The sequence below is a fragment of the Salmo salar genome, chromosome ssa15, assembly GCF_905237065.1.
Source record: "Salmo salar chromosome ssa15, Ssal_v3.1, whole genome shotgun sequence".
In the NCBI taxonomy this organism is placed as follows: Eukaryota; Metazoa; Chordata; class Actinopteri; order Salmoniformes; family Salmonidae; genus Salmo; species Salmo salar.
In genome coordinates, this window is record NC_059456.1 from 32,034,605 (window position 1) to 32,106,259 (window position 71,655).

Here is a 71,655-nt window from a genome sequence, read left to right on the forward strand (position 1 = left end):
TAGTAGTAAAAAAAAAAATCCCTTAATTACTTTTAAGCATTATACTCAACATTGTCACTAAGCCAGTTACAGTGTAATTAAATAACTAATATTATGTGGATTCTCATTAGTTGCATGGACTGAAGGATCACTACAACAAACAAAATGTTTTAAACATGTTTGTGACTTCTAATGAGCCCTAGAGTGACAGGAGCCAGTATTCCCTCCAACTTATACTCTGCCCTGTGCTGCACTATGTGATGGGATGCAGTCAGTGGAGGCTGCTGAGGGGAGGACGGCTCATAATAATGGCTGGAGGAATGGAGTCCAAAACATGTGTTTGATACCATTCCATTCACTCCATTTCAGCCATTATTATGAGCCGTCCTCCCCTCAGCAGCCTCCACTGGATGCAGTGAGAAATAAACAGCCGCCCACCACTCTCTGGTGCAGTAATGCCATCTCTACTTCCTGTTGGTCTGCTCTGTGCTGCTGAACTATGGGATGTTGCTAATGGAGGCTGCCTCCGGTGTGAGGATGATAGCCTGAGTCAAAGAGTCAATGTGTTGAGGGGGAGCCTTTTAGGAAGACAGACAAAACAAACTCAACCTGCTGAACACCTGCACTACCCTGTACTCCCTCACTGACTGAGCATGCAGGGCCAAGACCAGGCCATGTCCACTTACTTTCTGACAATAGTGAAATGCATTATAATAACATCACCACTGTGGCTGCATGATCCTGAAGCTACAAGCTCAGGTCAGAAAACAACATTTTCTTGGATCCAAGTTAGTCAAACAATATAGATTTTTTTGCTTTTATTATTTAGACATATAGCTAATAGTTATAAAACAATCAGAGCAAAAAAACTGGATTGCATTTAAGAGCATTGAAGAGAATGTTTTATAAGCTCAGAGTCAATCGATTACTTATGCACCATCCTCGGTATCTATGTAAACTTGAAATAAATAAGTCAAAAGGATAATTTGGCTATGGCATGAAAAAATACATGAATAAGTCTCACATAAATCACACAAAACATCATTTACATAAGATCAATTCAATAAATAAATAAATAGAAACTAACCATGATGGTTTCATGTGTAGTATATTGGCAATACACGTGTAAAATAACAATAATGATACAATATCTGGCCAATAATAAATAAGACATTAAAAACAATCATTATTCGACCTATACATGAAGGCAGTTTTACAGCAGGAGTGTACATGAGCTCTAATCCAAGGCATTGATGGCTACACTAGGGCAAACCTTTCAAATTGTATTATGTTCAGAGACAAAGCTAAAATTGAATGTCCACAGATTCACAAGCTAATAAAGTGATAGATACATTTCCAGCCTGTGAATTAAAAGGCAATTTTATGACAACGGTACAGCTAGGATATGCCTTTCTTAGGTCTAGAAGCTAATGCAATAGCACTTGTGCAGAGATCCTAGAAAAATAAGTTAACAGTCTAATGCTTTACGTACTTTAGATAAACTAAGATGAGTCTGAAAAATATATATTTCAAGCTCCAAACGGGATTTTAAATCCCCCATTATTAAATGCAGTGGTCGAGGACTGAGACAAACTTGACGCATACTGTATGACGTCCACGCGTAAAGGCACAGGTATGTCTTCAGTTTAACAGGCTGGTCGCACAGGCATCTGAAGGAGTATAACCTGCCTGTTTTCTGAGGGATGACATTTGTTGATGTGCCGTGTAAGTCCCGGAGAACTGTAGAACATGGCAGGGCAGTATTTGCATGGGTAGACCTGCGAGGAGTGGAGGAGACGGATGTGCCTCTCCTGGTTGACTCTGTTGGGAAAGTCCTCTCCACAAACAGGGCACAGGTGGCACCCTGAGGAACTCAGATTCAATGGTGCGTGGCTTGGAGTTTTGTCACTCGGCTTTCCTTCGTTTTGGGATAAGGGATAGGCATCGTGGACCTCACTGCTGGTATTGTGGGAAGCTGTGGCATGTTGAGATAGGATGTGCTTTCTTAGGTATGCCTGGCGTTTAAACTTTTTCCCACAGTGATGACAATCATAGAGACCCTCCTCTGATCCAACTGATCCCGACTCTGACAGCCCGGGGCTGGGTGTGTCTCTATCACTCCGGCCCTTTATTTCATCAGACACAGCCTTGTCGAGCGCGCACATTTTATCGCTCTCTGATTTAATATGTTGTACACCAGACATTGACGCGTTATTTTGAGGTTTTGGTTTGTGCCAGCGCCTGTGGGAGGCTAGGTTTGCCGGGCAGCTGAAAACCTTATCACATTCAGGGCATCTGTACTCAACCCTCACTATCCTGGAACACTTATGCTGGGCCAGCGCGAAGGGGTCGCCATATGCTTCTCTGCACAGTTGACAGACGAACTCACCGAGAGGCTTGTCACCTGGTGCCGGCTGTGGTCTGGGTTTTTGGTCGACGGGAGCCTCTTTAATTTTGAGCCCAAGCACGGGTGATGTGGTCATCTCGTCTTCGAAATGTAGTTTCTTGATAGCTTTGTTTTTTTTTGATGGAGGCTTGTTTTTACGCTCGGTGTCGCTTGAAGGCCTTTTGGTGCCATTCCCGGTGACAGCGGGTAGATTTGAGTTCGTGGTTGTCCCGGCCCGGTTGCAGTTACTGGTACCGATTTTTAGGTCCACTGGGGAAAAGAGGGGATCTAAAGTGGCAGGTGTGGGAAAGGATTCAGCAGACACTGGTGACCCGAGATTGAAATGTCTCTCTAAATATCCCTGTTCATGGTCTTTACTGACGGGCCGGGTGGGGCTGTAGAGAGCCTTGTACACTGCCTCCGGGTTCCCAAACTGAACGGGTTTAGCATCTTGTCCGGGAGCTGCTGCTGTGGCTGATGACTCGCAGAACAGGGATGCTGCATCTGCGCGCTCAGGGAAGGATGCGAAAGCTTGTATTTGTTGTCCCTGTTCCACCTCATCAGAGCGGACCCTGTAAGACATAGGGTTTGGTTTCCTGTTCCTTTTCACTAAAAATCCTCTTGGCATTTTTGCGATGGACGGAACAGATTAAGGCACTGTTGACGCACAGATGATGTTGAAATCAAATCCAGGTTCAGGTTATTATTACAGAAACATCGGACACTCTCATTGTTCACCGTTCCCCTGGCTGCTATTGATTCGTTCTCCTCCCGAGATGCTTTCATCACGACATAGCTGCACTCTTTTTAAGGGGAAATTATGATATTGTTCTCGCCCCTTGTTGCCTCACCCCCAACCAATCAGATGGAACTAAGATCCCTATGGATTTGCGGAGTTGGTTTGGGAGGGTGGAGAGAAGGGCTTGGTTTCGGATGGAAATATAGGAGGATTTGCAGCTTGCTAAGCAGATGTACCTGAGTTTTTTTTATATTACTATGCACGCATTGCCCCCTCATAACCTCGTCCCATCGAAGGCACACGCCGGGACCCTCCTCTTTTTACGGTCTGATGAGTTTGCATAGAAATGCACACGTGCCTCGGCTTTGTGTGCCTCCTTTATGTGTGTGTGTGTGGGAGGGGGGGGGGGTCGGGCATACAAAGATCTGCCAAAAAGGAGATGTCCATCACTACACAACAACCATTAGAATCTAAAATAAAAATTAGGGTGGGGTGCCTGATTTAACGGACAATGACAAAGATGGTTGGTGTTATTTATTAGTTGGCCTACCCAAAATAGTATCTTCGTGGCAGACACACACACACACACACACATACACACACACATTGCTGAGTTGCATGTTTTAATCTGCTTCAATTGCAGAATTGTTAAGCTTTATTCAAGGCTAAAGAAAATCGACAAATTGTTCAACCAATACAAAGTTTAAACTATAGCCTATTCCTTTAAAACGCCACATTTAAAAAACCCAAACAAGCAAATATTTATATTGGAGAGAAATAAAAAAAAAGCAACAAAGAAAGATTTCAAGGCATCCATAGCGACATGTGTTGGATACGACAGTTGAACTCTGGACATATGAATCAGTCATTTTACGCATACATAATTAATGAAACAGGGTTCCCTGCTTTGCATTACAATGGCCGCGCTTTTGCAAGCTGTATCCCGCTTGTGATTGAAAAGGAAATTGCACGGTAAAATGTGCAACAAAGCAATCTGGCCAATAGATACTGTCGGCGCGTGCTGTGCGTGATCAGTGTGGCTTGGACAAAGCCGACCGTCTCCAAATGGGCCATACCATGATTATCTCTCCGTTAAAAACAGTCAAACCCAATTCCTTCAGGGTCATATCCCATCTCTAAAAGATAGCCGAAAGGCTATCCACCACCATGGCGAGGAACGAGAAGACTTGTCTAGTTCAGCTAATGCGTCAAGATTTCATTCCATAATAATTTGTGCGATAAACCACATGCCAGATGTCTACCAAGTCTTTTTGTTTCTGTTGACAGAATTTCCTCAAATACGATATTTGAATGGCATAGGCCTCTCCGGTTATTAATAGGCATATACATGTATATAACTATAAAGTTGCTCAAAATAATCTGAAATAGGGCTACGTGAAATGATTGCTGATCAATTCGGCCTATTCTGAAAGTTTCCCTTTTAAATTCTCCATAGACCTAATTCAGAAACAGCAAATATGTCGAGGCAAAATCTCCTTCGAGGTTGAATAATAAATATCCCCAATATAATTAAGAATCAAAGCACACATAATAGGCTACGAATTAAAACAATCACACAAATCTGGAAGATTTAATTTACAGTTAGGGAAAAAAGTAATTATCCAAGGCCCAAACAGCAAATAATAATTGAAGATTTTTTTCAGTAGGTAAAATCTTAAAAAATGTTTGAAAACATGGTATTCTAACATGACCTACAGTATAAGCCTATAATATAGGCCTATAGGTCACGTTAGAATACCATGTTTTCAAACACTTTTTTAAATTGCCTTCCTCTGGGAAATTGTTTGCATTAAAATGGCTAATTATTCAATAGCCAGGGGATGACACAATTCATTGGGTGTCATTGAGCCATGTCATTTCATAAATTCATATATTCTACCAATTAACGTTTATCTTACCGAGCTATTTGATAAACGCTTGAACGATCCCATACCTTGAGGCGCGTGTGCGGCTATTTGTTCATTGGCGTGTGCTGCGCAAAGAGAGGCAGTGAAGATTTGAGCCTCATTACCATACAGCTGTAGAATATAGAACCCACCCTCGCACTCACTAAATCCACTTTCATCCAGGCCTAAGTCGTATCAGTCATCCCAATAACCTTTGCAGTTACAATTACAAGTGACCTTTAATGCGAATTTGAGCAAAAACTGTTACCTGAGAAAGCTGAATTTGACAATTCGTTATGACTTTATTATAACACTTAATGAGGATTGTTTTGTTTTCTCTGTTTTCTCAAGTCAGTCAACTTTAACTTCTCATAAAATTAAGACAACTACAAGTTAGTGTTCTTGTTCGTGCTAAAAGTGTGTACATAGCCTAATATTCTTGACTATCTAAAATAACAAGTACATTTATTAAAAACATTGGCTACTGTATTTTCTGTTCAAATTAACTCAATTGAATGTCAATGTTTTTACTACAGTTGGATGATTCTACAACGTTTTATTTAAATAAAAACTATGGAATATTTCTATGTGATGAATATGTCGTTTAAAATGTGGGTTGAGGTAAGGTAAGATGTAGGAGCAGTTACAGTAGTCCAGGCTGGGCATACATAGTCAGGTGGTACCTGTTGTACCTCAGGTAATTCAGAGTGCTGGTCTTCAGGGAAGCCAATCCCCCACTTGTTTCAAACACCTTCTTAAGAAACATGTTCGGTTCCTCAATAATGTCCAGCTTCTCATCTACCATTCTCTGAACAAGCTCTGAAATGGACACACCATTGTGGTCCTGGAGAAAGAGAGAAGGCCTTCGTTAAAAAGCCCCCCCCTCCCTCAAAAAAGACCTTAGCAATGACAAATAGTATTGGTAGACAAACAGTTCAACACATTATCCATATGAATGTGAATGGAGAAAGATGAGACAAATCCAACCTGCACTTTAGTTGATTCCATTATCTGGTGCATTTCCTGCTCAAAGTCTGCAAAGCGATCATGATATATCGCCAGGCACCATTTCTCCCTGAAATAACTACCCCCCCCCCCACACACACACACACACATACACATGCACACACACACACACATGCACACACACACATTTAGTGCATTCACCTAAGAACCCCCAACAGAGCAGCAACAGCATGGACAATTCATTATTTTAACAGTTGATGATGTGTTCAGTCAGCTCCAATAATGACATTGAGAGTGGCCTCATTCAGAGCCATGACAAGGGCCAGTGATGAATCCAGATGTAGTGTTAGAGAGCCTTATGGGCACGGCAGGGTGGCTAAGCTCCTCCACAGAGCAGAAGAAGCAGATTGGGGACCTGCATTAATAGATTAGACCCAGGGACAATGGCTCCTATATATGGCGTGTTGAAACATCAGAAACGAGGTCACTCAAACACAGATCTCCAAATGCTAGCCTACCTGCAAACACTGACAGGGAACAGTATCTTGAAGACATACTTCTTCTGAGAGAGCTGCCTACTCAAAATGCAGATTTACATAAAGACAGTGCGTTGATTTAATATTTTCCTTGACCATACTTGTATTGTCTGTAAGATGTAACTATATATTACATAGCCAAGAGTATGTGGACACCTGCTCGTCAAACATTGTTTCAAAATCATGGGCATTAATATGGAGTTGGTCCCCCCTTTGCTGCTATAACAGCCTCCACTCTTCTGGGAAGGCTTTCCACTAGATGTTGGAACATTGCTGCAGGGACTTGCTTCCATTCAGCCACGTGCATTAGTGAGGTTGGGAACTGATGTTGGGCGATTAGGCCTGGCTCGCAGTCGGCGTTCCAATTCATCCCAAACATGTTCGATGAGGTTGAGTTCAGGGCTCTGTGCAGGCCAGTCAAGTTCTTACGCACCGATCTCGACTAACCATTTATGTATGGACCTTGTGCACGGGGGCATTATCATGCTGAAACAGTCCAATGTTGGCAAGCTTTATACCACTCCAACCAATGCTTGACATTGTGCATGACAATCTTAGGCTTGTGTGCGGCTGCTTGGCCATGGAAACCCATTTCATGAAGCTCCCGACGAACAGTTATTGTGCTGACATGGTTTCCAAAGAGTGTTGCAACCGAGGACAGATGATTTTTACACGCTACGCGCTTCAGCACTAGTCAGTCCCGTTCTGTGAGCTTGTGTGACCTACCACTTTGCGGCTGAGCCGTTGTTGCTCCTAGACATTTCCACTTCACAATAACAGCCCTTACAGTTGACCGGGGCAGCTCTAGCAGGTCAGAAATTTGACGAACTGACTTGTTGGAAAAATGGCATCCTATCACGGTGCCACATTGAAAGTCACTGAGCTCTTCAGTACGGGCCATTCTACTGCCAATGTTTGTCTAAGGAGATTGCATGGCTGTGTGCTCGATTTTATACAAGGTGTGGCTGAAATAGCAGAATCCACTAATTTGAAGGTGTGTCCACATGCTTTTGGCCATCTAGTGTATCTTTCCAGAGACCTGAATCTCCCCACTCCCTCCTCTCTGTAGTGTACTGTAATGAAAACAACCCCAGCAGCTACCTACCTGTAGAGGTCGTGAACCAGCCCTTCATCATAACAGGAACACAGGCGGTTGAGCAGCAGCTCATGTTTCCCATAGAGACACAGGTAGTTGGAGACTGGGAAGGGCTTCAGTGACAGACAGGTGATGGTCTCCACCAGGTCGTACTGGTTCAGGTGCAGGTGGAAGTAGTTGCCAGTCTCAATGCGGCCAGTCAGGATCTCTCTTCCCTGGGGAGAATAGGACAAATTAGACAGAGATTTCAGTATTGTTGTTAACATCACAACTTGTATGAGAACTTGGAAAAATAATCTCGATCTTTTCAGAACTTGCTTTTCAAAATGAGCAGTCACAAAGAGAAATGCATACTTATGTGACAAAATAATAAATTCATGCACTTTCTAGTGAGGATTTAAAATGGTACCTACCTCTACAGGGTGAACTGCAGATGGCCTTTGCTCTGGTTTGGTAACATGGAGATAACTGTATCCTCCTGGCAGTCTACCACCTTGGTAAAAACAGTGTGTACAGATGTTAAAAGCAGATAGAACAGCTGAACAGGGTTTTATGGGTCTACTGATGCCAATAAACAATGAAAATCCAGGCATGACTCCAAGTCACAGACATGTCTTGCTTACAGTGTCTGAAAATAATGTTTCCAACTGTGGGATGCTTTGAAATACCTAATTAGTGTAATATTTATAAAAACACATGGTAACTTGATGAGCAATAAATAGTTACAGTACTATATTTATTTTCAAATGAACAGAATTGTATGTGTGGATAACTACCAAATGACTTAAATGTACTACCACAGTTTAACAGACAATGCTGTAGAATAATGCCGGGTGATAAGGTATTTCTACCACTAGGAAACATGTTCAAGGCTTTTCAATTTGTTTGAAACGGACCAAAATAAGTGGTTATATTGTGAGCACAGCTCTTCACCTTGTTTACCGTGTGACTAAACAAATACAGAATCGGCCATTGTTATGGTTCATTGTTGTTTGATGATCAAACAGTAAAATGAGAAAGAAGCGAGTAGCTCAGAGATTCCATTACCAGGGAACAATGTAGCATTACATAAAAATGTGAGATGGAGTACATTGTCCTGAACAGACAGGATAACAGGACATACAATGTGCAAACCTTTGGGTTTTGAATAAATCAACAATGATAGAAAAAAATGACAATTAGTTATAATTAGAATTATGACTCGATCAGTATTATAAACTGGGTGGTTCGAGCCCTGAATGCCAAGGCTAAAGGCTGTATCCATGCACTCCGCGTTGCGTCGTCATTAAGAACAGCCCTTAGCCGTGGTATACTGGCCATATTCCACATCTCCTCAGGCTTTATTGCTTAACTATAACACATGGATGAAGATCATTTCTCTGGCTATTTCTGTGTTGGACAGCAGCAGACCTTGGATCTTGGCTTGTGTGTAGATGGGGATGAGGCGGTCCAGGTCGGCTGGAGAGTTGACGGCCGGCTCCAGCGTGGGGTCGAAAAAGGGCAGCAGAGCAGCAGCCAGCTCCTGGCCCACCTCCCTAGAGTTGAAGCTGGAGTGGGACCACTGGTCTGCGTGATAGCGCCGGGCAAACTTGGTGAGGGGCCCGGCTGCGCGGATGGTGGAGTCGTTCGTATGGAATGTGGTGTCTATGACCAGTCGGCCGTCGTACACTAGACAGGCGTCGTTGATGGACTTAAAGGCATCGTAGTCCACACCTTTGGAGGAGAGGTTCATAAAGACCTACAGAGAGAAAACAAGGATGGTTAGGCAGTTTTACTACATTAAATGATCCCGCTACCAACTATTTTACTCTGCTCATACGATTATGAAATCCACAATTAAAATGGACAATAAGAGACCAAAAATGAATGAAGCCCACAAGAACTCTGATATACATTCCATTTTAGAGACCTGTTACAAATTCACTGAATCAAGTATGAGGCTACTGCACCCTAGTAAGAGCGCCTCTTTTCTTTCAGAGAGGGCGATTTGGACTTACAGAGCACTCCAGCCGGAGAGGCTGACTGTCACTGGTGAAGGACAAGGATGTGATTGGCTCAGGGTTCTGTCCGTCATTCATCTGGTCCAGCAAGCAGTTGTGGTGAACATGGACCCCACTCTTCTCCAAGGCCTTCTTCATGGCCTTCTCCACTGTGGGGTTGCTGAAGCACGAGCTGGGGCTGCAGCTGGAGCCCTCCGTGGTGGGCAGATGGACCAGGTGGATGCGATAGCCTTGGACATCCAGGCATAACAGAGTCTCCACACAGGTGTACACGTCAATGGTGTTGCCGTACACTATGGCATTACCTGTAGTTCCACAAAAACAAGACATTCCAACAAAGAACAGATTGAATGAATAGCGAGCTTGATGCAATTTACAATCACAAGAGGATTGGTTGAAATGTATTACAGCCAGCATTCTCAAATTACTCAGATGCTATGTGGATGGAGAAGGTCGGGTCACTTGGCAACAAGGGGGCACGGCAACCACACAAAGACTGCCTAATCTTCTCTTTGTCAGTGAAGAGCTGTGGAGGAGGGATGAGATGAGAGCAGCTATTTGAGTGACCTCGGAATTCTTAAGGCTCAGCCTCTCCTGATGATGAAAACTCACTGATGTTAATAATGACGGTAATAGGAGGATCTAAATGAGTTTAGCCTCAGTGAATGTGTCCTTTGATGCACAGGTTTCAGAAGTGGCCCTTTTCTCCTCGATCTAGCCATCCCTAACCTTGGGCTTATTATCCTAAATGGGAAGAACAACCATGGCTGCCGCATTCCAGTTGATTTGGGAGACAGTAATGTAGATATTGTCCCTGAATAAAATAATTTCTAAGGCCTGTATAAAAAAAGTATTTTACTATTTTTTGGGGGATAAAAGGAGAATAATTGTATAATAGTATGCATTCAAGTAAGCATCATTCTGGTCGAAAAACTAGAGATCATCCCAAATTTTGTAATCATCATTTATAAGGACTGCAAGCATGAAGTTGATGCATTTATGTAGAAGGAAAGCTGTTCAATGATTAAGCACCCCACTGTTAGTCAGGGCTTTGCTTTTCTGTCTCTGTCCATGGTGCTGAAGTGGACAGCTACAGCAGTGCCAAAACAGAGGACAATGCTGCCAGTACACTTTAAATGCTTTTTATATTTCTATGAAGTATATCATTATTATTCCTCCTTTCTATAATTATTTTGCTGAAAGGAATAAGGAACAAGATGGCACCGGAGAGGATGGCGCCGGAAAGGATGGCGCCAGAAAGGATGGCAGACGTTTTACGTACCCCCTGCCGATTGTTTTTTGTTTGTTTGTTTATTTCCGTTGTTTGTAACTTATTTTTTTACTTATTTTGTACATAATGTTGCCGCTACTGTCTCTTATGACTGAAAATAACTTCTAGACAACAGGACAGTGATTACTTACCACGGACGAGCAGAATACTCTTTTTCCGTTCACGACTCTGACAAGCCCGACACGAACGATACACTGCTTCCTCGGAAACAGGCCCTGAACCCCGTGATCTGCGTGAAGAGGAGGCGGAGAAAGACGGGGCGAAGGTCGGGCTGCCTTCTGAGAATTCGTAGGCGATCGAATAAACCCCCACTTCCCTCCATTCTGCTAGCAAACGTGCAATCTCTGGACAATAAAATCGACGAGTTAAGCGGAAGATTAAACAACCAACGGGACATTAAAAACTGTAACATCCTATGCTTCACGGAGTCGTGGCCGAACGATTACAACATCAACATACAGCTGGCTGGTTATACGATGTACTGGCAGGATAGAACAGCGGCATCTGGTAAGACAAGGGGCGATGGTCTATTTATTTTTGCAAACAACAGTTGGTACACGATATCTAAGGAAGTCTCAAACTATTGCTCGCCTGAGGTAGAGTATCTCATGATAAGCTGTAGACCACACTACCTACCGAGAGAGTTTCATCTGTATTCTTTGTAGCTGTTTACATACCACCAGAGTCAGAGGCTAAGAGAGCGTTGAATGAGCTGCATTCCGCCATAAGCAAACAAGAAAATGCTTACCCAGAGACGGCGCTCCTAGCAGCTGGGGACTTTAATGCAGGGAAACTTACATTTGTTTTACCAAATTTCTATCAGCATGTTAAATGTGCAACCAGAGGGAAAATAACTCTGGACCACCTTTACTCCACACACAGAGACGCATACAAAGCTCTCCCTCGCCCTCCATTTGGCAAATCTGACCATAATTCTATCCTCCTGATTCCTGCTTACAAGCAAAAATTACAGCAGGAAGCACCAGTGACTAGATCAATAAAAAAGTGGTCAGTTGAAGCAGATGCTAAGCTACAGGACTGTTTTGCTAGCACAGACTGGAATATGTTCCGGGATTTCTCCAATGGCATTGAGGAGTACACCACATCAGTCATTGGCTTCATCAATAAGTCAATTGATGATGTCGTCCCCACAGTGACTGTACGTACCTACCCCAAACAGAAGCCATGGATTACAAGCAGCATCCGCACTGAGCTAAAGGCTAGAGCTTACGCTTTCAAGGAGCGGGACTCTAACCCGGAAGCTTATAAGAAATCCCGCTATGCCCTCTGACGAACCATCAAACAGGCAAAGCGTCAATACAGGACTAAGATCGAATCGTACTACACCGGCTCTGACGTTCGTTGGATGTGGCAGTGATTGCAAGTCATTACAGACTACAAAGGGAAGCACAGCCGGGAGCAGCCCAGTGACACGAGCCTACCAGACAAGCTAAACCACTTCTATGCTCGCTTCGAGGCAAATAACACTGAAACATGCATGACAGCACCAACTGTTCCGGAAGACTGTGTGATCACTCTCTCCGCAGCCGATGTGATCCTCAACACAGGGGCCCCTCAGGGGTGTGTGCTCAGTCCCCTCCTGTACTCCCTGTTCACTCATGACTGCACGGCCAGGCATGACTCCAACACCATCATTACATTTGCCAATGACACAACAGTGGTAGGCCTGATCACTGACAACGACGAGACAGCCTATAGGGAGGAGGTCAGAGACCTGGCCATGTGGTGCCAGGACAACAACCTCTCCCTCAACGTGATCAAGACAAAGGAGATGATTGTGGACTACAGGAAAAAGAGGAACGAGCACGCCCCCATTCTCATCGAAGGGGCTGCAGTGGAGCAGGTTGAGAGCTTCAAGTTCCTTGGTGTCCACATCACCAACAAACTAACATGGTCCAAGCACACCAAGACAGTCGTGAAGAGGGCACGACAAAACCTATTCCCCCACAGGAGACTGAAAAGATTTGGCATGAGTCCTCAGATCCTCAAAAGGTTCTACAGCTGCACCATCGAGAGCATCCTGACTGGTTCCTCCCCTGCCTGGTATGGCAACTGCTTGGCCTCCGATCACAAGGCACTACAGAGGGTAGTGCGAACAGCCCAGTACATCACTGGGGCCAAGCTTCCTGCCATCCAGGACCTCTATAAGAGGTGGTGTCAGAGGAAGGCCCTACAAATTGTCAAAGACTCCAGCCACCCTAGTCATAGACTGTTCTCTCTGCTACGGCACAGCAAGCGGTACCGGAGCATCAAGTATAGGTCCAAGAGGCTTCTAAACAGCTTCTACCCCCAAGATATAAGACTCCTGAACATCTAGTCAAATGGCTACCCAGACTATTTGCACCCCCTCTTTACACCACTGCTACTCTCTGTTGTCATCTATCACTTTAATAACTCTACCTACAAGTACATACTACCTCAAATAACCGGTGCACCCGCACATTGACTCTGTATCGGTACCCCCCTGTATATAGTCTCGCTATTGTTATTTCACTGCTGCTCTTTAATTACTTGTTACATTTATCTCTTATTCTTATCTGTATTTTTTTAAACGGCATTGTTGGTTAGGGGCTCGTAAGTAAGCATTTCACTGTAAGGTCTACACCTGTTGTATTCGGCGCATATGACTAATACAATTGGATTAGATTTGATTTGAACCAATATGTCTTCAACATATATTTTTTTGTCAACATTAAATTCATAGTAGGAGTAATTTGCATTTAGTAATGATTTCCTCCATAATGAACAGATCGCCTAATTAGTTAATATAATAGGCTTAATCTGAATCACTGCACATCTCATATTTCTTCAGAGGAAAAATATGAATTCTACTTAAGCACATCAGTCTTTTCATCAGCAGAAAACCTTACATTCCAAATAGCACCCTATTCCCTTTACAGCGCACTACTTTTGACCAGGGCCCTATATAGGGAATAGGGTACCATTAGGGAGCTAGCCTCTCAGAAATTAGTATCACCCTGTAAATGGAGGGAGATGGAGGAGGTAGACTTGGTTGAGAGAGATGAAAGATTTCCCCCTCTCACTAATTAGACCCTAATTATTCATAGACTTTGAATAATGTCACATCCGTGGAAATTAATGTAAGGGCGCTATCATGTATACCAAACATTAAGAACACCTTCCTAATATTGAGTTTCACCACCCTCCCCTTTTGCCCTCAGAACAGCCTCAATTCATTGGCGGATGGGCTCTACAAGGTGTCGAAAGCGTTCCACAGGGATGCCGTCCCATGTTGACTCCACAGTTGTGTCAAGTTGGCTGGATGTCCTTTGGGTGGTGGACCATTATATATATTTTTTTACTTTATTTTTTATTGAAGAACACATAAACAAAAAACAGTCTGGCAGGTACAGTATACATCATGCGTACAACAGTAACATCATCTTTGAATTAGACAATGTACGAAACCCATTTTTCCCAGTATTCCTGGCCTCTCTCTTCATGTGTTCTTAAAGGTCATACGCTCCATATAGTGTATTTCTTTAACAATGTCTACCCATTGGGTCACGGGGTCTTTTTGTAGCCATTTCCTAGTGACAGCCTTTTTACTGGCTGCCAGTAGGACCTTCAACAGGTACTTTTCTCTATTGTGTAAGTTATCAGGTATTTCACCTAAATACAGAGAAATTAATGTTTGATGAATGTTTGTTCTATGTCAAAACCACTTCATTTTTTTCTTATTTCTCCACAGTAGGATTAAACAGCAGGGCAGGACCAAAATATATGAGTGTGATCCGCCCTTGATAGCCCACATTCTCTCCAATAGTCTGTTTTGATTTCACTTTAGGTGTTGTGAATAAACGGATAACATCCTTCCAACAGAATTCTTTCCCATACCTCAAGTTAGTAGAGCTTAATTGAGTCGTAAATCAAATCAAACCTTGATATCCGTTTGTCCCATTCCCTAAACTGTTTAGGTGGGATTTGATTGGGTAGTGATTGGAACAAATACAGTCACCTCGGCAGGATGATCATTTTGATAGTTTCGATTCTACTACTAAGATCCAAAGGAAGTGAATTCCACCTGTCCAGGTCATCATATATTTTCTTGTTGATGGGAACGTAATTCATGTCATAAAGTTTGGGCGTATCCTTTGGTAGGTTTACTTCAAGATATTTAATGGATGAAGAGGTCCACTGGAAGTTATACCTGCTCTTCAGTGCTTCCTGTGGGGTATGATTATATACTAGGTCTTGGGTCTTATGTACGTTAAGCACACACCCTGAATATCTTCCAGATGTTTGTAAAACATCCATCAATCTAGGTACACTTGAATCTGGGTCTTTAAGGAACAAGAGAACATCATCAGCATACATGCAAATCTACTGCCTCTTACTGTTACTCCCTCTAAATATGGGTCCTGTCTTATTGCCTGGGCTAATGGCTCGATGGGAGAAGGAGAGGAGAAGAGCCTGGGTGAAAGATTACAGCCTTGTCTTGCCCCACATTCTAAAATTATCATTTGTGACAAATGTCCATTAATCTTTATTCTGGCAGTCGGACATGAATAGTTTTGACGCAGTGTATCACTTCTTTGTTGAAACCAAATCTATACATAATTTGGAATAGATAATCCCTTCCCACTGAATCAAATGCTTTTTCTGCATCTAGACTGATTAATATAGCACTTGTCTGATTAATATAGCACTTGTCTTCTCCTGACTGACGTGGTCCATGACATGTAATGTTCTCCCTATGTTGTCTGTCTATTCCGTATGAACCCAGTTTAATCCCCATCAATCAATTTTGGGATTATGTCCTCCATTCTTTTGGCTGTTATTGATGCATACAGTTTATAATCATTGTTCAAAATTGCGATAGGTCTATAGGAACTGCATTCCTGCTTATCTAGTCTTCCCTGTGGCATGGTGTGTGCAACGCCAGGGTTGTGGGTTCGATTCCCACGGGGGTCCAGTACAAAAAAAAAAAAAAATGCATGAAATGGTATGAAATGTATGTATTCACTACTGTAAGTTGCTCTGGATAAGAGCGTCTGCTAAATGACTGTAATGTTATCTTTACTCTCTTTTGGAATTACAGATATTATGGCCTCTCTTCACAGTGGTGGTAGATCCCCCTCCTGAAGAGTCCAGTTAAAACAGGCCTGAAGTAGAGGTGTTAGTTGTTCTCTGAAGGCTTTGAACCATTCTGAAGGGAAGCCATCAGAGCCTGGAGACTTGTTAACTTTTAGATTAGACATTGCATTATTCATTTCTTCAGTAGTTATTTCTGAAGGAAGTCTAATGAGGGGAGATCAAGTGAGTTAAAAAAAAATACTATTGTCTGTGCATCTGCCTTCTCTGGTTGCTTGTATAGATTTGTATAGTATGATTCAAATGCATTCTGTATTTCATCCAAAAATTCTGTATTTCACCCACAAATTGTATTATGTGCTTGTTGTTTCCGGAGTCTCCATGCTAGAAATTGTGTTGCCTTTGAGCCTGATTCATAATATCATTGTTTCTGGAACCTGAGCCTTTTCTCAACTTCTTCACTATAAATCTGGTCAATTTCCTGTTTTACCTTTTGAATCTCAGGTAATATACGAGGGTCTTTGAGATGACTATGACATCGTTCTAAGCTTCCTAAAGTTTCCTGTAATTTCAGCAGTTTCTTTGCTTTAATCTTTTTCTTGAGAGATGATGTGGATATGATCTTTGCTCTAATAACCGCCTTAGCTGCATCCCACAATGTAGAAGGGGATACTTCCCTGTTATCATTATTCTCCAGATAGACGTTCAATTCTGTCTTTATTGATTCCTTGAATGCTGGATCATTCAGCTTGCTTGTATTACGTGGTCTTCCTGATGTGGTCTTCCTGTCTGGGTTGGCGCCCCCCCTTGGGTTGTGCCGTGGCAGAGATCTTTGTGGGCTATACTCGGCCTTGTCTCGGGATGGTATGTTGGTGGTTGGAGATATCCCTCCAGTGGTGTGGGGGCTGTGCTTTGGCAAAGTGGGTGGGGTTATATCCTACCTGTTTGGCCCTGTCCGGGGGTTTCATCGGATGGGGCCACAGTGTGTCCTGACCCCTCCTGTCTCAGCATCCAGTATTTATGCTGCAGTAGTTTGTGTCGGGGGGCTAGTGTCAGTCTGTCACATCTGGAGTATTTCTCTTGTCTTTTCCGTGTCCTGTGTGAATGTAAATATGCTCTCTCTAATTCTCTCTTTTTCTTTCTTTCTTTCTTTCTTTCTTTCTTTCTTTCTTTCTTTCTTTCTTTCTTTCTTTCTTTCTTTCTTTCTTTCTTTCTCTCTCTCGGAGGACCTGAGCCCTAGGACCATGCCTCAGGACTACCTGGCTTGATGACTCCTTGCTGTCCCCAGTTCACCTGGCCGTGCTGCTGCTCCAGTTCCAACTGTTCTGCCTGCGGCTATGGAACCCTGACCTGTTCACCGGACGTGCTACCTGTCCCAGACCTGCTGTTTTCAACTCTCTAGCGACAGCAGGAGCGGTAGAGATACTCTCAAAGATCGGCTATGAAAAAGCCAACTGACATTTACTCTTGTGTTACTGACTTGTTGCACCCTCGACAACTACTATGATTATTATTATTTGACCATGCTGGTCATTTATGAACATTTGAACATCTTGGCCATGTGCTGTTATAATCTCCACCCGGCACAGCCAGAGAGAGGACTGGCCACCCCTCATAGCCTGGTTCCTCTCTAGGTTTCTTCCTAGGTTTTGGCCTTTCTAGGGAGTTTTTCCTAGCCACCGTGCTTCTACACCTGCATTGCTTACTGTTTGGGGTTTTAGGCTGGGTTTCTGTACAGCACTTTGAGATATCAGCTGATGTAAGAAGGGCTATATAAATACATTTGATTTGATTTGTATTAAGCCTCCATAGAGTATTTCTTGGTTTGCTATTAAGGTGTAGAGTTAGGTTAACTCCATTATGATCCTTCTGCTCGATCCTACATCTTTAGACTTGTGCCTATCTGCTCTGTACATGAAAAAGTATAAAGTATATTCGCTTTCTGACATATGGAAGTTGTGCAATACATCATTCCTGTAATATCCTATTGATATTTTTATCAACCAGACTTATTTACCTATGTTGATTTGTGCTGTCCAATTTTGAGTTTGAAATCATGTTAAAATCCCCTCCACAGATAAGAGTGCCAGAGGTTTCCCTCCTAAAGAAGACCATGTCACTCCCCGGGGGCATGTATAATGTACATTCAATATTGTAACTTCCTTGTGATCCAGTTTACATTTAACAAGGATAAATATACCCTCCTTGTCTTTTATTTATGACATAAACAAAACATTTACTGAATTTGGGATAAAAATTGCAACACCCCTTCTAAAAAAGCTATCCCATAGCCCATTTTCTCGATTCAGGATGGGATAAATGACTTTCCTGTCAGAATAATATGTCAACTCTTTCCCGTTTCATCTTTGCTATTACCTTACTTCTCTTGATGGCACTCCCCAGTCTGTTTACAATGAGACTTATGACCTTAAATCCAGATGATGCATCAATATAAACCCCAAACCCTGTGTACCATAACAGCCTGCTTAACATGAACCTAAAAAAGAATGAAAAATCAAGAACAATAGAAAAGTAAACCAAAGTGGGAAGAGACTTTGCTATAAGGACTCCCATGTCAGAGGATTGTCCCTTGCCTCTGGAGTTTGAGGGGATGAACCTGACTGCTGGAAAGGCCCCTTGCTCAAGTATCAAAATGCGTGGCGCAGTCTGAAACAAAACCTGTTGGAACCAAAAATAAAAAGCCCGCCTTTTTGTCGCCTACACACATCGGTTAATTACAAGAGCAAAATAGGAGTGTAATGTAACAGAGGATAAATAATGGAACAATAACAGTCTGGTCTGTGTCTTATATCCTAGAATAGCCTATATAAGCCATCAACCATATGCAGTCCATTCACTGAATCCTCCCCATGATACAATATGTCCTTCTGTCACCTCGTTGTCAGTGTCATCAAATCAAATTGTATTAGTCACATGCGCCGAATACAACAGGTGTAGACCTTACAGTGAAATGCTTACTTACGAGCCCCTAACCAACAATGCAGTTTAAAAAATACGAATAAGAATAAGAAATAAAAGTAACAAGTAATTAAAGAGCAGCAGTAAAATAACAATAGCGAGACTATATACAGAGGGTACCGGTACAGAGTCAATGTGCGGGAGCACCGGTTAGTCAAGGTAATTGAGGTAATATGTACATGTAGAGTTATTAAAGTGACTATGCATAGATAATAACAGAGAGTAGCAGCGGTGTAAAAGGGGGGGGGGGGCAATGAAAATAATCTGGGTAGCCATTGGATTAGATGTTCAGGAGTCTTATGGCTTGGGGGTAGAAGCTGTTTAGAAGCCTCTTGGACCTACACTTAGCGTTCCGGTACCGCTTGCCGTGCAGTAGCAGAGAGAACAGTCTATGACTAGGGTGGCTGGAGTCTTTAACAATTTCTAGGGCTTTCCTCTGACACTGCCTGGTATAGAGGTCATGGATGGCAGGAAGCTTAGCCCCAGTGAAGTACTGGATCGTACGCACTACCCTCTGTAGTGCCTTGCGGTCGGAGGCCGAGCAGTTGCCATACCAGGCAGTGATGCAACCAGTCAGGATGTTCTCGATGGTGCAGCTGTACAACCTTTTGAGGATCTGAGGACCCATGGCAAATCTTTTCAGTCTCCTGAGGGGGAATAGGTTTTGTCGTGCCCTCTTCACGACTGTCTTGGTGTGCTTGGACCATGTTAGTTTGTTGGTGATGTAGACACCAAGGAAGCTCTCAACCTGCTCCACTACAGCCCCTTCGATGAGAATGGGGGTGTGCTCGGTCCTCCTTTTCCTGTAGTCCACAATCTTCTCCTTTGTCTTGATGAGGTTGTTGTCCTGGTACCACAAGGCCAGGATAACATCATTAGCTAATAGATCTGTTAATAACGTGACCATACGTAATGTGTCCATGTAGGCCACATACTTTAGGCTTCTCACCCTTACAAAGCAGTGGGGGAAAGATCTGGGAGCTGTTTTACCTCTTGCAATGTCAACCATAACGGTCCAATAAGTCTAACATCTCGCCGTGACTATTAAGTCCATAAAATCCGATTCAGTAGTTTCTATCTTCGTTGGAAATGCCTGAGTCTCTCTCGAATGTGAACGTCCTCTCGCCAAGGTGACTTCCCTCTTTCTCCGCGACTCTGCCGCCGACCACAGTCCATGGGAGGAGCTACTCGAGTCTTTTCAGCATCTCTTCCGCATAGTAATGATCAAAGAACACTCGTTGGCCTTGGAAGTTAACAGGCTTTTTCCAGGCTGCACGGAGGACTTTCTCTTTCACTAAGAATTGTAGGAAGTGCACAACTATGGATCTTGGTAGGTCACCACTGAGGGGTTTTGAGCCCAGAGCTCAGTGTGCTCTCTCGATTCCCAAGTCAGTTTCGTCTTCAAGTATTTATTTGAATACACCCTCCACGAATTTGGGCATTGAGTATTTTTGTTCCCTCGACCACAGAATAAAGTTTAATGTTATTACGATGTGAAAAACATTTGAGTTCTGTCACTTTTGCCTGTAGTGCGTGCTGGCTTTTCAAAGACTGTACAAGCGCGTCCTTTATCGCAGTGTTCCATGTATCCGTTTCCCCAAATTGCTGTTCTGCATCCCCCATTCTTGTAAATATGCGGTGAAGTTCTTTGTTTTCTTCAAGTTTCTGGTTAATGTCCTTCTTGAACTCATGTAGTTATTTTCGTACATCTTCTCGGAGTTCCTCTCAAAAGCGGAATTCCTCCTTTATCACCTCACGAAATGAGGGATATTTTGCTGCTGCTAGCTTGTTTGTGCTAGCATTAGCCATCTCTGTTTCGTCAACAATTTTAGTTTCTTCTACCTTGTTACGGACTATCGTTGTAGCTCCACGACCTTTTCGTGCTTCCCCCTTTTCTATTGTAGCATGAGGTACTATAATATTCAGAGTAAATACTTGAATTTATGGGGGAAATACCCAACCGATGTGCAGTACGAAAAATCAGGCAGCCATTTCCTAAATTGCGTCGCCGAAAGTCTGTGGTGGCCCATTCTTGATACACACGGGAAACTGTTGAGCGTGAAAAACTCAGCAGTGTTGCAGTTCTTGACACAAATTGGTGCGCCTGGCACCTCCTACCATACCTGTTCAAAGGCACTTCAATCTTTTGTCTCGCCCATTCACGCTCTGATGGCCCACATACACAATCCCTTTCTTAATTGTCTCAATGCTTAAAAATCCTTCTTTAACCTGTCTCCTCCCCTTCATCTACACTGATTGAAGTGGATTTAACAGGTGACATTAACAAGGGATCCTAGCTTTCACCTGGATTCACCTGGTCAGTCTGTCATGGAAAGAGCATAATGTTTTGTACACTCAGTGTACATACTTACCTGGTTAGCAGCCAGTATGTGTCAATCCTCACATTTTGCTTCGCATGACAAGGAGTGGCATGATGGCAGAAACAGATTGGTATCCAGACCACATACATACCCTTCAGCTCCACAAAGTTGTTGAGCAGCCACTGGTAAGCGGTCACACAGTCGTGGTGGTCGTTGAGGGTGAAGAGGTTGGATGGGACGGGCCCGGTGTATCTACGGCGGGGCTGGGCTGGGAGCTGGCTTTTGGGGGGAAGATGGCTGCCGTCCACACCAGTGGGACAGGGAACCTAGCAGGGACAAATCCAGAAATCCTCACAGCAATCATTCAGGTTTTAGAACATCAATACAGAATCATAATGTGATTATGAAATGATGACTATTGTGACAAAATAAAATAAATAAAATGACACTATAGAAATTGTGCTTCAATTTCCCCCAACACTATGACATAAAACATATTATATATATATACTACTACTAATTATAATCTTATATGCAGGATGTCCCTCCAACCTGGTACTGCTGGCCTGTGCAGAGGATGAGATGATCATAAAGGACTTTCCTGCCCCCAGACATCAGTACGTGCTTGGCTGCCCTGTTGATGCCCACCATCTTGCCTGTCACCACGTTGATCCAGGAGCGCAGAGACATCTGGGCATGGTCCCTGTCGCTGGAGCCATGACTGTGGGTAGTGGACAGGGGCACAGAGGTATTTTTGTTGTTGTATGCTAGCGTATTATGGAGCCCGTTGAAAGACATCCACGAACGCGAAAGATGAAATAATGCACAAGCGTTAATGAGTTTTCCATTGACATTGATGACTACAGTCCACCACGTAGGACTTAAATGACAACAAGAGAAGCTGCAGGTGTCTCACCTTGTGGACAAGAATCTCATCTTTTCATTGGTGTAGTAGCCTGGGAAGCCATGCGTGGAAATCAGAGTCATGTTATTGAACCTCAGGTGTGGGCTGAAGAAGGAAAGGAACATACTGTTTACTGGGAAAATAACCCTGACTCATGAGTGCAGCTACTGTGCAGTGCAGAATAGGAGAACGTTTATTTTCTCAGAAATGATGACCTCATCCTATCTAAACACAGATGCTCTTGACCTGATGATCAAAACGTTGTATTTCGCCAATAATTATCTTTCAGCGTTCCTGTTCCATTTTGTAGTAGTGGGGAAAATCTAATACCTAACATATAGTACATGGGTTCCAGGAAGAATAGAGGACATCACAGAGAAATGAGCACAGGCTCTCTGTCTGCAGTGTTCTGTTATTCTCTGAGAGCTGAGTGAGGGGGCGCAGATGCAGCTGAATGGTTCCATCTAATACCCCTATTGCATTTCATCTACATCGGTATGCATTAAAAATCCTTTATTTTCTAAGCCTCAGAGTAAAAGCCCTTCCTTTTGTTTTGTCTGGTTTTGTCCCCAGTCTGTAGTGTTCCTCTTATGCGTTTACTATCAGGAGTGTAAAAGGTCTCTTGTGATGTAAATGTCCTCCTTTGTTCTGTGCCAAATGGACATTATCCCTATTGGTGATACAACAGAGAAAGCCTCAATGATGTTGTGTGAAAAGGAGATGTACACTGAGCTGAGCCATGTCATGTCAAGCTTTAGATCGCCTGCAAGTCTGCTGCCTCTCTCTGGGAGGGAAAGTGATTGATTTTGGCTAATTAATGCACTGCATCCATGTCACAAATGTGTAGGAAGTGAACAAATACCTTTTAAGGCAACACAAACTTGTTCTTTCAACACACAATAGTTATTACAACCCTTTAATGTTGATAGATTTTAACACTTGGCTTGCTGTATAGAGAAACTAACTAAACTACAGTCTTTGTTAAAAACGGCAGCCTAATCCAGTGTGTTTTCTGGTGAACAGAGAATAATCAGAGCTCAATTCAATCCAACTTTCCGTGTTAATCTGAGCCAGAAGGTGGGTTTAACGCCCAGCACTGAGGCATTAAGGCCTGTTATTGGGCTCTGGACGTGACCTCCTGGCTTTCTGTCTGTCTGTTATCAGGCGCTGACAGACAACCGCTGTGACCCCGATGCTCCACTCCCCCCACCCCACTGACCACCAGGCAGAGAGGCCGAGCCACCCCACCAGCTCTTTATCTGTCTGCCCTGCTCCCCCTGATCTGACCCTGTCCCACTGAGGAGTGGAGGAGTGGGGGTGGGCTGGATGGAGGAGGATGGAAAGCTGGAGGCCAGCCGTTTGAGTTGGCCTGATAAGGGGGCCCAGCAGGGCCCAAGCTGACCCATCACTCAGCCGGCCCACTGCTAGCACCGCCTCACCATTAGTTTAGTGGACACTAACTGCCTCATTAGTCAAGTCATTAGTGACAGCAAACACAGATCGCTGCAGAAGATCCCTGACAGGAGAACAGTGGAGTGTCTAATTAAAGGGCCAGCTCCGGGCCCTCCTGAATGCCAGCCCAAGGCAGCTGTGTGCCCATCGCCCTGCCGCCCCTGCCTGCCAACCCCATCCCTGAGTTATGCACGCTCCCTCCCTCCGCGCTGCTTTCACATCCACACACAATGATCCGGTTGCTTGGCAGTTATCGGCTGGCGGCGAATGAGCAGAACCTAGACGCCATATTGTTTGGAGGAACAGTTCATCTCAAAGACGGAATGAATACAAACATGTAGCAGCGCCTCCTCTTTCTAGCCAACCAAAAGTCTGGCGACATTTCCAGATATTGGATGCCTGGAATAAAAGACGAATTCAGGAGAAAAGTCATTCTGAATGTGAATGCTGTTGACATACACTTTAGACAATGTTTTTACTCGTGGTCAAGGAGGGTTGTCGTGTTTGCAGGCTTTCATCCAAGCCTACAGCTATAATGACTCATTCATCAAATCAACTAAACATCAAGACTTTTATAAGCAAGAATGTGCACAATGCATGTGTGGATAGTCAATAAATAAGCTTTCTTAACCTATGCAAAACATACTGTAATAACAAAAGGTGTGGTATTGGTGTTTGTTTGAAGGTAACCATGAATTCAGGCCAATACTAAGCTGGCTGTACAGATTGCCTTGGTGGGAGAAGGGATGGTTGTGCATTCACACATGTTGCTCTGGGTGGGTATACTCATATTTCTACTAATCACTGCTGCTAAAGCTGCACACACTGCTGCTCTAATACCTACCAGTCACTCCCACTAATTACAATCATCTAGAGGAGGATGTCATTGAGCTTCCTCTAATACACACAATTCTAAATGCAATTTATGAATGTCATGTATACAATTTCTCAATACCAGAAAGCAAGCACCTCCAGAAATGCTAAGCCAGTGTCTGATGCCCCCACTACCACGATCCTGGCATTGATGGTGACTTTTGGTTCCATGGTTAGTTTTCGGTTGATGTGGTTGAGAGCATACGGGACCTGAGGAGAAGAGAGAGACAGCGTGTGTAAAAGTCACAGATTCATCCGTTTGATTACTTCAGAAGAGTTCTCCAGCAATCTAACCAATATACAGTACGTCACGCCTGCTCCCGCTCCCCCTCTCTGGCTCTCGAGGGCACCAGGCTGCCCATCATTACGCACACCTGTCACCAGCATTACGCGCATTAGCGCTTCATTGGACTCACCTGGACTCCTTCACTTTGTTGATTGCTCCCTCTATATCTGTCTGTTCCTCAGTTTGTTCCCCGGGTCAGCATTAATGTCGTTATGTTTCCCATCCAGACACTGTCCGTGTTTTGTTTCTTGTCCGTTATTCATTAAATGTACACTCCCTGTACTTGCTTCTCGTCTCCCAGCGTCTGTCCTCGCAGTACCAGTCAAAAATTTTGCACACACCTACTCATTCAAAGGTTTTTCTTTATTTTGACTATTTTCTACATTGTAGAATAATAGTGAAGACATCATAACTATGAAGTAACACATGTAGTAACCAAAAAAGTGTTAAACAAATCAAAATATATTTTATATTTGAGATTCTTTAAAGTAGCCACCCTTTGCCTTGATGACAGCTTTGTACACTCTTGGCATTCTCTGAACCAGCTTCATGAGGTAGTCACCTGGAATGCATTTCAATTAACAGGTGTGCTTTGTTAAAAGTTAATTTGTGGAATTTCTTTCCTTCTTAATGCGTTTGAGCCAATCAGTTGTGTTGTGACAAGGTAGGCGTGCAGAAATATAGCCCTATTTGGTAAAAGACCAAGTCCATATTATGGCAAGAACAGTTTAAATAAGCAACGAGAAACAACAGTCCATCATTACTTTAAGACATGAAGGTCAGTCAATGCGGAAAATTTGAAGAACTTCGAAAGTTTCTTCAAGTGCAGTCGCAAAAACCATCAAGTGCTTTGATGAAACTGTTTCTCATGAGGACCGCCACAGGAAAGGAAGACCCAGAGTTACCTCTGCTGCAGAGGATAAGTTCATTAGAGTTACGAGCCTCAGAAATTGCAGCCCAAATAAATGCTTCATTGAGTTCAAGTAACAGACATCTCAACATCAACTGTTCAGAGGAGACTGTGTGAATCAGGCCTTCATGGTCGAATTGCTGCAAAGAAACCACTTCTAAAGGACACCAATAATAAGAAGAGACTTGCTTGGGCCAAGAAACACGAGCAATGGACATTAGACCGGTGGAAATCTGTCCTTTGGTCTGATGAGTCCAAATTTGAGATTTTTGGTTCAAACCGTCATGTCTTTGTGAGACGCAGAGTAGGTGAATGGATGATCTCCGCATGTTTGGTTCCCTCCATGAAGCATGAAGGAGGAGGTGTGATAGTGTGGGGGTGCTTTGCTGCTGATACTGTCTGTGATTTATTTTAGAATTCAAGGCACACTTAACCAGCATGGCTACCACTGCATTCTGCAGCGATATGCCATCCCATCTGGTTTGCTCTTAGCGGGACTATCATTTGTTTTTCAACAGGACGATGACCCAACACACCTCCAGGCTGTGTAAGGGCTATTTGACCAAGAAGGAGAATGATGGAGTGCTGCATCAGATGACCTGGCCTCCACAATCACCCAACCTCAACCCAATTGAGATGGTTTGAGATGAGTTGGACCGCAGAGCGAAGGAAAAGCAGCCAACAAGTGCTCAGCATATGTGGGAACTCCAGGTGAAGCTGATTGAGAGAATGCCAAGAGTGTGAAAAGCTGTCATCAAGGCAATGGGTGGCGACTTTGAAGAATCTAAAACATAAAATATATTTTCATTTATTTAACACTTTTTTGGTTACTACATGATTCCATGTGTTATTTCATAGTTTTGATGTCTTCACTTTATTCTGCAATGTAGAAAATAGTAAAACTAAAGAAAAACCCTTGAATGAGTAGGTGTGTCCAAACTTTTGACTGGTACTGTAGATGACAAACATAATTATTGCGTTCCTAAAAGGTGTATTAATGTGCACACCATTTTCCCATTTGGGTTTATTTGAATGACAATAGCCTAAAACCCAGAGACTGGTATTTATTAGAGCACTTAACTACAGAAAAGAGAGTACCAGCTTTCAGAAAAAAAATCGTAATATTATTTTAGCAGCGTTTATACAAAACAATATGGAAATGTCTTAAAGTTTGATGTTCCACTGGAAACGCTGAGTGAAACGTAATAAGTGCCAATGCTCCTACTTAAATACTAACTATTTTATTATGGGTACTGGCCCAATTGAAAATAAATGTCCAAATGTCAGCGCATTCAATGCAAGGTATAGAGTCAGAATGAACGCAGAGAACATTGTGTTATCCACAGAATTTTGTATCTCCTCACCAATAATCAAACGGTGATTTTAGTGCGCTAATTGGTCCTAGAGCACTCATAATTAGTTACATTGGTTCCCTGTTGGATGGAAAATGGCAGCACTCCCCAAAGGAAGGGGATACCTGCGGTTGGAATTAACCTTCAAGTAATATTTATGCTATTCTCAGTAGTGCCTGCCCTGTTCTTAAAAGAACACATATAAGTTCAAACTCTGACTTCATGTGAAAATGACCAAATCTAATCAAACCTATATAATTAAAGTGCAAGAACATTCTCCGTTCAGCTAATTACATCTTTATTCTGCTTTGTAACGAACCTCCTAAATAATAATCACCTGAAATACTCCAGCTAACCAAACAACACGATGCAGGTCTGATTCATGCTCTGTCTTGTGCAGGTAGGTATAGGCTAGTGTGGGCAAGTGCAGCTGTCCTTATTCCCTATCCTTGTGGAAATGGTGCCTAACCTTTTCTCTAACATAATAGCCTAGTGCTGTGACCATGGCACTGGGTAATACGATCCGGTATTGACAGAGAGGGAACAGGTGCTTTAAATCTGATTAATACATCTGTGCTAGACATCAGGCTTAGATTACGAGGCTGAGGCTGTGTCACAAATGGCACCAAATGGGATCTGGTCAAAAGTAATGCACTATATAGGGAATAGGGTGCTATTTTGGATATACACTAAGAGACAAAGCCGTGAGGCATCGCTCTGCTATCCTCTTATCAACATGGCAGCCTGGATATGATGGTTGCCGTGTTACTAAATGGAGGTTTTAAATTGGATGGCCTGGAACGGGCGAATGCAGGTGTATCTGCTAATGCACTGAGGGAGAGGGGAGTGCCACGCGGTACACATATAGGAACATGTACTCTCAGATTGATTCTATGATCTAAGATTAAAAAGCATGAATAACTGTGCTTATATCGTATGGTTCAGAAAATGCTGTGTGCTATAGCTCTATTGATATTATGAATTTTATAAATAAAATATTAAAGTTGCAATATGTAACATTTTGGGTGACCCGACCAAATTCACATAGACATGTCAATTATAGATCTGTCATTCTCATTGAAAGCAAGTCTAAGAAGTGGTAGATCTGTTCTATGAGCGCTATTTCTATGCTTCCTGTTCTTAAATTTCGTTTTTGTGTCTTTTACTTTCGTTTTTGTACATCAGCTTTATTTTGGTTATGGAAAAGATATTTCACAGCGTTTAGATGGTACAATGATTCTCTACACTATACTTGCTTGTTTTATCACATAAACTGAAATTAGGCTATTAGAATTTTAGCAACCAGGAAATGGTGGAGTGATTGGTGAAAGTATTACCTAATAAAGTTCTGATTTAGTATAACATTACATTTGCTGCATATCCAAAATAAGTGTATGATTAAGTCTGAAATGCCTTCCTTTCCTTGTCTCCCATCACCCACATCAGTGATCATGGAGGAAGAGGACACAAGGAGACGAAGCTAGTTACAACTATTGAGATGCAGACCAGGTGCGGCAGACAGTGGCTTATGACTGACTGTGTGGTAAGTGGACTGTGCTCCTTTACCTGTTAAACAGCAGAGGCAAACATTCCTAACCATCTGTCAGAGCAACCATCTGCTGCCCTCATCTATACTAATACAAGCACTTTAAAAATAGCCTGAGGAGTTGGGTGTGGAAAGACTAATAAACAAAAGTTGTGCATATACAATACCACTGAAAAAGCTCTACAACTAATTATAAGCAATGTTCAAGACTGCAATGCTATTTGTCCATGGAGTGCCTTACCCTTGATGGAATGATTACCTTTCACATAAAATGACTTTCCAATTGTTTGCATCACAATATTTGACTGTTTGAAACAAATATCTATGTTATAAACACTCCATGCTAAGTGGGGAATCCGTCCACTTTAAAGCAGCACCCTCTTGTGGGCATGTAAATTACACACGAAAGATATTTCTCTTCTTTCTCATATCATCTCTCTGCCTCTCATTCTGTTAACCTGGAGACAGTAGGTACTTGCCCAACTGTATTCCCAGGCATGTTAAACCACCAACCAGCCTGTTCATCAGCTGCTGCTGTGCCCACCTGGTCCTTAGTGATCTGCTTGGATGGCGCATTGATGCCCAGCTCCTCCAGAGGGTAGACAATCTGGCGTCGCGGGCGCACCGGAACCATGCAGTTAAGAACAGAGGTCAGGTAATGGGCACATGAGTTCTGAGGGGGGCGGAAAAGGAGCAAGGGTCAGGGAAGGTGATACCTATCAGCTATACCATTGATGGAGGCAAAGGAAGGGGTGACTAACAGGTGCAAAATATTCCCTATATAGGGCACTACTTTTGACCAGGGCCCATAAGAGCTCTGTAGGGATGCCATTTGGGATGCAGACATAATTAGCTCTGATGAAGAGGTTGTTTTATACGATTTACACGACCATCAACATGCTCCTGAATAGAAACCGTTTCTACTGAATATAACTTCCACTGCCTCGGTCATGGCTGGCCAACCCTATGCTCCAGCATCCACTGCCCAAATTATGATTCCCTCTCCCATTAGATTTTCCATAATTCCATTATTCTATTTACACCTCACCATCTGGTGCATGTTTGTAGAAGTTAATTAGCAGAGGGGAAGGAGGAGGATGAGGACAAGGAGAAGGCCTCTACACAGTGAGGAAATGTATTCTAACAGTCCAGAGAGGTGGACCTGGTAGTCCTATATCAGCACCTGCTTCTCCAACCCCAGAGAGAGTTGGTGAAGAGTGGCTGGGCAAGGACTGAGGAACACTGCACTTTTGAATATCTGGTACTGAACACAATGTGCATGCACGCACGAACACATGCACACACACACAGTGGAATGGGCAAGGTGAGAAGTCAATGAGCTTTACAGGCTGTTTCTCTCACCTTCTGGTTGTGGTAGGAGGGGTAGATTGGGTAGTAGAGGCAGGATTTGTGGGCCAGCCGCAGGACCTCCTTTAGGAAGTGTTTGGCGTAGTGCTGGAAGATGGGGTTGAGGGCAAAGTGACACAGCTGGCCATGCTCCTCATAGCGGTGGTGGCTGAAGTAGATGAAGTTCTCAATGTTGTAGTTGGCTCGGATGTAATCTATATCCTGAGAGAGAGAGAGAGACAGAGAGAGAGAGAGAGAGAGAGAGAGAGAGTGAGTAGTAGTACTAAATAGTAGTACTAAATCTATGAAAGCAAAATACCATTGAAGTCTGTAAACAAGAAAACTACCTCCTCATTTCTGATAATTACAATCCCAACTAGTTGGTTCTGAACTTGGGCTACAAATGCCTGCAAGGGTGTTCCATCCTGGAAGACAGACACAGAGAAAGAGAGATGAGATATTACACTTGATTCCATTTTCATATCCAAAGTAATTATCTGTGTTGGAGCTCTGTCATAGTCATGCTTGACTGCTGGGGTGTGAATCACCACTGGAAATATGGTTTACATGGCAATTAGTTACCTCCTTGCAAAAACCATCAATCAATCAGTGATACTCCAAGTCTTCCAACATAATAATTTGAATCACTCTGGAACAGTTTTTGTGTAATTGATTGATAAACTGAGACTAGCTATATAAGAACAAGGTAAATGGAACTAGTGGTTGTACTATTCCTTGTCCTATTGGCAGTAGTATGTCCTGTGTGTGTGTCTGTGACTGACCATGTCTCTATGGGCCTGGTAGAACATGTCCAGGTCCTCCAGCAGGCTCTCATGCAGGCTGAGTCTCTTCACCATGTTACAGACTGCAGGCCTGTCTGCAGACACTGCCAGACTCACCACAAATGTCCTGAGGAGACAACAAGACCATGGCAGACATTACACAAGCAACTTCCATTGTATATACACATCCAGGGATTTCTCGCCCCAAAAACATGTCTCTCTTCAAATATCCAATAACATCCATCTCAATTTAATCTTTGTAAGATAAATAAGGAGATGCATTCATGCTAAACCCTTAGATGTATGTCAATGGCTAAAACTACTGAAATGTTCTGTTGGGGACTATACTAATACCCACTTGAGCAGACCAGAGCGGTGGAAGATGTAGAGCTCCTGGGGCAGGCTGCTGGTGTGGTGTGGTACTACCCTGAGGAAGCTCTGGAGGAGGGGGAACTCAGGGGCCAGCTTGGGCACAGAGATGATGCAGAAATCACGGTCCTGTGGAAGAAACAAGGAGATTGGATTCATGCTAATCACACAGTAACCTCAGTTTCAAAGAGCCTCCACAATGTGGAAATCAATGAGTATGTCAGTCAAAAATGGTTAAGTAATAAGATTTATTAGCAGGTACTTACAGGGAAAAGTTTAAATATATTGGGCAGGAAGTCCACCGATCTGTAGGAGATGAATGAGGGAAGTTAAGTGAAACTGTGTCTCTGCCAAGGCTCTAATCAGAGCCAACATGGAAATCACAGCAGTGGAACAACTGGCCAAGCAATCTGGCCAAGCAATCCGCACATCTCAGTACTTCTCTCCTTCAAGTTGCTGTCACTTTAAGCACCATACTCATTAATTACATGCTCATTCTCGGTGGGGAGTAACTGGCTTCCATATTCCAGAACAGCTGGGCAGTAAGGCGATAGAGAGAGAGACGCAGCGGGAGCCAGCTAACAATCACACAGCTAAAGACAGATACACACTTTGATCACCTTCAATTAATGGGAATGTATTTCCTCTTTATTTATCCAAAACAGAATCCTTTTTTCAAATGGGTTAGTTAAACTCTCATCCAAACAATGGCAGTATAATTACTAGGTAATTACTTAATCAATTAACGACTTAGTAATCAAATTATCGTCGCTGTTTTTCTTAAAACAGAAACATTGAAGATGTTTATTTTTTTTAACATATTTTCCCATTAACGAACCAACAATTATGAAACTTCAGAAGCTATTTTGAATACCTTTTATTGGTCCTAGAGTAATGAAATGTTCAGAGTACATTGAGGGGACTTACTGCTTTCAGTAAATACATACAAATATTGGCAAATATTGAGTTACGAGGTTTTCATCAGACAGCAATGTTATCCTTGTGACTTTCTCCTGAACTTACCTCATTTCAAAATTCTTGTAGATGACAAATAATTGAATACAGAATGCATTGGGTGTTACTGAGACTCTTGGTTCCAGAGTCACTTCTGAACCCTGAGGCTCTGCCGCACAAGCCTGGATATCCCCTGGCTGCAATGACAGCAATACAGTGTTAATATATCAATAGGAGATGAATGAGAGCCCATAGCTAGGTGGACATGAAGGAAATACCATAAGGAATTCATAATTGGTTTACCTCTGATACTTCATTGGGTATTTCTGTAACGCCACCTTGATCAAAAACCTTTGTCTGGTCCACGTCCTGGATCAAACCAATATGTCACATTTTGCCTAACAATTGCATATCTGTTATAGCCTTACAGTATCATTGATTTTGGACACATGGGTCCTTCTGGGTCAGATTCATCTCATACTGTACCTCTCCAGTGCTACCCTGTGGGCTGATGGTGTTGGTGTCCCCTGTAGTCCTCTCTCCCTCTGGCTCAGGGGCAGTCTCAGTCAGGTCCTCTGGACTGGGCTTATACAGACCGTTGAAGGGCCCAAGCTCAAAGCACTCGTTGAGCAGCTTCAAGTTGATGTCACCACTCACACTGATGAAACCCACAGCAGTTCCCTCATTCTGTGAAGACAGAACACAGACATACACAGTCATTTTACTGTAAAGCCATTTGTAATTAAATAAACTGTATCAACACTAGTAATATACACATGCATACTATCAAACTTGACCAATTACAGTACTATAACTTTAAAAAATGTACACAATAAGTAAATAATTGGCAATGCTGTTAAAATAGAGTGCTGAATAGTACAGCCCTCTTGGGAGGTGTTGTGCTGTTTGTTCTCTGAATGGAGAACACATCCAGGCAAAAAACCCAAAATGCTACAGATGTCTGGACACAATATGTTCAGTGAGAGCCTGTCTTGGCAGTGTCAACTCTCATCTACCATATGCTGCCATGAACACATGTCAGCTTGAGTTACAGGGAGGGGAGGAAAGATCTGTCATCTTCTAAGTCCTGGGGGAATTTACCCTAGCAGGATTTCTGTGAACCAGGCAAAAGCATCTGCACTACTGCTATTACATTTTAAATGGACTGAACTCTCTGACAGTGGATCAGAGATTACTGATGCCAATGATAAAACAAACAGACAGATAACATCAGAAAGAACAAAATGGCTGACTTGATCCAAAGCTTAATAATCAGAAGGGCTAACGTTTTTTCCTTTCCCGTGGTTTTGGCTGAAGTTGGAATGTATTAAGGAGAAATAAATATATTCTCATGACAACAAAGAAATAAAACTGTAAACATAGCTGACCTCACAAACAGCTGCATGATTTTCGTCGTCCTGAGCCTCTATGAGTTCAGCCAGAAAGTAAGGCCCATAGAATCCTGTGAGGGCCTTTGTCTGCTCTGCAAAGATGTGTGTGAGGTCATCATGATCCTCCACCCTGTAACAGAAGCGTCAATCACTTGATGAAAGCCATGAGCAACCCAAGGATCATCACTCACTAAAATTAGAATAGAAATACATGTGAACGTATTGAAATAACAGCCTGGTCTCATAGACTAGACGTAACATAGTAAATGTAAATCCGGGATTCTGAAATTAGTATGACATGTTACGTTTGGTATGGTTACATAAGAAAGATGGTTACTTAAGGCAAAAACGAAAGTAGGGTGGTTGGTTGGGGTGGATGGGTGGGCGTATTACACCCCCAAAGGTTGTTTGAATCTCATCATGGACAACTTTTGCATTTGAGCTAATTAGCAACTTTTGAACTACTTACTACCTTTTAACTACTTAGAATGTTGGCTAACCCTTCCTTTAACCCTTTTAGCTAACCCTGCCCCTGGCCCTTGTATCGCTTCCGTAACTACAGATGCTGGGAGACGGGAAGCAAGTACAGGGTGAAGATTTAATAATAAATAAACATGAAACTAAACAAGAACAGCATCTGGACAAGAGACACAAAACAACATCAATGCAGACAATGAAACTGAGGAAGTGACAGATATAGGGGAGGCAATCAATGACGTGATGGAGTGCTGGTGATTCCGATGAAGGGCTGGTGTGCATAACGATGGTGACAGGTGGAGGATGGCTTTCACTTCAGCAGTAATACATTTATGAACTTCTTTGAGGAAAAGATCATGATCATTAGAAAGCAAATTACGGACTCCTCTTTAAATCTGGGTATTCCTCCAAAGCTCCATTGTCCTGAGTCTACACAACTCTGCCAGGACCTAGGATCAAGGGAGATACTAAAGTGTTTTAGTTCTATATCTCTTGACACAATGATGAAAATAATCATGGCCTCCAAACCCTCAAGCTGCATACTGGACCCTATTCCAACTAAACTACTGAAAGAGCTGCATCCTGTGATTGGCCCTCCTATGTTGAACATAATAAACGGCTCTCTATCCACTGGATGTGTACCAAGCTCACTAAAAGTGGCAGTAATAAAGCCTCTCTTGAAAAACCCGAATCTTGACCCAGAAATTATAAAAAACTATCGGCCTATATCGAATCTTCCATTCCTCTCAAAAATTTTGAAAAAGCTGTTGCACAGCAACTCACTGCCTTCCTGAAGACAAACAATGTATACGAAACGCTTCAGTCTGGTTTTAGACCCCATCATAGCACTGAGACTGCACTTGTGAAGGTGGTAAATGACCTTTTAATGACATCAGACCGAGGCTCTGCATCTGTCCTCGTGCTCCTAGATCTTAGTGCCGCTTTTGATACCATCGATCACCACATTCTTTTGGAGAGATTGGAAACCCAAATTGGTCTACATGGACAAGTTCTGGCCTGGTTTAGATCTTATCTGTCGGAATGATATCAGTTTGTCTCTGTGAATGGTTTGTCCTCTGACAAATCAATTGTAAATTTCGGTGTTGCTCAAGGTTCCGTTTTAGGACCACTATTGTTTTCACTATATATTTTACCTCTTGGGGATGTCATTCGAAAACATAATGTTAAATTTCACTGCTATGCGGACGACACACAGCTGTACATTTCAATGAAACATGGTGAAGCCCCAAAATTGCCCTCGCTAGAAGCCTGTGTTTCAGACATAAAGAAGTGGATGGCTGCAAACTTTCTACTTTTAAACTCGGACAAAACAGAGATGCTTGTTCTAGGTCCCAAGAAACAAAGAGATCTTCTGTTGAATCTGACAATTAATCTGGATGGTTGTACAGTCGTCTCACATAAAACTGTGAAGGACCTCAGCGTTACTCTGGACCCTGATCTCTCTTTTGAAGAACATATCAAGACTGTTTCAAGGACAGCTTTTTTCCATCTACGTAACATTGCAAAAATCAGAAACTTTCTGTCCAAAAATGACGCAGAAAAATTCATCCATGCTTTTGTTACTTCTAGGCTGGACTACTGCAATGCTCTACTTTCCGGCTACCCGGATAAAGCACTAAATAAACTTCAGTTAGTGCTAAATACGGCTGCTAGAATCCTGACTAGAACCAAAAAATGTGATCATATTACTCCAGTGCTAGCCTCCCTACACTGGCTTCCTGTTAAGGCAAGGGCTGATTTCAAGGTTTTACTGCTAACCTACAAAGCATTACATGGGCTTGCTCCTACCTATCTTTCCGATTTGGTCCTGCCGTACGCTACGGTCACAAGACGCAGGCCTCCTAATTATCCCTAGAATTTCTAAGCAAACGGCTGGAGGTAGGGCTTTCTCCTATAGAGCTCCATTTTTATGGAATGGTCTGCCTACCCATGTGAGAGACGCAGACTCAGTCTCAACCTTTAAGTCTTTACTGAAGACTTATCTCTTCAGTAGGTCCTATGATTAAGTATAGTCTGGCCCAGGAGTGTGAAGGTGAACGGAAAGGCTGGAGCAACGAACCGCCCTTGCTGTCTCTGCCTTGCCGGTTCCCCTCTCTCCACTGGGATTCTCTGCCTCTAACCCTATTACAGGGGCTGAGTCACTGGCGTACTGGTGTTCTTCCATGCCGTCCATGGGAGGGGTGCGTCACTTGAGTGGGCTGAGTCACTGACGTGGTCTTCCTGTCTGGGTTGTGCCGTGGTGGAGATCTTTGTGGGCTATACTCGGCCTTGTCTTAGGACGGTAAGTTGGTGGTTGGAGACATCCCTCTAGTGGTGTGGGGGCTGTGCTTTGGCAAAGTGGGTGGGGTTATATCCTGCCTGTTTGGCCCTGTCCGGGGGTTTCATCGGATGGGGCCACAGTGTCTCCTGATCCCTCCTGTCTCAGCCTCCAGTATTTATGCTACAGTAGTTTATGTGTCGGGGGGCTAGGGTCAGTCTGTTATATCTGGAGTATTTCTCTTGTCTTATCCGGTGTCCTGTGTGAATTTAAATATGCTCTCTCTAATTCTCTCTTTCTCTCTTTCTTTCTTTCTCTCGGAGGACCTGAGCCCTAGGACCATGCCTCAGGACTACCTGGCATGATGACTCCTTGCTGTCCCCAGTCCACCTGGCCGTGCTGCTGCTCCAGTTTCAACTGTTCTGCCTGCGGCTATGGAACCCTGACCTGTTCACCGGACATGCTTGTTGCACCCTCGACAACTACTATGATTATTATTATGCTGGTCATTTATGAACATTTTAACATCTTGACCATGTTCTATTATAATATCCACCCGGCACAGCCAGAAGAGGACTGGCCACCCCTCATAGCCTGGTTCCTCTCTAGGTTTCTTCCTAGGTTTTTGGCCTTTCTAGGGAGTTTTTCCTAGGGAGTTTTTCCTAGCCACCGTGCTTCTTTCACATGCATTGCTTGCTGTTTGGGGTTTTAGGCTGGGTTTCTGTACAGCACTTTGAGATAACAGCTGATGTACGAAGGGCTATATAAATACATTTGATTTGATTTGATTTGATGAGCAGCCTGGCGACCCCTAACCTTAACCCTGTTAGCTAACCCTTCTGCTAACCCTAACCTTAACCCTTTAACCTATCTCCTAAACTTAATCCTAACCTTAACCCGTTAGCTAACGTTAGCCACCTAGACACCTAGCTAGAATTCGTAACATATCATACATTTAGAAAATTCGTTACATATTGTACATTCTGCAAATTCGTAACTAATAATATGAATTGTAATTTCTAACACATCTTACGAAATGGGTGATGGACATCCACAAATTAATACATACAATACGAAACCTAACCTACTAAATTGAGTTTCTTCGGATTTACGTACATAATAATATGATATGCTCTGAGACCAGGTTGGAATTAAACAATGAATTCCTTAATTCAAAAAAGTAATTTATCATACTGTGAACTGCAAAATCAAATTTGAGAGTATAAAGCAAAAGTGCTATGGTACAGAATGCAGGTGTGTTAAAATGACTATGAGGACCTGGCTCGGCGGACATGCAGCCTTGGGCAATAGTTGTGTCTGTGGCACACAAATGCTGAACACTGGGGCCCTGGATCCTTCAGACTCTTCATGGGCTCAAAGATCTTTACCAGTGCACGCTCTGAAAACACACAGTGGGAGTGGGCATACTGTGAATCCTTCACAATCATATATTTTTGAATACATGATGAAGAACGTTAACTAATACGATTACACATGTTGTAATACATATTCTATAAAAAAGGACTACACACTTACCTAGACATTGACTAGTTGGGGTGACCAAGCAGATGTATTGCAGCTCTGTGATAGCATTGAACACAGTTCTGTAAGAAGATGTTTACTTTTCTTATTGCACAATCCATCACCCTGTCAAGAACCTACAGTGCATGCAATATCACATCATGAGAATCTAATTTCTCATGCTGAAATTTTATGGAATGGCTGTGGAATCAAATTGGAAAAGCATATGTGGTATAGGAATGGCAGACTGCTGTATCACTAGTTGCCACAAACAGGATTCAAACCTGGTCTTATTATATTATGGAAAAGTTGAACATGTTATATTTTTGAGCCTACGTTATGAAAGGGGTTGTTACATGATTATGAGCAATGCCATGCCATCACTTGTTAGTGCTGCTCACTTTGACACTCTGCTTTTTGATGATTGCATACATAAAAAACATTGATAATCTCCTTACCATGGGTGGCTGGTGGCACCTTAATTTGGGAGGACAGGCTCATAGTAATGGTTGGAATGGAATAAATTGAATGGTATCAAACACATCAAACATATGGTTTCCATGTTTGATACCATTCCATTCACTCCATTCCAGACATTATTGTGAGCCATCCTACCCTCACTAGCCTCCTGTGCTTCCTACCTTACAATCTCTTTGGCACTCCCGATGGAGAAGATCGGCTGTGCCACGAAGAGGTGCAGGAAAAGTGTGTTCAGAGGCTGTCGTGACGAGAAAATACGGTTAAACCAAGAGAAGAGGAAAGAAAACAAGAACAAGTCTCTCTAGTTGATACAAACCGTGTATTTTTCAGCACTGTAATTGTCATGCAGGAATGGTTCCCAACAAGCTTGATCCACAATGTCTCCAATGGGGTGATCAGAGAAGGCAGCATGGGCCAAGACCTCATTCTTCGCATTGCTCAGGGTCACTGCCAGATTGGCCTTCTCTCTGAGGATACCAACATACAGACAGTGAAGCCAGGATAAATTATTGTGGTCCATCTAAAATGGATTGACGCTTGCATGTTCATGCATTCTGACATGTAACAAAACATATTTTTCCACCTTGAGTGTGAATATCTGTTTCATGCATTTGGCAGACATGATTAAGGCTATGCATACTCACAGTAGATTAATAACATTTACTCTTCCAAATACTGCAACTGTGGCAGGACTGATCAGGCTATTGATCGCATGTGCATCTGATGACTCTGTTCTCCTCACAGTCACAGTCTCAACTTTGCCACCCGAGGAGGTTATGGTCCTCATCTTTCTCTGATTTTGGAAGAGAAAAGCAAATGAGAAGCAAATAAACGTAAATGGCTTTCCAATACAAATTTGAACAAAACACAACAAATGCATTCTTGTAATAATGAAATGACTAGCTAGGGGGTATCACATCAAGTATTTAACGTTACACATTGGAGTCCACTCCGGTAGCATTCTTCTTGTCAAATTAGCCTATCATGCTAACTCACCTGGTGGAAGCAAGAACTTTTCCAGTTCTCATATATATTCTTCCGAATTTGCAACAAGGATTCAAATCAGGGTTTCTATTTCATGCTTAGCTAGCTCATTATTGAAACATACAGTGTCAATAACGGTTTGTTCTCCTGTGTTCAACCAAAACGAAGAAATAAAGTAAAACTAGTACTAGCTTCAGCTAATGGGGATGTGTAACCATAGAAACATAACGCTCGGTGACGTCGTGGGGTGAAGAGTAACAGTTCATATGTTACGTTCAACGCGCGCACGTTTGAAAGTGTCATGGCGGAGTCCACTGGCGCGTTGTGAAAATATTCTAAACTGATCGATTTAGTTGTAATAGTTGATTCTATTTGACTCTACCATACAATCCAGTAAAATGGCATCTACTGCGGCAGGGAAACAGAGGATACCGAAAGTAGCGAAGGTAGCGAAAAGTTTAAAAACAGCTTACGTTAGCTAGGGAACTTGTAATAGGGCCTAGCCAGGTAACGTTAGCTAGCTAACCATAACAAGACTTGTCCTTTGTTTTGGTACGAATGTAGATTACTTCTAGCTACATTAAACGACCGAAAAGGTAGCATGCTATGTAAGAACTGCTATTTTGTATTTATTTAACTCATGTAGATTACTCTATCGAGAAATCTGACCCAACTGTGTGCGAGGAAGGGCTAGCTAGCTAGCTAATTATTTAAAGTTTATGCCAGCTAACTACACGAACTGTTTACATTTGGAACATGTACTACCTATGTAGCTAACTAGTATTGTCTTCAATCAACTAGTTTCATCCAATTAAAAAATAACGTCTTAATTTGTGCTGTGAAGGTAAAAAACAAAGCTCCTGCAGAGGTACAAATCACAGCTGAGCAGTTGCTCAGGGAGGCAAAGGAGAGGGAGCTCGAGCTTCTGCCACCGCCACCCAAGCAAAAGATCACTGATGAAGAGGAGTTGAACGATTACAAGTTGAAGAAGAGGAAGGTAAGACCCCAAGTGACACATGCATTACACTTCAGACTTCAGTCATACTGTTGATATTCGGTTGGTCTGCCAACCAGACTGTTTCAACATTCTCAGTTGTCTGCAAATCTTGTGAAGTACACAGTAGTAAATACATTGATCTAATCAGATGCAAACTGGACTCGACTCCTTCTCTTAGGGATTTGAAGACAACATCAGAAAGAACCGTACTGTTATCAGCAACTGGATAAAATACGCTCAATGGGAGGAAAGCCTGAAAGAAGTCCAGAGGTAAGTTAATGCTTGTCAGTGTGTCTGTGAAGCAGATTCTTGTGATTCATTCATATATGGAGTCTAATGTGAGTGTAGATGGATGTTGACAGGCATAATTGTTGTATATGGAATCTGATGTGAATGTTATAGATGGATTTTGACAGGGATACTTGTTATCTGAGCTTTTTTTTAACACTTTTCCCCCCAGGGCTCGCTCTATTTACGAGCGTGCTCTGGATGTAGACCACCGAAACATAGCTCTGTGGCTGAAGTATGCCGAGATGGAGATGAAGAACCGGCAGGTGAACCACGCCCGCAACATCTGGGACAGAGCCATCACCATCTTGCCACGTGTCAACCAGTTCTGGTACTTAACAACTTTACCTCTCCTAAACTGAGCATATCTGGTTAAAGAAAGTTTAGATAAAAAACATTCACAATTTTGTCGCTCATCTGTTCTTTTGCTGCTTTCCCCCTTTCAGGTACAAGTACAGTTACATGGAAGAGATGCTGGGCAACATCGCTGGCTGCAGACAGGTGTTTGAGCGCTGGACAGAGTGGGAACCAGAGGAACAAGCTTGGCACTCCTACATCAACTTTGAGCTGCGCTACAAGGAAGTGGACAAGGCACGCTCCATCTATGAGAGATATATCCTTTTGATGGGAAGTGCTTAAAGCAATGACTTACTACAATGTATTAGCAAATGAGTTGTGGTTGCTGACTGTAGATATGCATTATTCATTAACAGGTGTTTTATTCTAACAGATGATTACATTTGTAATGCTGCATTGCCTATGGTAGTGGTATTACCTTCATGCCTGTAGAGTGCATCTCTCTTCTTTTTTTTTTAAAGCCCCTTAATTCCAGTGCACTTGTGATTGTCCACCCTGATGTGAAGAATTGGATTAAGTACGCCCGTTTTGAAGAGAAGCATGGCTACATCGCCCATGGGAGGAAGGTGTTTGAAAGATCAGTGGAGTTCTTTGGCGAGGAGCATGTTGATGAGAACCTTTTTGTGGCTTTCGCCAGATTTGAAGAGAAACAGAAAGAGGTTTGTAAATCTGACACTTTAAACCATGTTAGTTTTATTCCCACACATTTATAGTGTTCTCCAACTGTGGTCAACAGAACAACACAACTTTTCTCCCCCTTGTGTCTTAGTTTGAGAGAGTTCGAGTCATCTACAAATACGCCCTGGACAGAATTCCTAAGCAGCAGGCTCAGGAGCTCTTCAAGTTCTACACCGTATTTGAGAAGAAGTTTGGAGACCGGAGGGGAATCGAGGACGTCATCGTCAGCAAGAGGAGATTTCAGTATGAAGAGGAAGTCAAGGTAAATTAAACCTGTGAAGATTCGCAAAGATTTCATCCCAAAATAACCCATTAAAACAATATTCTATCCACTAATGACTTATTATTGGATTGGGTTTTTCTTCCTGTATAGGCAAGCCCACACAATTATGACGCATGGTTTGATTACCTACGCCTGGTGGAGAGTGATGCGGACCCTGACACTGCCAGGGAGGTCTATGAGAGAGCCATCGCCAATATCCCTCCTATACAGGAGAAGAGGCACTGGAGAAGATACATTTACCTGTGGATAAACTACGCTCTATATGAAGAACTGGAGGTCAAGGTAGGCCTGCATTGCATCCTCTGTGTTTAAATAATGGCTATTAGACGATGTTACGATTCACCGGTACGCATCAGTCCCCGATTCAAATGTTTAAGATACGACTGCATCGGTCCGCAGACCCCAAACCGATCCAAATGTAGCATGCATCGGTCAGAAAATCGATTTAAAAGTTACGAATCACTGATTCACTAACATTTTTTTTTCTCATATTACTTTCTTTCTACCTTCCAAAAATACACATGACCAAAAGTATGTGGACACCTGCTCGTTGAACATCTCATTCCAAAATCATGGGCATTAATATGGAGTGGTCCCCCCCCATTGCTGCTATTTCAGCCTCCACTTCTTCTGGGAAGGCTTTCCACTAGATGTTGGAACATTGCTGCTGGGATTTGCTTACATTCAGCGACAAGAGTATTAGTGAGGTCGGGCACTGATGTTGGGTGATTAGGCCTGGCTCACAGTCAGCATTCCAATTCATCCCGAAGGTATTTGATAGGGTTGAGTTCAGAGTCAAGTTCTTCCAAACCGATCTCGACATAACATATTTGTATGGACCTCTCTTTGTGCATGGGGGCATTATCATGCTGAAAAAGGAAAGGGCCTTCTCCAAACTGTTGCCATAAAGTTGGAAGCACAGAATCATCTAGAATGTCATTGTATGCTGTAGCGTTAAGATTTCCCTTCACTGGAACTAATTAGCATAGTCCAAACCATGAAAATCAGCCCTAGACCATTATTCTTCCTCCACCAAACTTTACAGTTGGCACAATGCATTGGGGCTGGTAGCGTTCTCCAATCATCCGCCAAACCCAGATTCGTCCGTCAAACTGCCAGATGGTGATGGTGAAGCGGATTAATCACTCCAGAGAACGTGTAATGTGTTTCCACTGCTCCAGAGTCCAATGAGAAACCAATTGGCCATGAGAAACCAATTTCATGAAGCTCCCGACGAACAGTTCTTGTGCTGACGTTGCTTTCAGAGGTAGTTTGGAACTTGGTAGTGAGTGTTGCAACCAAGGATTTTTACACTCTTCAGCACTCGGCGGTCCCATTCTGTGAGCTTGTGTGGCCTACCACTATGATGGTGCCACGTTGAAAGTCACTAAGCTCTTCAGTAGGCCATTCTACTGCCAATGTTTGTCTACGGAGATTGCATAGCTTTGTGCTCGATTTTATACACCTGTCAGCAATGGGTGCGGCTGAAATAGCCAAATCCACTAATTTGAAGGGGTGTCCATATACTTTTGTATATATAGTGTACCTCCTCTTTTGTGACAACTGGTGCGTCCTCTCCTTCAGTGGCTATGTCATAGCTAATTTGTAAACGGTAAATGTTGATACATTACTAGCTCAAACACTTAATCTGTAAACATGACAAGTTAATTAGTGGGTGATGGTGATTTCAGAACCAAAGTGGGGGGACAAAAAACACTAGCTACATTGTCTCCCCCCCTCCTAATCTGATAGGTGGTAGATGTCTAGTCCCCCTTATGGCCCTTAATCTGATAATGGTAGTGGGGTGGTTGATGCCTAGTCTCCCTTATGGTTCAGATCAGGTGCCTACATACTAGTATAGACTGTGGACATACATAATTTACACACACAGAGAAGTCAGCTCAGACAGGCCCAGCTCATGAGCTTTATCAGCAGCAGATATGAATTTAGAATGGAAAATCAATGTTTATGCAACAAATGTTAGTGCATCCAACCGAATCACATCAGTTCGTTCTCTAATCAAACCGAATCGTTTCAAACTAAAACGTATCGTTCCCGTATCTAGATACGTATCGAATCCTCTTGAAAGGGAAAGATGCACATCCCTATTGGCTGTGATTCTGACATCGCTAAGTGTGACATTGTGCATATATATGCCTGTGGATTTCAGTGCTTATTGTGTTGATTGGCAGGACCCAGAGAGAACAAGGCAGGTGTACCTGGCATGTCTGGATCTCATCCCTCACAAAAAGGTATCGGCAGTTTGCAATGTTTACAATCAATGGCACCTCTGTTTCTGAAATGGGGTTTAATAAAACATTTGATATGCAACAAAAAAACATTCATCAACAAATCATCAAACGTATTACTTTGTGTCCTTCCTCATAGTTCACGTTTGCCAAGATGTGGCTACTCTACGGACAGTTTGAAATCCGCCAGAAGAACCTCCAAGCTGCTAGACGAGGCTTGGTAAGGTCCCTACTGTTGATGATTTATGTTTTTCATTGTGATACTTCAAACTTGAAATGTTCTGTCATATTGCCTTCTCCCTCTCCCCAGGGCACAGCCATTGGTAAATGTCCAAAGAACAAGCTGTTTAAGGGCTACATTGAACTGGAGCTGCAGCTCCGAGAGTTTGACCGATGTAGGAAGCTTTATGAGAAGTACCTGGAGTTTGCCTCCGAGAACTGCACCACCTGGATCAAGTTCTCTGAGCTGGAGACCATCCTGGGAGACACAGAGAGGGCCCGGGCCATCTTCGAGCTGGCCATCGGACAGCCACGACTGGACATGCCAGAGGTCAGGCTCAAAAACGTTCACCCTGGGCATTTATTTACTCACTGTATTGGCTTTCCACTTTCAGCATGTCTGAAGACACCCTTCACGTCAAAAGTATTGTAGTGAAAACGAATGAAAATACCTCTGAACAGTATTTTACTTTCAAATGTTTTATTTATTTATCTTAGGTGTTGTGGAAGTCCTACATCGACTTTGAAATCGAGCAGGAAGAGTATGACAACACCAGAGGTCTCTACAAGAGACTGTTGCAGCGCACACAGCACGTCAAGGTGAGAGCTGTCCCTTTAACCTTAGTGACTGTCTTGCTACCAACAGTCCCATGCTACATTACTCACCTGCCTAATACTCACAGTGGCTCAGTAACTCATCAAACAATACTTGATCATTTTGTAATTTTGCCAAATGTGTTACCTGCAGGTCTGGATCAGCTATGCCCAGTATGAGCTGTCCATCGATACCTCTGACCGGCTGCAGAGGTGTAGGGGGATCTTTGAGGAGGCCAACAAGGGCCTGAGGAGCTGTGAGGAGAAGGAGGAGCGTCTGATGCTGCTGGAGTCTTGGAAGGAGTTTGAGCAGGAGTTTGGTTCAGACACGACCAGGGAAAGGGTGAAGAAACTGCTGCCAGAGAAGGTGAAGAAGAGGAGAAAGCTCACGGCAGAGGACGGGGTAAGTAGTGTTTCTCTTAGCCTTATACCAATCCAACATCAATTCATTACCCTTGTTTATGTCTTGTGGTTCGGCTGATCACTAATTGACTTTTCATTTTGATCCATCAGTCGGATGCAGGGTGGGAGGAGTACTACGACTACATCTTCCCTGAGGATGCAGCCAACCAGCCCAACCTCAAGCTGCTCGCCATGGCCAAGATGTGGAAGAGGCAGCAACAAGAAGAAGATGATGAAGAAGACGATGAAGAGGATGAGGAAGAAAACAATGGAGGAGTGGATAGGGGTAGAGTGGAGGAAGTTAGGGGCAAAGAAATGGAGGGAGAAGAAAACGGAAGAGGGGAGAGAGGAATAGACAAAGAAGTTACAGAAGATTTAGCATCACCATCATCAGAAAAGCCTATAGTCAGTGAGCCTGTGCCTGAAGAAGTCCCCAAAGAGAGCACACACGATGACAGAGATGATTCTGATGAAAGCAGTAGTGGAAGCAGCAGCAGCAGCAGCAGTAGTAGTGACAGTGACAATGGTGGTGAGAAACAGCCCAGGAAGAGCAATAAGGACTCAGTGAAAGATTAGCTTGTCTGGAAAAAAATGTTTTACTCATCACAAATAGGGACAAGTTGGGGACCTCATCGGGTAATTTCTATTGCTTAAAAAAAAGTGTGATTATTTTTCCATGTCTTTGTTTCATTCATTTACTGTGGTGCAATGACAGTGTAAATAAAAACACTGATATCCAACTTTTGATTTATTTGGACATTTTAACCATAGAACTGACTGCTGTAACAAAGCAGCAGATACAGTATCATTACCTGGGTGAGTCATGTAAGTAATACTTTATTGAATGTGGATTAAAGTCCTTTCAATTCTATATTGCATTTCAAATTTCACACCAAACAGTGACTGATTCACTGTCATCAAAAATCCTAGTTTCACAAAGGATAACTTATTAGATCTGTCAATATTATGTACAATGATATTCTCTAAGCTTTCACACATCACACCCTAAAAATATAACTTGTCCTAATAACACTTTTCACACGTAATTTTCTAATGTAGACTATGTGGAAATATGGTCGTTATCACAACCAGAATCATAAACCCTACTAATTTTTACCATTTCTTAACCCTCAACACACTGCCCTTATGCCTAACCATAACCTTAAATTAAATGCAAATGTTTGTCATTAATTTTTACCATAGCCAATTTTGACTTTGTGGCTGTGGTAACTAGTGAAAACCAAGAAATATACATGTATTTGTTTTCAAAAGTGTCAGAGCCACCGTCTACTGTTATTCTATATCTTCTGGTCTGACAGGATGTGGTATAGGAATGATGGACTTCCTCTCGGTGTCTCTCGACAAGGCTTTCCTCATATCTGCAGAAAAGCACAAAGAGTGAGTACATATCCACATAATGATTTTCTGAGTTACAGTAATGTTTACGTTGATTTGAAGGGGTTCATATTACCATAGGCGTCTTCATCCGGTTCTCCATTGCTAGCAGAATAGTACTCTATCACGGTCCTGTAAACGCTGTAGCCTAGCTGTTTGTACATGTTCACCGCCACTTGATTGGAGACTCGCACAAACAGATCAACAAAGAACCCACCCTTCCTAAACAACAGTGAAACAGACAATAGTGAGGCAAAGAAGTAGATCTTTGCTGGTACGACAAACCGAAAATGATCAACACCGATCACTTATCGCAGGCATTTTGTTGATATCGTTCATTACGATAAGTAGCCTATACTAGAGAAATGTGAAGCTTTAAATCATATAATATAAAAAAAGCAGTGCACATTAGTGTTATAAAACTATCGTTCTATTTATCATCATTGCATTGATTATGGCAATTTAGCACAATATGGATTTTTGTCCATATCGCCCAGCTTTACTCTAACATGGTTATTGTTCAGTAGGGTACAAGAAAACTCAAAGGGTTTCTTATTGGACCAGGTAGTCCAGTGTTTCCTCAACTCTGTCCTGGGGACCCCAAGGGGTGGACATTTTGGTTTTTGTCCTGGTACGACACAGCTGATTCAAATGACAAACTCATCAAGCTTTGATTAGTGGAATCAGCTTTGATTAGTGGAAACAGATGTGTAGTACTACTGCAAAAACCTGGGTCAGTATATTCCTATTTGCCTGCTTACTACTACTAATGAGCTTCATTGACATACACAGAGATGGAACTTATCTAGCTAGTGATTTTGGGCACTGGTAAACACTGTGTAGCAGCTTGTGCTTTATTTACGATAGCTCAACAGCTTGCTGATGATGAAGTTGTAGACGTGTTCTCAGAAATCAGCCCTGAGCGCAGCCAGCAGCAGCTGTCTCAATACTGTCTGCAGTCCACTGACTTTTTCATGCACATCTTTTAACTTTTGAAATACTGCACCAAACACCATAGCAAGATGTAAAAAAAAAAAAATCCTTCGCAAAAACGTCAAAATTCATTACACATTTCTTGATTTATCTTAGATTAATTCGGACTATTTTGAGGAAGTGCTAGTGGCTATATTGTTGCTACCGTGACTCAAGAGGGACAAACAACAGTAACTGCAAGGGTACGATAAAGTGAACATAACACACCCACATCGACCAACAACCCCGAGACTCAAATCTCGTTTTTCTTAATTAGCAGCAGAGAAACATATGGAATCGGTGAGTTCAGCCACTCTTTAACCATTAGTGGGGAAATGCAAAAGTGACCCACTATCAGCATCTAGGGGCAACTTCATCCTACTCTGAATGAGCACACCTTTCATCCTTCATGACCATTGATAGATGAAAGACCGGATAGGTTTTTACCAATTTGCTTCCACCTGTCAAGTCCTACCAGATCAGTGGTCATAGAGGAAAGGAGTTCAAATGATTGAGACAACCACTGTGTAGCTATGTAAGCTAGGTTTAGCAGGGAGATGGGGAGGCAGCTGTAGAACGGCCCCATAGAGCAGACAGTGGGGCCCTATGACAGAGGAGGAGAGAGGGGCCCTACACGGCACAGTGAGAAGGCCCCACACCGGGGGAGGGCCCTGAATCACCAGTAGTCAGAATTAGGAGTTGACACCCCAAGTTGGCACCCAAGTTGGCACCTGCTACATACAGAATGTGAAGTCCACAGAGAATGCTACTCTGATAGAAAGTACTACAAAACTTTGTCTGCATACAAAAAGATTTTTTGTTGTTGTTGTAGAAATCCTGCCTTTAAACAGTGGATATTGACTCAAATTGGCAGACTGTAATGTTATTTTTGACACTGTACAGCATGTTTGTGGAGGCATTGAAAGTAATATTTCAGTTCTTTATGATGGCCAAACTTTGCCAAATGAACACAACCCTGATCTTAGTAACCTGAAGCATTAGAAGTCAGCCCCACCTTTCTGAGATCTCCTCCAGCATCTCCATAAGCTTGGCTGCCAGTCCCAGTCGTCTGAACTCTGGGGCCACAGAGAGAGCTGTGACGTGGCCATGCCACTCTTCTCGAGCCACTGATCCCTCTGCCTTTCCCATGACTGAGGATAGTCAGAAGTGTCATTTTCATGGAAGCTACACATAGTTTTTTCCTTTGCTATTGCAATTATGTTTGCTATTGCATTTTCTCTAAAGCAATCATCATATTGCTAGGTGTGTATGACATGTAGACCTACTCACTGTAACCCATCAATTCACCACCAGGGGCCTCTGCAACAATGAAGTACTCTGGCCAGTGGGCCAGGTACTGTAGGTAAAATGGGATTCCGTACTGTGAAAGAAAGTTAAGAAAAGCTTGTCTTCTGATAACAAGACAAAGGCTAACGTTGCACTATCTGGGGTTTCTGTGCATGACGGTGGTATGTTATTACAATGCTGGGGAACAATTTGTACTGAAAGGATACCGTCTCTGTCAATGGATCCAGGTTGCTGTGAAGAGAGAAACAAATACTGAGATGTTTCGTGCATTCAATGCAATGCCCCGATGAGGTGCAGCAGTGTAATCAACTGTCGTTATGCCCAACGTTACCGATCTAACTGTTAGCTAGCTGGCTCTAGTTAGCCAGCTAATCGTGGAAAGCTTGCTTAGCTAACTAGTGAGCTATTATTGTCCATGAAATATACCAAATAATGTATCTTATAATCAAGAGTTGACTAGTGTAAACTAGCTAACGTTAGCAGATAGTCTGGCTATACTTGCAACTAGCCAACAAGCAATTGCTATTGTTCATTAAAACATAATGACGGTGTAGCTAGATGGGTAACCTATTCAACATTATTATAAAAACAATATCGAAATGAACTCACATGTTGTTGAATTTGAACAAATCATCGCATGTGAAAGCTCGTAATGTTGTCATTTTGCCTGTACAGTTGCCGCGTTCAATCCTAGTTGGAACAAGGACACTCGGAAATATTGCACTTCCTGATTCGTTGAACGCGGCACGTGTATAACTATATTACAAACACTTATAGCTAGTCGGAAATGTCTGAGTTCCAACTGGTACATGAACGCGGCAAAAGTGTCTGCGACCCTTCAACTTTAGCATCAATAAGAACATCGATGCCCTCCTTCGTCAGGGAGGTGTCATTGCCTGTTGTTTACTGCCATCTGCTGTTGGACTGAGAAATAGCAGACTAACTTTAGTAGAACACTATATATATTTTTACCTTTATTTAACTAGGCAAGTCAGTTAAGAACAAATTCTTATTTACAATGACAGCCTACACCGGCCAAACCCGGGCGACACTGGGCCAATTGTGCGCCGCCCTATGGTACTCCCAATCATGGCCGGTTGTGATACAGCCTGGAATCTAACCAGGGAGTCTGTAGCGACTCCTCAAGCACTGAGATGCAGTGCCTTAGACCCCTGCCCCACTCGGGAGCCCAAAGATGAGAAAATGTAATGATGACGAGCCATGTCTAGAATGACATTTCAATGATTTGTACAAATAAGTAATCAAATACATTCTGCTGGTAAATTAATTAAATATTATTGAATTACTTTGCTATAAGGCAATCACAACCAAATAGATAGCTGAATCATTCATTAGCCAATCGAAAAACCATTAGCTACATGGAAAAAACATACCTGGTTAAGTAGCCAATGACAATCTAATTGCTGGAATTTAACTACAATTTTCACAACACAAAAATATTGATTGAACAAGTACATGTTTTTTAACAGGAACATATCTTTTTTAAGGGAGGTGTTTTTTCCCTAGAAATTCTCTTTGGTATAGTTGGTGGAGTTACTTTAGCACAGGTATGAAGACTGTCACAGAAACAACTTGGTTCCATTGATCAATGAAGCACATTGCTGTGTGGTTCAGGCAAATGGAGTTTGTTGTTTTCACCCCAAGGTATGGTAAAATATAGTACTTCAAAAGTATTCTAGGCACATGTATTTGTAATCCCATACTTTTTCCATTATAGAAGATACTTATTTGTTGTTAAAGGGGATTTAAAATGGTTGAATTGCCTCCCCTATTTTCTAATTTCGCTAACCGCTTTCCTCTTTCAGCCCCAGCAGGGCCCCTAGCCCTTCATACCTGATCTCTGTTCCGGGGGTGCTAAGGCCTGGTGCCCCATCACAATATCAGTCACTATCCTCACCATCACTAAGATTGTTAATGGTAACAATACTGTAGCCTCACACCCAACCATAATTCAAGGAGGTATATTATTTTCAACTCAACATTTTCTATAAATGTTTATAAATGTTTGCTTGACTTTTGTTTCACACACCAAGCAGCAACCTTGCATTTTCTGCTATAATGATTTTGTATTACTCCCAGTTCTGTAAATCAATTGATGATAAACTTCCCTTTTTCTTTATCCGACTTTATAAAGGTTATACTGAGCTGCTGGTTCTTTCCCAAGTAAGTATTAATTTTTCTGATATTTAAAATGTGCATGCCAATACAATATATTAATTAAATAAAAGTAGCAATTAGATGTTACAGGCATTGTTATTGCATTGATCCAACTCAGTCAAAGCTATCATATCTGCATGGTATGAATGAGGATACAAATCTATCAACTGATCACAGTATTGCCGATCACAGGCACATAGAAAATGTCTCTTGAGTTTTGGTAATTAACTCTGAGAAGGCTTGGATCAGGTGTATCTTTTGCCAGGTGTAGCATATTGTTTACAGAGACAGGAAAATATACACCTGATCCAAGCCTTCTCAGGCTATCTTTTGCCAGGTGTAGCATATTGTTTACAGAGACAGGAAAAGATAGCCTGAGAAGGCTTGGATCAGGTGTATATTTTCCTGTCTCTGTAAACAATATGCTACACCTGGCAAAAGATACACCTGATCCAAGCCTTCTCAGGCTATCTTTTCCTGTCTCTGTAAACAATATGCTACACCTGGAAAAAGATACACCTGATCCAAGCCTTCTCAGGCTATCTTTTGCCAGGTGTAGCATATACAAAACAAGAGGCTTTAACAAACAACCACAAACATGATAAAGTAAGTCAGGTATCACCATCCACCATTGTGTCTGAGAGAAGAAACACTCCTTTACCCAGATTCGTGTTTGCCAGAGTACTTGAATACTGCTTCCTCCTGACCCACTTTGACCTTTGACCTATTCTGCCATTGTTCACATTTATTCAGACAGACAAGGCCATCTACAGGCCTGGGCAGGTTGTGAATATCATGGCAGTGTCCATTCACCCAGCCACATATAAACAAGATCAACTCAACATTTTGGCTCCCGAGTGGCGCAGCGGTCTAAGGCACTGCATCTAAGTGCAAGAGGCGTCACTACAGTCCCTGGTTTGATTCCAGGCTGTATCACATCCGGCCGTGATTGGGAGTCCCATAGGGCGGCGCACAATTGGCCCAGTGTCGTCCGGGTTTGGCTGGGGTAGGCCGCCATTGTAAATAAGAATAAAAGTTAAATAAAAAATATATATTTTTAAAAAGATCGATATTATCATTAAGGTGTATGTTACTAGGTAACATACCAAGGGGGTATTGTAAGAACATTCAGTGTCGAAGTGATAGCAGCCAGATGAATGAACCTTGGGAAATGGAACTGTGATGGACAGTTGATAGTTCTCATTTCCTTTTAAAATTGCATGAGCCAGGATCCCAAGGCAAACATAATCTGGCAGTGGGTGTCATTGGACAGAGTTCTGGGGGTTTTGTCCAAAGAGTTTCAGCAGCTGTCTGAGAATCCACCCCTTGGCAAGTGGACCATTGCGACTTCATCAATGTGACTCCTATTAAATTCGAAAGGACCATGCCAACATATTTCTGCTCAAAAATACATTGAGTTGCTATTACATCTTCATTAAAGCTTTTCAGGATGATGCCGGCTACATTTCATCTGGACAATTCTGCATTTCATTCTGCAAACCATTGTTCACAGATAGCCTTGGGGCTTGAATGTGTTTTTTGTCTGGAAATGTTTTCATCATTAGGAAGATTGACACTAAATACTAAATATGAATTAGTGTTATTTAAAATCGCGTACTGTGAAACGTGTCTTCTGTGAACTATTACACAAAGCCCTCCTTTGTTGTTTTAATCATTATAGAGTAGATAACTAAAACCAAACTCCAACTGTCCAGCAGTTTTAAGTCTTACTGTCAAAGGGTCAGAAAAAAACAAAAACCAGAGTTCATTTGTCAGTCTGCTGAAATGTGGTTATCCCTCGCATTGTCTCTCTGTGTTACGGGAACTTGTGAGTGAAAAGCAATTCAATGTGGATCATCATGGTAAGGGTGCTTTCATCAACGTTAAGTTAAGGCGCCTTGACCCTTTCCCTAAGTTCTGATTCCGCCCTATATTGTTCATAAGATACATTTGAAGTCTGAAGTTTACATACACCTTAGCCAAATACATTTAAACTCAGTTTTTCATAATTCCTGACATTTAATCCTAGTAAAAATTCTCTGTCTAAGGTCAGTTAGGATCACCACATTATTTTAAGAATGTGAAATGTCAGAATAATAGTAGAGAGAATGATTTATTTCAGCTTTTATTTCTTTCATCACATTCCCAGTGGGTCAGAAGTTTAAATACACTCAATTGGTATTTGGTAACATTGCCTTTAAATTGTTTAACTTAGGTTGCAGTCATTAAAAATAGTTTTTCAACCACTCTATATCGACATAACCTGAAAGGCCGCTCAGCAAGGAAGAAGCCGCTGCTCCAAAACTGCCTTAAAAAAGCCAGACTACGGTTTGCAACTGCACATGGGGACAAAGATTGTAGTTTTGGAGAAATGTTCTCTGATCTGATGAAACAAAAATAGAACTGTTTGGCCATAATGACCATTGTTATGTTTGGAGGAAAAAGGGGGAGGCTTGCAAGCCGAAGTGCACCATCCCAACTGTGAAGCACAGGGGGTGGCAGCATCATGTTGTGGGGGTGCTTTGCTGCAGGGGGTTTTATGTTGTATAATTTAGCAAAAAATTCTAAAAACCTGTTTATGCTTTGACATGATGGGGTATTGTGTGTAGCTTGATAAAGGAAAAAACAATTTAATCAATTTTAGAATACGTAACAAAATGTGGAAAAAGTCAAGGGGTCTGAATACTTTCAGAATGCGTTGTATAAAAGCCCTCTTTGGACTTCACTGCTGAGGTAAGAGAAATTATGACGAGTGTATATTGTTTGGGTATTGTGTGGGAATAATGCAAAGCTTTATGCATAATATAACATTTTTGTATTTTATTCCGGATCCCAATTAGCTGCTGATACAGTAGGTTACGTCACCTGTTCTGCTACTACTCTTGTTTTCATGCAGTGTGATCAGAGATACATGAGTAGGACACATCACTGTTTCAGACTACCTCATATAAATGCCATGGTAACAAGGGTACTACTATAAGTTTGAAAGTGTTGTTTTCTGTCCCGAGCCGAGGTGGCAACAATCATTATAGAGGTAAGTGGCCTGTCAAAATGACAGCTTTTAGTGTTACCGCAGTAGGCCTACAGTATATGATAAGGATTCCACCTGTTTGGGATGATATTTCATTTGTTTTAAGGCATCCTTTGAAGACAGCTAAACGATGCTACAGGTAAATCGACAACCTGAAAGACCGCTCAGCAAGGAAGAAGCCACTGCTCCAAAACCGCCATAAAAAAGACAGACTACGGTTTGCAGCTGCACATGGGGACAAAGATCATACTTTTTGGAAAAACGTCCTCTGGTCTGATGAAACTGTTAGGCCATAATGACCATTGTTATGTTTAGAGGAAAAAGTGGGAGGCTTGCATTCCGAAGAACACCATCCCAACCGTGAAGCATGGGGTGGTAGCATCATGTTGTGGGGGTGCTTTGCTGCAGGAGGGACTGGTGCACTTCACAAAATAGATGGCATCATGAGGAGGAAAATTATGTGGATATATTGAAGCAACATCTCAAGACATCAGTCAGGAAGTTAAAGCTTGGTTGTAAATGGTTTCCCAAATGGACAATGACCCCAAGCATACTTCCAAAGTTGTGGCAAAATGGCTTAAGGACAACAAAGTCAAGGTATTGGAGTGGCCATCACAAAGCCCTGACCTCAATCCTATAGAACATTTGTGGGCAGAACTGAAAAAGTGTGTGCGAGCAAGGAGGCCTACAAATCTGACTCAGTTACACCAGCTCTGTCAAGAGGAATGGGCCAAAATTCACCCAACTTATTGTGGGAAGCTTGTGGAAGGCTACCCGAAACGTTTGACCCAAGTTAAACAATTTAAAGGCAATGCTACCAAATACTAGTTGAGTGTATGTAAACTTCTGACCCACTGGAAATGTGATGAAAGAAAAAAGAGTAAATCCTTCTCTCTGCTATTATTCTGACATTTCACATTCTTAGTAAAGTGGTGATCCTAACTGAGCTAAGACAGGGAACTTTAACTAGGATTAAATATTGCGAAAAACTGAGCTTAAATCTATTTGGCTAAAGTGTATGTAAACTTCCAACTTCAACTGTATGTGATAAACCAAACTTTACTTTTTGACGGTTGATGTCCCACTCCAGTTGACACTTCAGTTCCACTACGTGGTAAGTACCTTAGCATCCCCCGTCTCCAGGTGATGGCCAGGTGCTGTCTTCAGACACGGGTATCTCTGCTTCCCTCTCCCTGATCTCTGAGGAGTCTTGGGCTCCCTTGGACTAGGTTGTTATCTACTGTGTACATTCAGATGAAGAGATCATCAATGATGCACTGCATGTTCCCATTGCCCAAGTTCTAAAAAACAAGCTAATTGTCATATGTTATTTTACTTTAAACATTTGTAGTCCTGCACCAGGTCAAGGAGCAGATCAAAACACCCAGCGTCCTTCATCATATCTCTAAATGTAATCATTAGAATAGGTTACATTCAGTTCAGTTGGTCAGCCTAGCAGCATAGTCATTCATTATCCTTACTTTGCTATCCTGTCCCAATATGTCCCAATTTGTAAGTCGCTCTGGATAAGAGCATCTGCTAAATGACTTAAATGTAAATGTAATGTTGAGGTGTGATAGTATGACCTGTGACCTCTGTGGACAGGGCCTGCTGATGAGGTGTCCCTCAAGGTGTCTGTGGCTGAGCCCGGGTCACTGATGGGGATCCTGGTGGTGAATAAGGCCACACTCTGGCCACACTCACACCATGACATCACCAAAAAAAACAGCATTAAAAACATGAGTGAAAGTGACTGCCACATACGCTACTGTTCAAAAGTTTGGCAGCTTCATTAAATAGTACCCGCAAAACGCCAGTCTCAACGTCAACAGTGAAGAGGCGACTCCGGGATGCTGGCCTTCTAGGCGGAGTTGCAAAGAAAAAGCCATATCTCAGACTGGCCAATAAAAATAAAAGATTAAGATGGGCAAAAGAAAACAGACACTGGACAGAGGAGTCTCCTCTGCACTGTTGACGTTGAGACTGGTGTTTTGTGGGTACTATTTAATGAAACTGCCAGTTGGGGACTTGTGAGGTGTCTGTTTCTCAAACTAGACACTCTAATGTACTTGTCCTCTTGCTCAGTTGTGCACTGGGGCCTCCCACTCCTCTTTCTATTCTGGTTAGAACCAGTTTACGCTGTTCTGTGAAGGGAGTAGTTCACAGTGTTGTACGAGATCTTCAGTTTCTTGGCAATTTCTCGCATGGAATAGCCTTCATTTCTCAGAACATGAATAGACTGACGAGTTTCAGAAGAAAGTTCTTTGTTTCTGGCCATTTTGAGCCTGTAATCGAACCCACAAATGCTGATGCTCCAGATACTCAACTAGTCTAATGAAGGCAATAGTTTTCAGCAGTGCTAACATAATTGCAAAAGGGTTTTCTAATGATCAATTAGCCTTTTAAAATGATAAACTTGGATTAGCTAACACAACGTGCCATTGGACCACAGGAGTGATGGTTGCTGATAATGGGCCTCTGTACGCCTATGTAGATATTCCATAAAAAATGTGCCATTTCCAGCTACAATAGTCATTTACAACATTAACAATGTCTACACTGTATTTCTGATCAATTCGATGTTATTTTAATGGACAAAAAATGTGCTTTTCTTTCAAAAACAAGGAAACGTCTAAGTGACCCCAAACTTTTGAACGGTAGTGTAAATCAGTAATATACTGTTTGCTTCTTGTTTTTAAAGAGATTGTTTGTTTTCCAAAAGAGTGTGATGCATTCTGTGATCCATGGACCAGACAGCACCAGTGATGACACTACCGTCTAGGTGTGATCTATGGACCAGACAGCACCAGCGATGACACTTCTGTCTAGGTGTGATCCATGGACCAGACAGCACCAGTGATGACACTACTGTGTCTAGGTGTGATCCATGGACCAGACAGCACCAGTGATGACACTACTGTCTAGGTGTGATCTATGGACCAGACAGCACCAGTGATGACACTACCGTCTAGGTGTGATCCATGGACCAGACAGCACCAGTGATGACACTACTGTCTAGGTCAAGTTCTTCATCATTTTGTGATTCACTACAGCTTTTCAATGTCTGACTTTCAATTTTCACCACACATATGTCTAATGATTTACTGTAATACCCTTTCCAGGTACACCTATGGAACACTATCTATTGCCCCTACCCAAGTATCCATCAGTTGTAAACAGAGTCAATACAAACAGGCTGTTCTGAACCTGACCAAACTGGTTTGAACAATACACTTTTTGATTGAAGCGGTTTTCTTGTGCTTTGTAGGTTGTAATTGTAGCGGGCTTCGGTGAATGATGGTGTTCTTTTCTCAGGTGCTGGAGTAGTTGGCAGAGTACGGCATGCAGAAGACAGACCATCCCCCCCGGCACCATGTGAATGGGAGATCTCTACTCCATCTTTACGGGAGTTAGCTGTGACCTTGACAGGCATATCAGATGCCTCAAAAACGACTCAGTACGCCTATATACAGTACTTGTCTTGGCTGTACTGGCTTACTGTAACTCCTTGGTGGTGAGGTTGATGATCTGGACCAGGAGCAGGAGCCTCGGGAACGCAGGGACTTCCCCGAGACATGACTGTGGCTAGACAACAACACAGGGTGATGGACAGGAGCCATGTTCTATAACACATACACCTGGGGTGGACACACACGGACACACTCCTGGAGCAAGGGGACAAAGAGACACGTGAATGAGTCATTTCAATATACTGTACATGCATTAATCCTACGTTTACCGACTACATGCCTCGCTTTGTCTTTTCAACAGAGATTCTGCCACGGCTGAGTTCCCTCTAACTGTTCCAGGCTGCATCACTTCCTGTGTAGCCACTGCCTTCGTCACGTCTGCTGACCTGGGCATGGGCATCACTGAGATCCCTGCTGAGCTACTATATCATCACACGCATCTGCATCATTGGCACCCTGTAAATCACTGTTTCTACTCTACTCTACTCTATTCTAGGTACTCTTTTGTGTTTTCAGCTCAACATGTTCCAGGACCTCTTCCTGTCCTTCAATCTACCTGCTTGCATAATCCGAGGCGAGCTGCTGCTTGTGGAGGTCACTCTCTTCAACTACCTGGAAGAGGAGTTGAAGAGAGTTAATCCATTAATCCAACATGGATTTATCCAAGAACTATCACCACTATGTGGAGCAGGACACGAGACAGTCCTTTTATCATAGTTCTAATCTGTAATATTGTTGTGACACAATGGCGACACATCATGTTGTTTTTATCATATGGGTTAAAGAACAGTTACATTTGTCTGTCCATACATTCCATGTATTTTAATCTGGGTGACTTCCCTCTCGTCTTTATTTTTCTCCTTGCTTTTTCTTATTATGTTCTGCTAGGCCATGGTGATTGTTGCTCAGAGTCACTAATTGAGTTTGTCTTACCGGACAATGAGGATCTCTCTAAAGCCAGTACACGCACAGTGTCTGTGGGGAGTCAGAACGGAACCTCTGTCCTATTTCCCATCAGACCACTGGTCCTGGGGGAGATTCCCATCTCCTCTGTGGCCTCAGACGCCATCCGCAAGATGGTTTTGGTCAATGTACAGAACAGATAAAAAGTTTAACTTTACTTCAATAAACTTAGCGGTCAGTGAAAGCTATTTCTCTTTTCTCCTAATTGGAGCATCAATTGAAGTTGTTAGTTATTTCAACTGATACATCTGTGACTCTAACACACAAATCTTGTTCTTGTTAAACTTCTTCAAAGGACCTCTCTCCGTCTCGCCTGGGTTGTATTACACGTCAATGTTTGTTTGTGTGTAATCATTTTTCATCCTTGTTGTTTTGGTAGGCTGAAGGACTTGTGCAGTAATTTTCAAAGACCATGTTTCTGGAGCCAGTGAGGTCAGAGGAAAGCCTTTCCAGAGACATGGCATTCACCTTCCCTGCAGCTGTTGTTGAGGGCAGTCAGAGAGCTCAAGTGACTGCAGTCGATATGTAAACACGTCAAGCTTGACCTCTTCCACTCCACTCACAAGCTGGTGAACCCAAACTACATTCCTATGGTCTTATAACGAGCATATTAACAACATATTTTACTTTTTATGAGCATTTTATTAGTACCTTCCCTCCATAACATGGCTAAAAGTGAACATTCATTGGAAAAACTGACACAGAATGACAAGCAAAGCCCAAAGCCTCAAACAAGTTGAATCATAGATTTCTTGTGAAAATACCAAAATTTGGAAACACTTCTTTGTCTTTTTATGGTCAGCAGCCGTGTGGTTATTTTCTTACTCTTCTAGAAATGGAACACTAAAGAGTGGTGCATTTGTCACTCTAGTCAACCTATCAAAGAGCCAGCTGAGGCGTCGGAGCCCGACGAGCCATCTGAGGCATGACGTGGGATGGGAGCCTGCCGAGCCAACCGAGGCAAGGAAACCTCTCGAGCCAGCTAAGGCGTGGAAGCCCGACGAGCCAGCTGAGGAACCCCCGGTTCCATCGGCGGCACCCGGAACCAACGTCACCACCAAAAACCAAGAACACAAACTCCCTGATGTTTCAAACAGTGGTGTTAGCATTCTGTAAGGACCGACGCTGGAGACGAGAAGCAAGTACAGGGAGTGAACATTTAATGAAACAACGGACATATAACAAAACAAGAACAGCATCTAGACAGGGGGAACACAACGACATGACGACAACAATGCTGACATGGGGAACCAACTGGGGAATAGACAGATATAGAGTGGCAATCAACAAAGTGAAGGAGTCCAGGTGAGTCCAATGAGCGCTGATGCACATTTTTGATGGTGACAGGTGTCCGTAATGATGGGTAGCCTGGTGCCCTCAAGCGCCAGAGACGGGGAGAGGGAGCAAGCCTGACAGCTTTATTGGTGTGGGAAACATATGTTTACATTGCCAAAGCAAGTGAAATAAACAATAAAAAAATGTACAATAAACATTACACTCACAAAAGTTTCAAAAGAATAAAGACATTTCAAATGTCATATTATGTGCAAATAGTTCAAATACAAAAGGGAAAATAAATAAACATAAATATGGGTTGTATTTACAATGGTGTTTGTTCTTCACTGGTTGCCCTTTTCTTGTGGCAACAGGTCACAAATCTTGCTGCTGTGATGGCACACTGTAGTATTTCACCAAATAGATATGGGAATTTATCAAAATTGGGTTTGTTTTCAAATTCTTTGTGGGTCTGTGTAATCTGAGGGAAATATGTGTCTCTAATATGGTCATCCATTTGGAAGGAGGTTAGGAAGTGCAGCTCAGTTTCCACGTCATTTTGTGGGCACTGTGCACATAGCCTGTCTTATCTTGAGAGCCAGGTCTGCCTATGGCAGCCTTTCTCAATAGCAAGGCTATGCTCACTGAATCTATACACAGTCAAAGCTTTCCTTAAGTTTGGGCCAGTCACAATGGTCAGGTATTCTGCAACTGTGTACTCTCTGTTTAGGGCAAAATAGCATTCTGGTTTGCTCTGTTTTTTTGTTGATTCTTTCCAATGTGTCAAGTAATTATCTTTTTGTTTTCTCATGATTTGGTTCTAATTGTGTTGCTGTCCTGGGACTCTGTTGGGTCTGTTTGTGTTTGTGAACAGAGCCCAAGGACCAGCTTGCTTAGGGGACTCTTCTCCAGGTTCATCTCTCTGTAGAAAATGGCTTTTAGCCAGATCCTAATTGGTATGTCGAATTTTATGTTCCTTTTGATGGCATAGAAGACCCTTCTTGCCTTGTCTCTCTCAGCGTCTTGGAAATTACTTGTGAGCCTTTTTGTGTGCTCTAGGTCAACGGTGTCTAGATGGAATTTGTGTTTGTGGTCCTGGCAACTAGACCAGGTCTGACAGAAAATCTAGTTGCTGCTGTAGGCCCTCCTTTGTTGGGGACAGAAGCACCATTTTTTTTCAAAGTTAGGGAGGAAGAAGACAGAGTTTTAGTTTCCTGGGGTTTAAACAGGGTGGTGTGCACGATGGCTTCACAGCCTAGCGCAGAGGAGATGCTGTCGTTAAGGAATGGATTCAGGTGTGTTCCTGAGAATGGAGTTAAGTTGGAGGAGGTTCTGCTCACGGTTGTCGAACAGGTAGGAGCTGAATTTATACATTCCTCATTCAGAATGAACAGAGCTGTGGTTGTGTTCATGAAAATAGTGAATATTTATTACATTTGAAATGTTATTTAACCTTTATTTAGCTAGGCAAGCCAGTTAAGAACATATTCTTATTTACAATGACTGCCTACCCCAGCCAAACCCTAACACGGCCAATTGTACGCCGCCCGATGGGACTCCCATTCACGACCGGATGTGATACAGCCTGGAATGTAGACCGCTGCGCCACTCGGGAGCCCAAGTAGGCTGATTGCTGGTGGAATATTTGTAAGGGATGTGTTGGTGCCGATTTCTCCTCTTTTGACTTCTTCGACTAGGGTGGTAGTTGTGAATCTGCCTCCGTTTATTACGGATTATCAGATCCGGAAGAAGCTGAGTCGGTTTGGTAAGTTTGCTAGCGGTTTTTGTGTACTGTCGGCAGGTTTTCAGGCAGATGCCGTTAAGCATCTTGTTTTGTTCCGGAGGCAAGTGTTCATGCTTCTGAATAATAATGAGCAAAAGTTAAATGTGCATTTTAAAGTGGGGCATGGGGAGGAGCTCTACGTGGGGTTTGCCAGCACAGATAGTCTACGGTGCTTTGAGTGTGGAGATTTGGTGTATAAGAGCTTTGCGTGCCCACATAAAGGCTGTAGACAAGGTGAGGGTACAAGCGCCAGTGGGGGATATCGAGGTCTGGCCATGCTAGAGATGGTGGTGTAGATGAGACTGGGTCTAGTCAGGCGATAGATAGTGGTGTAGCTGAGGCTGTGTCTAGTCATGTCATAGATGGTGGTGTAGATGAGTCTGGGCCTAGTCAGGTTATGCTAGTGGATGAGGAGACCACCTTTACTCCACACACAGAGATGCATACAAAGCTCTCCCCCAAACTCCATTTGGCAAATCTGACCGTAATTCTATCCTCCTGATTCCTGCTTATAAGCAAAAACTAAAGCAGGAAGTACCAGTGACTCGCTCAATGCAGAAGTGGTCAGATGGCGCGGATGCTACGCTACAGGACTGTTTTGCTAGCACAGACTGGAATATGTTCTGGGATTCATCCAATGGCATCGACGACGTCGTTCCCACAGTGACCGTACATACATATCCCAACCAGAAGCCATGGATTACAGGCAACAGCCGCATCAAGCAGAAAGGCAATAGCTGCCGCTTCAAGGAGCGGGACACTAATCTGGATCATTATAAGAAATCCTGCTATGCCCTCAGACGAACCATCAAACAGGCATAGTGTCAGTACAGGACTAAGATTGAATCCTACTACACTGGCTCTGACACTCGTCGGATGTGGCAGGGCTTGAAAACTATTACGGACTACAAAGGGAAACCTAGACGCGAGCTGCCCAGTGATGCTAGCATACCAGATGAGCTAAATGCCTTTTATGCTCGGTTCGAGGCAAGCAACATTGAAGCATGCCGGAGAGCACCAGCTGTTCTGGATGACTGTGTGATAACGCTCTCGGTAGCCGATGTGAGCAAGACCTTTTAACTTCTTTGGGCTAGGGGGCAGTATTCGTAAGTTTGGATGAATGAGATGCCCAAAGTAAACTGCCTGTTACTCAGGCCCAGACGCTAGGATATGCATATAATTGGTAGTATTGGATAGAAAACACTCTAAAGTTTCCAAAACTGTTAAAATTATGTATGTGAGTATAACAGAACTGATATGGCAGGCGAAAACCCAAGGACAATCCATCCAGAATGTCTTTTTTCATCTCACCTCTGATTACAATGGCTGGGAATGGGAATATAAAAGGAAGTCCTCCCAGATTGCAGTTCCTAGGGCTTCCACTAGATGTCAAATGTCTTTAGAAAGAGTTTCAGGCTTGTTTTTTGAAAAATGAGCTAGAATTTGTAGTTTTTCTAAGTGTCTCCCATTTTAGCTGTAGTGTTTGTAGCGCATTCTGGTGAGTGCGCGTACTTCGTTATTTATCTCCAGTAATAGTCTCCGGTATTCGGCGTCTTAAATTTTATCGTTTATTTACATAATAGGGTACCTGACGATTGATTAGGAACGTTGTTTGATATGTTTGGAAGAAGTTTATTGGTAACTTATGGGAATCGTATGCATTTTGCACGAGGGAAACCGGTGAATTACTGAGTCTAGCGCGCCATTGAAACATACTTTTTGGGGATATAAAGAAGGACTTTATCAAACAAAATGACCATTTGTTATGTGGCTGAGACCCTTGTGATTGCAACCAGATGAAGATCTTCAAAGGAATGTGATTTATTTTATCGCTATTTCTGACTTTCGTGACGCATCTACTTGGTTGGAAAATGTATGTAATGCTTGTGTGTGCGGGGCGCTGTCCTCAGATAATTGCATGGTGTGCTTTTGCCGTAAAGCCTTTTTGAAATCTGACAATGCGGCTGAATTAACGAAGAAGTTAAGCTTTTAAATGATGTATGACACTTGTATTTTCATGAATGTTTAATATTACGATTTCTGTAATTTGAATTTGGTGCTCTGCAATTTCACCGGATGTTGGCCAGGTGGGACGGTAGCGTCCCAATAATCTGTAACAAGTTAAACAGGTCAACATTCACAAAGCTGTGGGGCCAGACGGATCACTAGGACGTATACTCAAAGCATGCGCGGACCAACTGGGAAGTATCTTCACTGACATTTTCAACCTCTCCCTGACTGAGCCTGTAATACCTACATGTTTCAAGCAGACCACCATAGTCCCTGTGCCCAAGGAAGCAAAGGTAACCTGCCTAAATGATTACCAACCCGTAGCACTCACGTGCTCACATGGCTCACATCACATCAACAGCATCCTCCAGGATACCCTAGAGCCACTCCAATTCGCATACCGCGCCAACAGATCCACAGATGACTACAGCTCAGCGTTCAACACCATAGTGCGCACAAAGCTCATCACTAAGCTAAGGACCCTGGGACTAAACCCTTCCCTCTGCAACTGGATCCTGGTCTTCCTGACGGGCCGCCCCCAGGTGGTAATGGTAGGCAACAACACGTCTGCCACGCTGATCCTCAACACAGGGGCCACTCAGGGGTATTTACTTAGTCCCCTTCTGTACTCCCTGTTCACCCACGACTGTGTGGCCAAACACAACTCCAACACCATCATTAAGTTTGTTGATGACACTGACAACGATGAGACAGCCTATAGGGAGGAGGTCAGAGAACTGGCAGTGTGGTGCCAGGACAACTCCCTCACCCTCAATGTGAGCAAGACAAAGGAGCTGATTGTGGACTACAGGAAAGGTGGGCCAAACAGGCCCCCATTCTCATCGAAGGGGCTGTAGTGGAGCGGGTCAAGAGTTTCAAGTTACTTGGTGTCCACATCACCAACAAACTATCATGGTCCAAACACACCACGGCAGTCATGAAGAGGGCACGACAAATCCTGTTCCCCCTCAGTAGACTGAAAAGATTTGGCATGGATCCCCAGATCCTCAAAGTTCTACATCTGCACCATCGAGAGCATCCTGGCCGGTTGCCTCACCGCCTGGTATGGCAACTGCTCGGCAAGGCGCTACAGAGGGTAGTGCGTATGGCCCAATACATCACTGGGGCAAAGCTTCTGCCATCCAGGACATGTATAATAGGGAGTGTCAGAGGAAGGCCCATAGAATTGTCAGAGACTCTAGTCACCCTAGTCATAGACTGTTTTCTCTGCTACCGCATGGCAAGCGGTACCGGAGCGCCAAGTCTAGGACCAAAAGGCTCCTTAACAGCTTCTACCCAGAAGCCATAAGACTGCTGAACAATTAATCAAATGGCCACCGGACTATTTACATTGACCCCACCCCTCCATTTGTGTTGTACACTGCTGCTACTCGCTGTTATCCCATCTGGGGCTTTTTGTGCTTTGCTATTGGTCTCTTTCTTTGCTGGCTTTTTGCTCACTTCTTAAGGAGACCCTTCGGGTAGGCTCACCAGAGATGTAGGAAAGAGGAGTCTGTTAGGTGAATATGTAAAACAAAAAAAAAGTACAGGTGTTGTTTCTGCAGGAGATGTTTTGAATGAAGTTGATTGGGGGCTCTGGTGGAAAGGGGCAAGTGTGCTGAGCCATGGAACAAATGTCAGTGCAGGGATGGCAGTCCTTTTTGCACCGGGTCTGGACATAAAAATGTGCTCCTCCACAAAAATGTGCTCTTCAAAGGAGTTGTATAGGGGTAGACAGCTTGTAGTAAAAGCAGAAATTAACAACAGGGGTTTTGTCCTTAGACGTGTATGTGTCTAATACAGGGAGAGAGAGGGCGTGTCTGTTTGGGTGTCTTAGACAGGAACTCTCACAGGTAGTGCATGAGGAGATGCTGGTGGTCGGCGAGGACTGGAACTGTACAAAATATGGATTTTACGAAATATAGAAATGGGGAGGAGCCTCATTCAGGCTCAGTGGGGGTGTTAAGGGACATCTATCACAGCTCAGGAGAAGACCCAGATGCAGACAGTTTGAAGTAACAAAAGTTTATTACAAAAACAGGGGGTAGGCAAAGGACAGGTCAAGCGCAGGCACAGGTCAGTAATCCAGAGCAGAGTCCGAAAGGTACAGAACGGCAGGCAGGCTCAGGGTCAGGGCAGGCACAGGTCAGTAATCCAGGGCAGTGTCACAAGGCACCGAACGGCAGGCAGGCTCAGGGTCAGGGCAACACCGGGAAAAATATAAAACAGGGACTAGAGTACGGGAAAAACGCTGGTAGGCTTGACAAGACGAACTGGCAACAGACAGAGAACACAGGTATGAATACACTGGGGATAATGGGGAAGATGGGCAACACCTGGAGGGGGGTAGAGACAAGCACAAAGACATGTGAAATAGATCAGGGTTTAACAACATCACGAAGCAGTTTGATCTAGTGGTTGTTTGGAGAACTAGACATCCCAACACAAGACAGTGTACATGGGTGAAGGTCTTTGGGGCTGGGGTGAGTGCAGCCCGGCTCGATCGGTTTTACATGTCCAGGAATCAGCGCAATAGGCTGTTGGGCGCTACCATTCTCCCGGTGGGTTTTTCGGATCACCACATAACCATGGCTCGGCTGTCTATTTCACCAGGGCCTTGGCAGGCATCCTATTGGAAGATTAATGTAAAGCTCTTACAAGATGTCACTTTTTTATCAGGTTTCCAGACTTTTTGGGAAAGGTGGGGGCAGTGAAGAGAAAAGTATTAGTCTCTGAGTCAATGGTGGGATGTGGGAAAAGTCCAAATTTGGCTTTTCTGTCAACAGTATACAGCTCTCTCATCCTCAGAGGCTAGGAGAGTATTGGGGGAACTCGAGCGTAATATTAGTGAAGTGGTGGAGGTAGAGCTGGTGGGGCAAGGCAATATCAAATCAAATCAAATATAGGCCTCCAGGCTTATTTAACTGAATTATGTAGGGACCTGGACAGTTTCTTCCAGGTTAAAGCAAAGGGAACACTTGTAAGAGCTAGGTGCTCCGTGCTCAAGGAGATGGATGCTCCCAACTCCTCCTTCTTTGGTTGGGAAAGACAGAGCAGTGAAGCCAAGTCTGCGGCTGTCGGATAGGCGGGTGACCTCTGTGGTGGGGAGATGCGGGAGCGGACTGTGGAGTTTTATATTGAGTTGTGTAGGGAAAAACTGTGTGATCCTATGTGTTATTTAGGTTTTGTTTGCAGAACTCCCTAAACTCTCTCTGGCACAGAGGGATGAAATGGACATTCCCCTGTTGTCCCATGAACTGGCAGAAGCCGTAACCCAGATGTCCCCGGCCATGCACTGGGGGTCGATGGACTTTTATAAAAAAAGGGGAATAATTGAACTGGACTTCGTTTGTGTGTTGCGTGAGTGCGTCGTGGTAGGAGAGTTGCCGATGAGCTGCAGTCAGGCAGCTCTGACTCTCCTGCCAAAAAAGGGGACTTGTGTGAACTTAAGAACTGGAGGCCTGTGGCATTGCTCTGTTTGGGCTATAAGATATTTTCCAAGGTCCTCGCTAACAGACTGAAGTCCCATCTGGACTCTATAGTACACAAGGACCAGACATATTGTGTACCGGGGCGCTCAATCATGGACAACTTGTTCTTAATCAGGGACATGTTGGACTTGTAAAGGTTTTCTAATGTGGACTTTGGTCTGGTCTCTTAAACCAAGAGAAGGCTTTTGATAGAGTGGACCATTAGTATCTGTTTAATGTGATGTTTGGGGAAAGGTTTTTGGCTTGTGTGACGATGTATGCTTGGGCGTTATGTATGGTAAAGGTGGGAGGGGGTCTCAGTTGGCCAGTCTGGGTGAGGCGGGGCATTAGACAAGGATTCCCTCTGTCAGGGCAGTTATATACACTAGCCATTGAGCCTTTTCTGGGCCTCCTGCGCAGGAAACTGCAGGGAGTGTGCTGGACATGATGGGTGTGTTGACAGGCATAGCAGTGTCGGCGTATGCAGACATTTCTGTGATGTGCAGGATATGCAGGCACTTGAGACTAGTCTGAAGGTGTATGAGGGAGGTTCGTCAGCTAAGGTGTTCTGGGGCAAGAGCAAAGCTCTTATGTGGGGCATGGAGAGATAGGTCCCCCCTCCACTTCCAGGGGGTTTGTAGTGGGGTTGTGAAGGGCTTAATATCATTTTGGGTGTATCTGGGCTTGGAAAGTTGGGTCAGGAAGAACTGGGAGGGGATGTCAGCTATTCTTCATGAAGCTGGAGAGGCTGAGTACAGCAGGTCCCTCAGATTTTTACTCTGCGGTGCTGAGGGCCTGGCAGCTGTTAAGGCCCACACTAGAAGGGGGTGTGGAGCCTCGGCTGGGTCTTCCACAATCCAGCCATTCTTTTGAGATCAGTTCAGTCGGCCACCCTGCAGAACCGACTGATGGCTGCGGGTTTACTAAGGCTGGGTGACCTGTGGCTGCTGGGGGAGGAGGGGTGGAAAAGTCCTGGCACAACAAACAGGACTAACATCTCTTAGGCTGCTGGAGAGATTCCTGGGGGAGGTCCAGGAGGCTCTGTCTGAGCCGGTAAGGGGGGGTGTTTGAGTGACCAAAGGGGGAGGGGCCACCAATGTTTCAGCCACTGAAGGTGACAGCAGAGACTGGGGACTGGCAAGGGGGTATTGGAGGTCTTGTTAGACTTCAACACTCCGAGCCTGGGGGAGTTTGAGGGGGTGGGAGCTAAAGCCCACTACAACCTCTGCATTAAGGTGCGGAACCTTAGGAGCCTAACAGGAGCGAAGGCACATCAGTGGTTATTGTGATGTGTGATGTTGTTTTGTATTGTGGGGTAGAGGGCAAGGTGAGTATGCAGCAGAGGAGGTGGGGGGTGGTGGTGGTGAGGTTTTAATGAAGTGAGGATGTATCATTAAAGAAAGACAAAGTCAGAAAGTCTCTCTCTCTCTCTCTCTCTGTCGTTCTCTTTCAATTCTGTCTTTTGTTTTCTCTGTATAAAGGTGACATCCTTGGACCATCCATCACTTGCCTGGAGTCCCTCATCGATATGCCTTACGGCGGTGGGAAGCAGAACATGATCCACTTGTTCCCCAACATCTGTGATTCAGTATCTGACTGTCTGGACAAGTCGACCATAATATCTAGAGTAAAGCAACATCTTACATGATGAAAGGTGTGTTGCTAATATTCATACCAACATAGCTGAAATTCTGTATTATATAGCCTAATAGTTAATTAAATAAAATTATACATATTACATAGATTAATACATATAATAAAATATATGTATTGTGGCAAACCTCTTCAAAGTTAGGAGCGTTTGTCACAAATTAAGTGGGAAACTGTCACCAAAGTCAGCCCAGAATGAACGTTCTTTCGAACATGACAGTACCTGTGTGTTTGTTTCGCTGTCCTGGTCCACCCAGGCCGCAGGTAAGGTCAAGGATAGCAGGGTTCGGTACACAAATCTGGTTCTCGGTAGGTCCAGGTCTAAACGCCAACAGGTAAGTCCAAAACAGTCCAGCTCGTACATGGTAAATCCAGCCAATGTAGATTGTCTCTTTCTCTATGGTTCATAGATCCTTCCCGCCCTCTCTCTCTCTTCCTGGTTTTTCTTGACCTTTTATCTGTGGGTCGGCTCCACCTTCTGAGGGTTCCCCTTGCTTCTGGGAATTGTAGTTTTGGCAGTCGGCCATTTTGTGATCTGTAGTTCTGATCGGGGTGGCCATTTTAGTGATCGGGCAGAGCCCGTTTATTAGTTCTGCCCTCACATATCTGCCATTTATCACTCGACCCCCTTCTTTGCCACAGTATGATATAGCCTAATAGTTAACCCTTTAGTTTCTTGCCCATTTAGGTTATTAGAGTGAACTGTCCTACTTGATGATGGTTCATTCAGTGTCTTTCGAAATAGTGACCCCTCTGGAAGCACATTGTGAGTATCTCAGCCTGTTTGTGTGTCTGCGTCTGTCTGTCTGTTCATGTCTGTGTATCTGTAACCCTGTATCCATATCTCCTCTCTGAAAGGCTCTCTGTGTTCGTACTGAAGTGCTTCCTGCAGGCGAGTCCCTTCATCGACAGCAGAGTACTCTCCAGTACTGCAAGCCTGGTTGGGGGCCCAGCAGGGAGATGATGGGGCCTTCATGGAGCCTGGTCGGATCATCCACACTGAGCTTCAGGGAGGCCTGGAAGGCCCCATATCTCTCACAACCTACGTCCTCATGGCGCAGTTGGAGGATGACAGTTACAAGGTGGGAGTAATGCTACAATACAGTATGTGCTTTGGCCTTTGGTTTTCCAAGTCTATTAAATATCTGTGGTTGACCTTTTCTCTGTTTCTATTATTCAGAACATGTATGCGAGCCAGGTTTCCATAGCTTCAGCATGTGTCTGGCCGCTTACACTCTGGCCCTGGCCAACAGTGAGACCGCAGACCGAGCGCTGACACAGCTGATGGGACGAGCAGAGATGAGGGGTAAACACTTGGGGAGTTGGATGGAGATGGGGATGGACGAGACACCTCTGTTCTAAGGTGCTGCATATCTAAAAGCATTTAAAGAGGACTCACTAGAAAACACTAAATTGTTATTTGTTGATGAAACTTTCTTGATTTCTGCATTTCTGCAGTCTGTCACAAAAATAGTTATTCTACATACAGTGCAAGCCTTGTTTCCCAGATGATGTTGTTGTTGAGTCGTGCCAGCCGTGCTCCGCAGACATAGAGATGGCTACCTACCTGCTGCTCTTCCTGCGCAAGCTTTCCTGGGTGGTGGAGGGCTTCGGCCTCATGAAGTGGCTCAGCCAGCAGAGGAACCACCTAGGAGGATACGGCTCCACACAGGTAAGCAAGGGTCATCTCTGATCCTAGATCATCAGGCTGGGTCAGAACATATGCATTTCAAGGATCAGTGTGGGTCAGTGTCTGAACCCAGATCAGTTAGGCTGGGTCAGAATATAAGCATTTCAAGGGTCAATCTATGATTCCAGATCAGATAGGTTGGCTCAGAACATACTGCTTTCCAGTTTCAATGAATAGAATCAAAAGGAACATTCACAAAACCCAAAAGAACAAGTCTCTAGTCTAGAGTCTATGGAGCCTGTTGTGTCAGTAACACGGATTTAAATTAAGTCCATCAAGTACTGTGAGGCAAATTGATCAAATGTACAGATTAACCTGAAATCCCACCACGGATAGAGTTAGGGTATAAAAACATTGTAGGGGCCCAAGGGCTTACAAGAGAGGCTCAGTGAAGGTAGGATTTAGGATCAACAGCTGGCCCGCAGCAGCCTCAAAAGCTGGATAGAGTAATCCAACCAAGAGGGAGGAGGAACAGCTGCTTTGTCTGTGGCACATTGTAAGGGGACTGACTGTATGTGGCTGGCTGGGCATATGCAGCACAGCAGACTAAAATCAAAAGAATTCTAAGCAGTCCCAGTCTGCACTCAGACACACAAACAACATCCAAAGCAAAACCATATATTGGTTTAATTCTGTGGGAATTGGCATTTATTAAAACATTTTGAAATGGAGTCGAGCAGCTTTATCCTTTATCTCCTCAGGACATAGTGAAGGCTCTGCAGGCCTTGTCTGAGTATGCACTCTACAGTGGGTCTCACCTCATAAATCCCCACATTACAGTCAACAGAGGACCTTCAACCATAGTGGCCAACTTCCACTCTAGCTACATCAACTATCTGCTATACCAGAGCCAAGAGGTAAAATGAAAAGATCCCCATTCAAATACAATGATCCAGCAATAAAGAACAAAGCAGTGCATGATTCTCCAGGTTTGGCTCCATCTTAGTGATGATGTTGCAACTGATTGTTGTGGTTAACGTTTCAGATCGAGACAGGCAGAGAAGAACGCTTACAGGTTATTCTGTCCAGGGCCAAGGATTCGATCTGTTTCAGAATCCAGTAATGTGTTGAGTGACTTAAATTACAGTCCTCATGTCTGCCTGCCAAAGATTTCCATCAATCTCAATAATGAAAACATGTCAAACACAACCCCTTGCGTCATACCGATGACTAACCTCATATCAAAAGGATGAGAAATCACCACAACAGTA

General features: G+C 43.2%; 4 protein-coding genes across 4 annotated transcripts; 1 reads left to right on the top strand and 3 right to left on the bottom strand.

The window, feature by feature from the left end:
- Positions 1 to 1,071: 1,071 nt before the first annotated feature.
- Positions 1,072 to 3,079, bottom strand: insm1 (Insulinoma-associated protein 1). Its single transcript, NM_001140241.1, is given in 1 exon segment — positions 1,072 to 3,079. A coding segment is annotated over 1 exon segment (1,368 nt). The 5' UTR covers positions 2,994 to 3,079; the 3' UTR covers positions 1,072 to 1,625.
- Positions 3,080 to 3,883: 804 nt separating this feature from the next.
- cfap61 (cilia and flagella associated protein 61) lies at positions 3,884 to 39,437 on the bottom strand. Its single transcript, XM_014144091.2, has 26 exons — positions 39,195 to 39,437; positions 38,843 to 38,991; positions 38,515 to 38,665; positions 38,360 to 38,436; positions 37,734 to 37,801; positions 37,476 to 37,596; positions 33,440 to 33,572; positions 32,538 to 32,738; positions 32,355 to 32,420; positions 32,121 to 32,248; positions 31,364 to 31,403; positions 31,087 to 31,226; positions 30,729 to 30,855; positions 30,294 to 30,371; positions 29,962 to 30,168; positions 29,144 to 29,272; positions 24,588 to 24,715; positions 22,193 to 22,285; positions 21,829 to 21,997; positions 21,428 to 21,602; positions 9,607 to 9,914; positions 9,020 to 9,347; positions 8,023 to 8,102; positions 7,619 to 7,824; positions 5,999 to 6,095; positions 3,884 to 5,855 (listed from the first exon to the last, which is right to left on the bottom strand). Exons 2-26 carry the CDS (start codon positions 38,983 to 38,985, stop codon positions 5,655 to 5,657), a joined length of 3,594 nt encoding a protein of 1,197 aa, XP_013999566.1. The 5' UTR covers positions 38,986 to 38,991; positions 39,195 to 39,437; the 3' UTR covers positions 3,884 to 5,654.
- Positions 39,412 to 45,989, top strand: LOC106571265 (crooked neck-like protein 1). The gene is made up of 14 exons (XM_014144093.2): positions 39,412 to 39,628; positions 40,027 to 40,179; positions 40,358 to 40,449; positions 40,640 to 40,798; positions 40,914 to 41,080; positions 41,305 to 41,483; positions 41,594 to 41,764; positions 41,876 to 42,067; positions 43,978 to 44,037; positions 44,174 to 44,254; positions 44,345 to 44,584; positions 44,752 to 44,853; positions 45,002 to 45,250; positions 45,361 to 45,989. Exons 1-14 carry the CDS (start codon positions 39,581 to 39,583, stop codon positions 45,823 to 45,825), a joined length of 2,358 nt encoding a protein of 785 aa, XP_013999568.1. The 5' UTR covers positions 39,412 to 39,580; the 3' UTR covers positions 45,826 to 45,989.
- LOC106571266 (N-alpha-acetyltransferase 20) lies at positions 45,985 to 49,760 on the bottom strand. Its single transcript, XM_014144094.2, has 6 exons — positions 49,534 to 49,760; positions 49,131 to 49,155; positions 48,907 to 48,997; positions 48,632 to 48,767; positions 46,721 to 46,866; positions 45,985 to 46,628 (listed from the first exon to the last, which is right to left on the bottom strand). The coding sequence occupies exons 1-6, from the start codon at positions 49,584 to 49,586 to the stop codon at positions 46,543 to 46,545; spliced, it is 537 nt and encodes a 178-aa protein (XP_013999569.1). The 5' UTR covers positions 49,587 to 49,760; the 3' UTR covers positions 45,985 to 46,542.
- Positions 49,761 to 71,655: the final 21,895 nt, after the last annotated feature.

Excerpts from the sequence above, each read along its gene's own strand:
- LOC106571265 (XM_014144093.2), top strand. The coding sequence starts at position 39,581 with ATGGCATCTACTGCGGCAGGGAAACAGAGGATACCGAAAGTAGCGAAG. Across the intron at positions 41,081-41,304 it reads ACGCTCCATCTATGAGAGAT|TTGTGATTGTCCACCCTGAT; the intron begins ATATCCTTTTGA and ends ATTCCAGTGCAC. Across the intron at positions 41,765-41,875 it reads AGTATGAAGAGGAAGTCAAG|GCAAGCCCACACAATTATGA; the intron begins GTAAATTAAACC and ends CTTCCTGTATAG.
- cfap61 (XM_014144091.2), bottom strand. The coding sequence starts at position 38,985 with ATGAGGACCATAACCTCCTCGGGTGGCAAAGTTGAGACTGTGACTGTG. Across the intron at positions 32,421-32,537 it reads CACAGGGTAGCACTGGAGAG|GACGTGGACCAGACAAAGGT; the intron begins GTACAGTATGAG and ends GGTTTGATCCAG. Across the intron at positions 9,915-21,427 it reads CAACTTTGTGGAGCTGAAGG|GTAATGCCATAGTGTACGGC; the intron begins GTATGTATGTGG and ends GTGGAACTACAG.
- LOC106571266 (XM_014144094.2), bottom strand. The coding sequence starts at position 49,586 with ATGACAACATTACGAGCTTTCACATGCGATGATTTGTTCAAATTCAAC. Across the intron at positions 49,156-49,533 it reads TTGTTCAAATTCAACAACAT|CAACCTGGATCCATTGACAG; the intron begins GTGAGTTCATTT and ends CTCTCTTCACAG. Across the intron at positions 48,768-48,906 it reads TGGTGAATTGATGGGTTACA|TCATGGGAAAGGCAGAGGGA; the intron begins GTGAGTAGGTCT and ends GACTATCCTCAG.